The sequence below is a fragment of the Manis pentadactyla genome, chromosome 13 (assembly GCF_030020395.1).
Source record: "Manis pentadactyla isolate mManPen7 chromosome 13, mManPen7.hap1, whole genome shotgun sequence".
NCBI classification, from domain to species: domain Eukaryota; kingdom Metazoa; phylum Chordata; class Mammalia; order Pholidota; family Manidae; genus Manis; species Manis pentadactyla.
The window spans coordinates 47,560,601-47,632,689 of NC_080031.1; the positions used below are offsets into that span (position 1 = coordinate 47,560,601).

The 72,089-nt window shown below is 39.7% G+C and overlaps 1 protein-coding gene across 1 annotated transcript; it reads left to right on the top strand.

Annotated features, from left to right (window-relative positions):
* The first annotated feature begins 10,214 nt into the window (after nt 1-10,214).
* On the top strand, nt 10,215-48,580 carry LOC118934994 (olfactory receptor 5V1-like). The gene is given in 3 exon segments (XM_036931010.2): nt 10,215-10,257; nt 47,629-47,804; nt 47,807-48,580. Coding segments are annotated over 3 exon segments (993 nt in total).
* Nucleotides 48,581-72,089: the final 23,509 nt, after the last annotated feature.

A 72,089-nucleotide genomic window follows, 5' to 3' on the forward strand; every position in this document is an offset into this window, starting at 1 on the left:
CTTGATTACTATGGCTTTATAGTAGAGCTTGAAGTGGGGAGTGAGATCCCCCCTACTTTATTCTTCTTTCTCAGGATTGTTTTGGCTATTCGGGGTCTTTGGTGTTTCCATATGAATATTTGAATTATTTGTTCCAGTTCATTGAAGAATGTTGCTGGTAGTTTCATAGGGATTGCATCAAATCTGTATATTGCTTTGGGCAGGTTGGCCATTTTAACGATATTAATTCTTCCTAGCCACGAGCATGGGATGAGTTTCCATCTGTTAGTGTCCCCTTTATTTTCTCTTAAGAGTGACTTGTAGTTTTCAGAGTATAAGTCTTTCACTTCTCTGGTTAGGTTTATTCCTAGGTATTTTATTTTTTTGGATGCAATTGTGAATGGAGATGTTTTCCTGATTTCTCTTTCTGTTGGTTCATTGTTAGTATATAGGAAAGCCACAGATTTCTGTGTGTTGATTTTGTATCCTTCAACTTTGCTGTATTCCGATATCAGTTATAGTAGTTTTGGGGTGGAGTCTTTAGTGTTTTTTATGTACAGTATCATGTCATCTGCAAATAGTGACAGTTTAACTTCTTCTTTACCAATCTGGATTCCTTGTATTTCTTTATTTTGTCTGATTGCCGTAGCTAGGACCTCCAGTACTATGTTAAATAACAGTGGAGAGAGTGAGCATCCATGTCTAGTTCCCGATCTCAGCGGAAATGCTTTCAGCTTCTCGCTGTTCAATATAATGTTGGCTGTGGGTTTATCATAGATGGCCTTTATTATGTTGAGGTACTTGCCCTCTATTCCCATTTTGCTGAGAGTTTTTAACATGAATGGATGTTGAACTTTGTCAAATGCTTTTTCAGCATCTATGGAGATGATCATGTGGTTTTTGTCTTTCTTTTTGTTGATGTGGTGGATGATGTTGATGGACTTTCGAATGTTGTACCATCCTTGCATCCCTGGGATGAATCCCACTTGGTCATGGTGTATGATCCTTTTGATGTATTTTTGAATTCGGTTTGCTAATATTTTGTTGAGTATTTTTGCATCTACGTTCATCAGTTATATTGGTCTGTAGTTTTCTTTTTTGGTGGTGTCTTTGCCTGGTTTTGGTATTAGGGTGATTTTAGCTTCATAGAATGAGTTTGGGAGTATCCCCTCCTCCTCTATTTTTTGGAAAACTCTAAGGAGAATGGGTATTATGTCTTCCCTGTATGTCTGATAAAATTCCGAGGTAAATCCATCTGGCCCGGGGATTTTGTTCTTTGGTAGTTTTTTGATTACCTCTTCAATTTCGTTGCTGGTAATTGGTCTGTTTAGATTTTCTGTTTCTTCCTGGGTCAATCTTGGTAGGTTATATTTTTCTAGGAAGTTGTCCATTTCTCCTAGGTTTCCCAGCTTGTTAGCATATAGGTTTTCATAGTATTCTCCAATAATTCTTTGCATTTCCGTGGGGTCCGTCGTGATTTTTCCTTTCTCGTTTCTGATACTGTTGATTTGTGTTGACTCTCTTTTCTTCTTAATAAGTCTGGCTAGAGGCTTATCTATTTTGTTTATTTTCTCGAAGAACCAGCTCTTGGTTTCATTGATTTTTGCTATTGTTTTATTCTTCTCAATTTTATTTATTTCTTCTCTGATCTTTATTATGTCCCTCCTTCTGCTGACCTTAGGCCTCATCTGTTCTTCTTTTTCCAATTTCGATAATTGTGACATTAGACCATTCATTTGGGATTGCTCTTCCTTTTTTAAATATGCTTGGATTGCTATATACTTTCCTCTTAAGACTGCTTTTGCTGTGTCCCACAGAAGTTGGGGCTTAGTGTTGTTGTTGTCATTTGTTTCCATATATTGCTGGATCTCCATTTTGATTTGGTCATTGATCCATTGATTATTTAGGAGTGTGTTGTTAAGTCTCCATGTGTTTGTGAGCCTCTTTGCTTTCTTTGTACAGTTTATTTCTAGTTTTATGCCTTTGTGGTCTGAAAAGTTGGTTGGTAGGATTTCAATCTTTTGGAATTTTCTGAGGCTCTTTTTGTGGCCTAGTATGTGGTCTATTCTGGAGAATGTTCCATGTGCACTTGAGAAGAATGTATATCCCGCTGCTTTTGGATGTAGAGTTCTATAGATGTCTATTAGGTCCATCTGCTCTACTGTGTTGTTCAGTGCTTCCGTGTCCTTACTTATTTTCCGCCCAGTGGATCTATCCTTTTGGGTGAGTGGTGTGTTGAAGTCTCCTAGAATGAATGCATTGCAGTCTATATTCCCCTTTAGCTCTGTTAGTATTTTTTTCACATATGCTGGTCCTCCTGTTTTGGGTGCATATATATTTAGAATGGTTATATCCTCTTGTTTGACTGAGCCCTTTATCATTATGTAGTGTCCTTCTTTATCTCTTGTTACTTTCTTTGTTTTGAAGTCTATTTTGTCTGATATTAGTACTGCAACCCCTGCTTTCTTCTCACTGTTGTTTGCTTGAATTATGTTTTTCCATCCCTTGACTTTTAGTCTGTACCTGTCTTTGGGTTTGAGGTGAGTTTCTTGTAAGCAGCATATAGATGGGTCTTGCTTTTTTATCCATTCTTTTACTCTGTGTCTTTTGATTGGTGCATTCAACCCATTAACATTTAGGGTGACTATTGAAAGATATGTACTTATTGCCATTGCAGGCCCTAAATTCGTGGTTACCAAAGGTTCAAGGTTAGCCTCTTTAGTATCTTACTGCCTAACTTAGCTCGCTTATTGGGCTGTTATATACACTGTCTGGAGATTCTTTTCTTCTCTCCCTTCTTGTTCCTCCTCCTCGATTCTTCATATGTTGGGTGTTTTGTGCTGTGCTCTTTCTAGGAGTGCTCCCATCTAGAGCAGTCCCTGTAAGATGTTCTGTAGAGGTGGTTTGTGGAAAGCAAATTCCCTCAGCTTTTGTTTGTCTGGGAATTGTTTAATCCCACCGTCATATTTGAATGATAGTCGTGCTGGATACAGTATCCTTGGTTCAAGGCCCTTCTGTTTCATTGTATTAAATATATCATGCCATTCTCTTCTGGCCTGTAGGGTTTCTGTTGAGAAATCTGACGTTAGCCTGATGGGTTTCCCTTTATAGGTGACCTTTTTCTCTCTAGCTGCCTTTAACACTCTTTCCTTGTCCTTGATCTTTGCCATTTTAATTATTATGTGTCTTGGTGTTGCCCTTCTTGGATCCTTTCTGTTGGGGGTTCTGTGTATTTCCGTGGTCTGTTCGATTACTTCCTCCCCCAGTGTGGGGAAGTTTTCAGCAATTATTTCTTCTAAGATACTTTCCATCTCTTTTCCTCTCTCTTCTTCTTCTGGGACCCCTATAATACAGATACTGTTCCTTTTGGATTGGTCACACAGTTCTCTTAATATTGTTTCATTCCTGGAGATCCTTTTGTCTCTCTCTATGTCAGCTTCTATGCGTTCCTGTTCTCTGATTTCAATTCCATCAATGACCTCTTGCATTCTATCCATTCTGCTTATAAACCCTTCCAGAGTTTGTTTCATTTCTGCGATCTCCTTTCTGGCATCTGTGATCTCTTTCCGGACTTCATCCCATTTTTCTTGCGTATTTCTCTGCATCTCTTTCAGAATGTTTATGATTCTTATTTTGAATTCTTTTTCAGGAAGACTGGTTAGGTCTGTCTCCTTCTCTGGTGTTGTCTCTGTGATCTGTGTCTGCCTGTAGCTTTGCCTTTTCATGGTGATAGGAATAGTCTGCAGAACTGGGACGAGTGACGGCTGGAAGGACTTCCTTTCTTGTTGGTTTGTGGCCCTCCTCTCTTGGGAGAACAGCGGCCTCTAGTGGCTTGTGCTGCGCAGCTGCGCGCAGACAGGGTTTCTGCTTCCTGCCCGGCTGCTATGGAGTTAATCTCCGCTGTTGCTGTGGGCGTGGCCTGGCTCGGGCAGCTACTCCAAAATGGTGGAGTCGCGTTGGAGCAGGAGCTGCTGGGAGGCTATTTATCTCTGTAAGGGGCCTCCCTGCTCCCTGCAGCCCAGGGGTTAGGGTGCCCAGATATCCCGGATTCCCTACCTCTGGATTAAGTGACCCGCCCTGCCCCTTTAAGACTTCCAAAAAGTACCCGCCAAAACAAAACAACGACCAAAAAAAAACAAGAAAAAAAATTTTTTTTAATTAAAAAAAAAGATGGTCTTTCGTTTTTCTTTATTCTCCGGTGCCAGCCTCAGGCCTCTGCTCACCGGTCTTTCTGCCCTGTTTCCCTAGTATTGGGGTCCCTGTCCCTTTAAGACTTCCAAAAAGCGCTCGCCAAAACAAAGCAGCAAAAAAGCAAAAAAAAAAAAATGGTCGCGCGCTTTTCTTATGTCCTCTGTCGCCCAGCCTCCAGTGCCTGCTCACTGTTCTTGCTGCCCTGTTTTCCCAGTATTGGGGGCCCTGCACTCTGGCCCGGATGGCTGGGACTGGGTGTTCGGCAGCCCTGGGCTCCGTCTCCCTCCCGCTCTGCCTGCTCTTCTCCCGCCGGGAGCTGGGGGGAGGGGCGCTTGGCTCCCGCGGGGCCGGGACTTGTATCTTACCCCCTTCGCGAGGCGCTGGGTTCTCTCAGGTGTGGATGTGGTCTGGATATTGTCCTGTGTCCTCTGATCTTTTTTCTAGGAAGGGTTGTCTTTGTTATATTTTCATAGATATATGTTGTTTTTGGAGGAGATTTCCGCTGCTCTACTCACACCGCCATCTTCCTGGAGTCCCAGAACTTGTTTTAACTGGAAAGTATGTTCCCTTTAAATAATACCTGCCCATTTCCCCTCCCCCAAGCTCTGGTAACCATCGCTCTCTATCAGTTCAGCATTTTTCAGTTCTACATATAGCTGATAAAGAAAATGTTTGTCTTTCTCTGACTTAGCATAGTTGCCCTCACATTACTTCAAAGTCATTGCAAATGGCACAATTTCCTTTATCTCATAGCTGAGTAGTAATCCATCATATATATTTTGTTTATACATTCATTTGTTGATGGACATTTAGGCTATTTTCTTGTAGTTTCTATTGCAAATTACACTGCACTGAATATGGGGCTGTGGATATTCTTTGGTTCCTCTTTTCATTTCCTTTGGATATATCTCAAGAGTGGGACTGCATGATCATTTAGATCTATTTCTAATTTTTGAGGAAATTCCACACTGCTATCTGTAGTGTCTACTAATTTGAATTCCCACCAGCAGCGCACAACAGCCCCCTTTTTCCCACACCTGGGCTTACACTGGGCCCCTCCTGTCGCTGTGAGACGGTCCTCCTGATGAGCCTGAGGGGGCCATGGCAGCTGGTCCAGTTTGCATGTCTATCGTGGCTAATGATGCCAGGTGCCTGTTCATGGATCTGTGGGCAGCTATAACTGGAAAAAAATGTCTATTCAGGGGTTCTGTCCTTTTTGTCCTGAAGTACAATTGATATACAGTCTTGTATTAGTTTCAAGCAAACAGCACAGTGGTTCCCCAGTTACCACATTGTTATATCCTCACCCCAACTCATGCAGTTGCTATCTGTCAGTAGAAAAATGTTGGAAGTGGAGGTATTGAAGTCTACTAGTATTATTATTGCTTGCCTTTCCCCTTCTGATCTGTTACTAGTTTCTTTATATGTTTAGGTGCCGTGATGTTGAGGACATACTTATTACCTTGTTATCATTATGTCAATTGCTTGTACATATTTCATTATGGTAAACTGCCTTATTTTTTTTGTTTTGACATATATTCCCCAATTCCTTCATTTTTCCTTCCTCATTGTTTTGGTTTCTGTGCATTAAAGAGAGCCAACTCTCCCTGCCCTGAATGCTAGCTAGCATTGTTTAGGAGAGGAATTCAACCATTCAGCCTGGCCCAAGATTATATGTACCTATTAAATTTTGCATATGTCTAAACCATTGTCTCTTTTTTCAAGCAGTTCCCAGGAGATTAGGGTGTGCCAAAGTCTGTCAGTGCTCAGAAGCAGCATAAATACCTATACATCCATTCAGGTTCCAGAAGGTGTGATAGTGGCCTGCTCCATGGGCTCCCTGATGCAGGCTAATTAGAAGCCTGATGGTGGACAGCCACTGGGAAATTCAAGATGTTAGAGGACCACTCTTGCTCCCAATGTGGAGATACTATGAGCTAGGTGATTTTGGCTACTCATTCTGTAACGATCTGTGGGAACAGCCCCTAGGAGCACTTGTGCATTCATGTAAAACCATCTCCTTGTTCTCTCTGGTCATAAAGTCTCATGAGTGCTGAGCACCATCAGCTGGCAGAGATAGGGGATACGGGATTCAGTCCTTGGCTTGTGGCCATTAATGGTGGTTGGTAGGTGTTGTACAAATTCATTTCAAGGAGAATATGGATACTTAATTGGTGGGTGAGCTGGAAGGTAGCTCCCACACAGTGGACCAGGTTCCTGGAGAAATAATTATCTGCCCCATCACTCCCAGGTGCAGTTTAGTTAGAAATGTAGAATGATCCATCAGCTGGGAAAGTGTACAGCTAAACCTCATCCAGGGAGAAATTGGTGGCCTTGCATTTTTGCAGCTGTTTACCTGCTGAGACAGAGAATAGCTGTAGAAGTTTTTCACACTTCTCCTTTAAACTCCCTCTTATTCTGGTGTGGTTCCAGGGCACTTGCAAATTCGTGGCCCACATTCAGCCTCAGGAATTGGTGATTTGGAACCCATTTCCTCAGGTGACAGCCATAAAATTGGGGCACTACCTGTGTGGACAATCTCCTTTCAAGTAGAAGCTGGAAGCTTTTGTTTTTATCTGCAGAGCATGCCAGCAGGAGGAAGTTTGGAGAAATTTCCACAGGCCTCCCAGGTTCCTAGAGGAGCCCAGTAACCTCCTCCATATAGGCTGTAGGACTGTATCCCTCGGGGACACCTGGGAAAGAAGGCAGTCAGAACCCTTTGAGGGAGAAGCTGGGGGCTGGGATTTTTACCTCCTGTCCTTCTGAGCTGTGCCTGTGAGGACATCTAAGGGAAGTGCCTGCACTTCTGCTAACAAGGGCCTCTTTGTAGAAGGTAGTCCTGGGACCCTCAAGAATGCCAAGCCCATTGGCTCTCGGAGCTGGGTGGTAAGGTGGCAGCTATAAAGGTTGGGCTTCTTGATATTCAGACAAGCTCCTTTAAGGGAGAAGTTTGGACTTGGTTTTGCTGTTGGAATAGTCCTGGGGGAGGAGGCCCGAGAAGTTACCACAACCCTTTATGGCTCTGAGGAGGATTGCAGTCAGCTTCAGAATGCAAGATAGTTAGAAACCTACCCTCAGGAAGTAACTGGGATAATAAGCCATCTAACTTCTTCTAGGGAGAAACTGGGAGCTGAGCATTTTTGCCTGCTCCCTCTGCACTGAGGCCAGGACGGTAGCCACAGCATGTGCTGTCATGCATATTTGAAGACATTCCTTTTTAGTGTGGACTTTGGGGCTCATGAGTGCAAAGATAACTGGCTCTTAAAGCTGTGGGGTTTGGAAGCCACTCCTTTAATGTGTGACTATCTAAGTAGGGACACTAAGTGTGCTGTCCTCAGGGAGAGTCTGGAAGATCAAAATTCCCTCTGATTATAATGTACTCGCTGTTTGACATGATTATGCCTCAGATTTCCCCACCCATTTTTATATTGGTATTTTCTCATTTGCTGAAAGTGTGAGGGTCCCTCAACTAGAGCCTGGGTTCATCTCAGAAATAATGGATATTTGTGTCACTATATATTTAGTGCGTCTGTATGAGGAAGGAGGTGGGAGGCCCCCATTCTACCACTGCAATGAACATGAGAGTGCATATCACTTTCCAAATCAGTGATTACCTCATCAGGTCTATTCTCAGAAGTGGAATTGCTGGGTCATATCACATTTGTAGTTTTAGTTTTTTGAGAAATTTTAATACTGTTTTCCATAGTGGCTGCACCCATGTACATTCTCACCTGCAGGGTACAAGGATTCCGTTTCCTCAACATCCTCTCCAGCATGTTATGTTGTGTGTTGGTGGTGTTAGCCGCTCTGACTGGTGCGGTCGTATCCTAGTGTGCTGTTGGCCTTTGGTGACCACATGGACGGAACCAGATTATGTTAAATCAGGTAAGTCACACAGAGAAAGACAAACACCACAGGATTTCACCTATATGTGGAATCTCAAAAAGAAATAAATAAACAAACCCAACAGAAGGTAACTCAGAGACATAGGGAACAAATAGGTGTTCGCCATTGGGTAGCTGGGTGAGGGAATGGGTGTTAAAGGTGAAGGAGGAAAAAGTTACTGAGATTATTTCATACCTATCTTGGTGATGGTCACATGAATGTGCTCACATAGCAACATTCACTGAGCAATGCACTGAGATTCGTGCATTTTTTATTATTTACCGCAGAAACAAAAATGACATATATAACCATGAAATCCTTTTTTGACAAAATTTTTATTATCAGTAAATGAAAGAAGTAAACTGACATGAAACAAAACATTATACAAAAATTAATTGCATTTTTATACACCAATAATGAGCTATGTATAAGAGAAATGGTTCCATTTATAGTAGCCTCAAGTGTTGGGTCCATGCAATCGACCTCCAAATAACTGGAAGATGCGTGGATGCAAAAGCAAGAGCATTTATTGGGTAGCCAGCATGCTGGGGTCTCACACTTGCAGGTGGAGACCCTAAAGTACAAGTTCATTCTCCTTTTATATGCAGGAATCGGGTCATGTGTAGAGCGGGCCGTGCGCAGAGAGGGCCTAGATATGACCTGACCTTTACTGAATCTTGACTGCCGGGTGGGCTGAGTTGTCATCTTTCTATTGGGGTTAAATATTTTGTAAAGTCATTTATAAAATGGAGTAGCTTATGTCAAGACTCTTTAGTCAGGACTCCTCATTGAAACAAAAATGACATAAATAACCAGGAAATCCTTTTTTGACAAAATTTTTATTATCAGTAAATGAAATAAGTAAACTGACATGAAACAAGCCTTAATACAAAAATTAATTGCATTTTTATACACTAATAATGAGCTATGTATAGGAGAAATGGTTCCATTTATAGTAGCCTCAAGAATATATTTAGAATACATTTAACCAAGGAGTTGTAAGACCAGTACACTCAAAATTGTGAGATTTCAATGAACGACATGCAAAAAAGACACCAATAAATGTAAAAATATCCAATGTTCAAAGACTGGAAGAATTCATATTGTTAGAATGTCCAAACTACCCAAAACCATCTATCGATTTCTTCTGTTTAAAGTATTTTATCTTTTAAAATTTACTCTTTATGAAAATAATAACAGATGAGGTGACATAGTAAGGAATAGAAAGAAGGAAAGATGATGGAGAAATGGAGATTAACAAAGGAGAATAAGAAGCAAAATCAAAGAAAAGAAAGGTTGGGGGGGAAATATGTAACTAGAGTTAAAAAAATGGAAATTTAGAAACAGGATCTATAATAAATTTTTTAACAACAAACCAATGAACCTGTTGGTAGTTTTACCAATTTTCCTATAAAACTGCATATGATAGATGTCTGTTATTTCTCAACATGAACTATCTTGGTAACTCTAAATTCATCTGAGATTTTCCTACGGGGATTTATTTATAAATCTTGTTGGCATCCCGGGACTTAGGGGGCTAAAGCTTATGACTGTAGAGGGTGTGCGGAAAGATGGTGGAGTTGACAAGTAAGGCAGAAACACCCCTGCATGCACACTCCAAGGAGGCAACTGCGGAAAATACAACTAAACTGAGAAATGACCTGAAGACCGCAGAAGCCGTCGTCTATCTCCAGTGAGGAGGAGAGGACCACACTGCAAAGGGCAAAGGGCCAAAAAGGGACGGACGGAGAGCGACGGGCCGAGAAGCCCCCGCGGGGCCATACGCACCGCCGTCGCCGCGAGAGCGGGCTCCACGACGACGTCCAGGGCAGCGCCGCCGCGCCTGCCGCCTCAGCTACCGGGGCGCGAACCTCCCTGCCGGTCCCGCGGCGGTGAGCCGCCCGCCCACGGCCGCCGCGGGCCGGCGGACGAGCCCCCCGCCGCCGCCGGCCGCGGGCGTCAAGGTAGAGCGGGACGGTGCGGCGGTGAGGGCGGGGCGCGGGGGGCGGGGCGCAGCGTGGAGCTGGGCGGGTGACGGGAGGGGCGGTGCACCCCCGACGCGGTCGCCGGCCCCGCGGCCGATGCCCGGGTGAACGTGACGGGGCCACAGCAGGGCGGAGAGAACGCAGACGGGGGCGGCGATTCCACAGCAGGTCGCGATGCGGAAGGAAGCCAGGAGCGTGTCAGACCCGGGCAGCTCCGGTACGTTGCAGGAGCGTCTGCAGCGGTTTCAGGCAGGTGCAAAAGCGCAGCCACGGCCTCTGGGAAGACAGACACTCATGTAGGTCTCCCTGAACAGAGGGACGTGGGTGTGTAAGAATAGAAATAGGTTAAATGTAAGAATAGAACTAAGTTAGCATAAGAGTAGCCATCTTAAGGGCCTAAAAGCCATTTCCTGAGTGTGTGTGAACTGGAACTGGGTAAGGCCGAGAAAAACAAGATAATCAATCATGAACACCGGAATACGGCAGCGGTGACCCTTGGTCAGCTAACCTTGGTCAGTTAATCCTACATACCAAGCTTATCATGCAGAACCTCCCTGGCAATTGAAGAATGGTCTTATCTTGCTCTTGCCTAACCCCAGGATGTATATCTTGCAAGAATAATGTATAGCTGTGGAAAATTACTGTGAGTTAAGTGCTTTGAAAATGCTATATAAACCCTTGGCTCTGAGTGCTCAGGGTCCTTGTTGAAACCCGCTGTGCCGGGCAGACACTTGGACCCCAGCTAGCTGGAATAACAATAAACCTCTTGCTTGTTGCATCAATCTGCCGTGGCTTTCGTCTCCTCACTGGGGGGGAAGCGCAGACCAGAATAAGGCCATTGGGTCTTACATTTGGGGGCTCGTCTGGGATCACGTGCCCCCCCAGGAGGAACGACAAGTCAAGGATCGGAGGCTTGCCCTGCCCAGGTATTACTCTGTTTGTATCCGTGTGTGTCTTTTGTCAAACCTGTAAGAACGTTCTGTGTTTAATCAGAAAGTGCCTTGCCGGCTGGTGAGCGCACTCACTGTTTTTGTTCGCGAACAAACCTGAAACCTGTATAAGCCTGTAGGAGCTCCAATCTGTTTCTGGGTTGGCATAAACTTAGGCGGACGTGCTGGCAGGTCACCGACCAGGGGTCTTGGGAGACGTCCCTTGCCCCCGTCTGGAGGACGAGGTCCTCATCTGTGAGGAAAGTTGGCTGCCGCTGCAGTCCGACAGGCCCTCAACTTACTTTCAGGTTTGTCTCAGCGGCCGTGGCTGATTCTTCTCTGTAGGCGCCTGGTTGTTGTTCGTCGTGTTTATTTGTCTTAGTCTTTTTGACAGAAGAAATGGGACAGACGCAGACGACCCCCTTGTCTCTCATGAAAGACCATTTTTCTCAGACATTAGGGAGAGAGCTCACAATTTGAGCACGGACATCAGGAAGAGAAAATTTCGTGGTTTCTGCACCTCAAGTGGCCATCCTTTAACGTTGGCTGGCTGCCGGAGGGAACCTTATCATTATGTCTCAGTCTGTATGTTTGTGTGTCTAAGTGTGTAAATGAAAATATCTTTCTACCTCCGGATGGTATTAATGAAATTGATTTAAAGACAAGTGCTTGTGTTGGATTCTCTCAGAGGAGGACGCCGCCCCAAATCACTCACGGAAGGCGTCTCTTGATGCAACAAGCAAGAGGAATTTATTCAGAGGCCAGCTAGCTGGGGTCCATGTGTTAGCCCGACGCAGCGGGTCTCAACAAGGACCCCGAACACACAAAGACAGAAGTTTTTATAGCATTTTCAAAGGGGCAGTATTTTCTACAGTCACAATACAGTGTTTTTTTTTCATAGACACATAAATTTTCGGCTGACGCCTCATCCTGGGGGTCTGGTTAGATAAAATCACTTTCGGAATGTTTAGGGTGGTTCTAGCAAGATAAGCTTAACTGATTGAGGTTGGCTAACTAAAGGTCACTACAATTAACACTGGCTGACTAACTTGTTTTTTAAAGTTCTAGTAATTTTTCTCCTTCTAGGTTAGAAAATGGTGTTTGAGCCTTTAAGATGGCTGTGCTTATGCTAACTTTTGATTCTTCAGGTTCTACATTTCTCCACTTCTCTTTAAGGGCATTCCAATCATGGAATGTTTGTATCTTCCTGTTGGGTGAGTGAATGATATTGTTGCTGCAACATTAGTACATGAACGGCACTCACTCTTTTTCTAACAAAAGTTATCAGCCGATTTAATATGCAGGGTCTCAAAGTGAGGAGCAACACAAAGATGAGTAAGGGCTCAGCCAGAGTGGATATCAAGGTCTCGTAAACTACGGGGACCTAGTGAACTAAGATTCAAATAGCCCTTGGCCGGCTTCTCGTACTCTCTTTCTCTGGTCTAGCCTTTCTTTAAGCTTTGACATTGAATCTCTTACTACTCTGGAATGGTCTGCATAAAAGCAGCATTCTTCTTTTAAAGCTGCACACAATCTTCTTTCTTTAAGAAACAGCAGATCCAGCCCTCGTCTGTTCTGCAAGACTACTTCAGAGAGGGAAGTCAGAGATTCTTCAAGTTTAGTAATGGATTGCTCTATGGTTTTTAGGTCTTCATTAATAGCTGTCTTTAGTCTCTCATAATGTTGGTTCTCTTGGATAATAGCGGCTGTTCTTGTTTTTACTCCGGCTGCGACTCTTATTTCTAACAACACAGCTAAGGTCAGCGAGACCGGCTCTCTCTTATATCTATGCTTAGGTTCAAATTCAGGTACGAATGAGAGGTCATCATGATAGATTAACTTGGGCACCAGCTGAACTATGATACAGAAATCGCGGGAGGAGTTGAAGGCAGAAGTAGAGACACATGGGGTCACTCTAGTGTTACAAGCCTACTACTCTTCGGGAGGAGGGACTAGATACTCATTTTCATCTGAGGAGGTCACAGCTATGGTTTTATTACACAAAGCTTTATGGGTGGGGGGGACTGAACTTAAACATTTTTTTCTTCTAGTTACTTCAGTCAGAGTTAGCTTCTTGTGGCTTACCCAGCTACAGATCTCGTGACGGGTTGTCCTGTTAAAACTGCCTAACAATCTCAATCTTTTATAATAAGGCGGCTCAGAAGAGAAACACAACTAACAGGATTCAGTAGTGTTAGGGTTGGTGGTATTTAAGACCTGAAAAGCTCTTTCAAGGAGGTTGAGAAGGCGTTGTCTGGTGCTAGGAAAGGAGGTGACTCGGCCAAGAGTGGAGGCGGAGTGAGTGGTGGCAGAGTCTATAGGTGGGGCTAGGGCCTGTTTTGGGGCTGGGGCTGGGAGACGCGGTTGATCTCGCAAGACAGCGTTGGGTTCTACTGGGGCAGCTGGAAGGGTCTCAACTTTGAGCCTGATAGTAAATATGAGGCTTTTATTATATCTAGATTTATAGTATCTGAGCTCTCACTGTCATCCAGTGACTCATCTATCATACTGGCGCCTCTTATTACTGAACGTGATATTTAAGGGGTTGCATAGCCCTGTCTGCTCATAGTTGGGGGATGTGTGGTTCAGGACTACTTTAAGGAGGTCTCAACTGGATACGGGGTTCTAATAAACATTACCCGTAGTTTCACAGCCCCAAGAGCTACAATAAAAGGATTCTAAGCTTTTACACTGTTGGGCTTGTAAGCTTTTACACTGTCGGGCTTGTTGGTGGGTTCGTCTGTCACGGGGGCAGACATAGAAGGTAGTGGTTTTTATCTTATTGCGTGCTAGGGGATAACTACACCCGCTGTCTCTATAGGAAACCTGGCTCTGGGCTGCAGAATAATCGCGGTCTGGTGGTCGAATTAGGTGGGCCTGTCTCTAAGGTATATTAGGTATGTCTCAGGTATTTAATCTAGCAACTAGGGCGCAAACATCAGGGTGCAGGGACGGCCACCAGGTCTTAAGGGGGGCAGCCTTAGAAACAGACTACACTGCCTCTCCTGTCTGAGAGAAAACTTGCCATGTCAGCAACTTGTGTTCATGGGGGTTAGGGTTCTGGAAGATGGGAAGTAACTGGGTCATTAGAATTAGAATTGTTAGTGACACAATTATTTTTACACAAGCGAAATTTAAGAGGGTTATCAGTTCGAATTACCCGCCAGTCCGGGTCTGGTTGAGGCGCTTTTTTCAGATGTGAAGCATGTATCTAGGAAGAGATGCCATCTACTTTTACAGCTGTAGGTGTGGTCAAAAGGACGATGAAGGGTCTTTTCTACCGAGGCTCAAGATTTTCCGTTCGATGTCACTTTACGTAGATAGAGTCTCTTACTTGGAACGGGTGTATACTGGAAGCTCTTAATACAAGTGGCCTCCGGGTACACTTGGAGGGGTAAGATATTCATTCTCTGGGCTGCTTGTTTTGTAGCTTGGTCCGCCCTTCTGTTTCCTTGAGCTATTAGAGAGTCGCTTTTTTGATGCCCAGGGCAATGTATTATTGCCACTTCTCTAGGTCTATGGATGGCTTCTAACAAATTTAAAATTTCTTGTTTGTTTTTAACATCTCTCCCGGCAGAAGTCAATAACCCTCTCTGTCTATAAATAGCCCCGTGTATGTGAGCGGTGGCAAAAGCGTATCGGCTGTCGGTATAGATGTTAAGTCTCTTACCTTCTGCCATCTTTAGACCCTGAGTCAGAGCGACGAGCTCTGCTCGCTGTGCAGAAGTGCCCGTTGGAAGTCCACTGGCCCACACGATTCGGTTATCATCCACTACTGCAGCTCCCACCATTCTCTTACCATCCATAATGTAACTGCTCCCGTCTGTATACCAAGTCAGGAGTCCTGGTCCTTCTAAAGGCTGATCTTGTAAGTCCTGGCGGGACCCCGTCTCCTCAGTCAGGATTTCCTGGCAGGTATGAAGTACTTCTTTTCTCAAATCGGGGAGCAGAGTAGCTGGGTTTAGGATGGTGGGTGGGGCAAATTCTACATGATAACGATTCAGGAGTAAGGTCTGGTAGTGAGTCATTCTGGCATTTGACATCTATCTTTCGGGTGGTTGCCGGATTATGCTCTCTAACGCATGTGAAGCAACCACAGTGAGTTTTTGTCCCAGTGTTAGTTTGTCAGAATCTTTAACTAGGAGGGCCACAGCTGCTACAATTCTCAGGCAGGCAGGCCACCCACTACCCATGGGGTCTAATTTTTTTGACAGATAGGCGACAGGTCTCTTCCAAGGTCTTCATTGTTGGGTCAACACTCCTCGAGCTACTCCGCTCTGTTTGTCCACGAAAAGGACAAATGGCTTAGTTACGTCTGGCAATTCTAGAGCGGGTGCTGAGAGGAGGGCTTCCTTGATATCATCAAAGGCCTGTTGTTGCTCAGATCTCTAAACAAACGGGGCTGACTCCTTGGTAAGGGGGTACAGAGGGGCGGACAAGGAAGCATATCCGGGTATCTACAATCTACAAAACCCTGCTGTCCCCAGAAACTCGCGAACCTGGCGTGCTGTAGTGGGGACCAGAATCTGCGTCACAGTCTGCTTCCGGGCTTCAGTAAGCCACCTTTTCCCTTTTCTCAGGGAATATCTCAAATAAATTACTTGTTGTTGGCAGATCTGTGCCTTCTTAGCAGATGCTCTATACTCTAATTTGGCAAGTTCAGTCAAAAGGGCTTCAGTGGCCTCTTGGCAGGTCTCCCGGGTGGGAGCGGCTATCAATAAGCCATCAACATATTGCAGCAAAGTTACCTGTGGGTTTGAAGCTCAGTAGAAAGCTAAGTATTGTTGTAAAGCCTCATTGAAGAGGGTGGGCGAGTTCTTGAATCTTTGTGGCAAACGAGTCCAGGTCAATTGCCCAGTAGTTCTTGTGGTGGGATCTTTCCACTCAAAGGCAAACAGCGGTTGGCTGTTCTGGTGCAAGCGCAGACAAAAGAAGCATCTTTTAGATCTAAAACTGAATACCAGATGTTTTTTGGGGTCAGGGAGCTTAGTAGGTTATAGGGATTTGGCATGGTGGGGTGAATGTCCTGTGTCTTTTTGTTAACTTCTCTTAAATCTTGTACTGGTCGGTAATCTCCCGTTCCTGCCTTTTTTACAGGCAGCAAGGGGGTGTTCCATGGGGATTGACATTTTACTAATATTCCGTGTTTCATAAGCTTCTGGATATGTGGCCTAATTCTATCCCTGGCTTTTTTACTTATTGGATATTGCCTCACAGTCACTGGCAAGGCTGAAGCTTTTAGTTCTATGATTACAGGGGGCTGGTTCTTGGCGAGCCCCATGCCCGCCATCTCCACCCAGGCTCCTGGGAATCGGTCGAGCCACTCCTGACTAATCCAGGAGGGCTCTGGTTCTATAAAAAGACAGTATTCATCTTCTAATCTTATGGTCAGAATACTCAAGTCTAAAGGCTTATTTTCCTGATTAGTCACTAGAGGTTTCTCAGCTTGAAAAGATATTTGGGCTCCTACTTTGGTTAAGATGTCCCTTCCTAACAGGGGCGTAGGTCATTCCGGTATAATGAGGAACGAGTGACTTACTCGTCCTACTCCTAAGTCTACTGCTCTTCGGGTGGTCCATGCTTATTGTTTCTGGCCTGTAGCTCTAATCACCCAAGACTTTTTGCCAGAGAGAGGGCCCTTGTCTTTAGTTAATACAGAATGTTGAGCACCGGTGTCTACTAGGAACTCAACGGGTTGCCCCTCCACTTTCAGAGTTACCCTGGGCTTGGGGAGGGGTTCCGAGCCCCGTCTTCCCTAATCTTCATCTTCTAGCAGAGACAACACCTTTTTTGGAGGCTTCTGCAGTGGCTTTTTAGGGCATTCTTTCACCCAATGTCCTTTCTCTTTGCAGTATCATATTGATCTTTATCCAAAGGAGGCCAGTTGCCCAGGTACCCTGCCTTACTAGTTCTACTACTAGAGGGCGGGCGTCCCTTACTTTCTACTACTGCGGCCAAGATTTTTGTTAAATTTCTCTCATGGTTCTTATCCCTCTTTTCTTCTTTACTTTCTTTTTCCTTTTCCTTCCTTAATTCCTTCTCTTCCTCAGTCTCTCTCTTATGATAAACTTTCTCAGCTTCTTTCACCAAATCTCTCAACGACAAATCCTATAAGCCTTCTAGTCTCTGAAGCTTCTTTCTAATATCAGGTGCTGATTGCCCAATAAAGGCAAGAGCCACTGAAGCACTGTGTTTCTCAGAAGTGGGGTCAAAAGGAGTATACCGCCTGAAGGCTTCTATCAGGCATTCTAAGAACACTGCGGGTGCCTCAGCGGCTCCCTGACTAACCTCTCTTACCTTGGCCAAATTGGTGGGGCGCCTTGCAGCCCCGCGAAGACCTGCCACCAGAGCCTGGCAATAGATGGTTAGTCGCTCCCTACCTTCTGGAGAATTAAAGTCCCAGTTCTGTCTGGTCAGTGGGAACCCCCTTTCTATATCATGAGGGAGTTGCGACGGTCATCCGTCAGCTCTAGGCACGTTCTTTCGCGCTTCCAGGAGGATCCTTTCTCTTTCTTCCGTGGTGAAGAGTACCTGTAAGAGCTGCTGACAATCATCCCAAGTGGGCTGGTGAGAGAACATCAGGGACTCTATCAGTCCTATTAGTCTCTGCAGTTCCTCTGAAAAAGGAGGGTGGTTAGCTTTCCAATTATATAAATCGGCAGAGGAGAATGGCCAGTATTGCAGAGGTTGGAAAGGCGGGTCTCCTTCCTCCCCGAGAATGGGGGCCTCATAAGACCTGAGGGGAAAAATACCTGATGGGTCCAATGCGGCCCCTCGGTGCTGCCGAGTTCCCTGGGCCGGTCCCAGAGCTGGCCCCGATGCCTCGGTACCAGAGGCTAGAGGCATCGGAGGTGCCGGGGCCGGAGGCACTGGGGCCTTGGCCGCCGGGGCCTCGGGCGCCGGGGCAGAGGCAGGAGGGTAAGGAGGGGGATCATCAACCATGAGCAAGTCTTGAGTGTCAGGGTGTATTTTGGTGGTCTCTTTCTCTTTTCCCTGAGGTTGAGCCTGAGCTAATAAGACTCGAGAGTTCGCTTTCTTTCGCACCCAGGGCTTTACTCAGGGCGGTGGATTTTCCACCAATTCTTGCCAGACTACAATGTAGGGCTGCTGATCCAGATGTCCCCGAGTTGAATTCTGGAAAACAACAGCTTTTACTGCAAGCAGAGTGGAAAGGTCAAAAGTCCCCTCTGGGGGCCATCCAATGTTAAAAGTGGGCCACTCGGAGGTACGGAATGTCTGCCACAGCCCTTTTTAAATTTCTACTGACAAGTCATGCGCCCTTGCTCTTACTTCTGTCCAATGACCTAACATCAGGCTAAGGGGGGTCGTCACTGTCTGTCCCATTGCCAGTATAACAATTATTAGACACGTAAAGGACACATAAAACAGAGACACACAGAGATTAGACACACAGCGGCCGCTTTTTGTCTTCCTCAGATTTCTGACCAAGAACCGGAAGGAATCAGTGGGCTGATACTCTCGGCGCCCAAAAACCAACCCTGTCTCATCCGGTTCACGCCACCAGGCGTCCCTGGCCCTCCAAACTCCCCGAGGCGTCCCCCAGGGTTGCAGCCTGCGGTGCTCCAAGTACGTCTACCGACCGCAGTCGCAACCCCTTACGGGACCAGGACAGCTGCCAGACAGAGGGTACCCTTTTCAGAACTCCGACCGGTCTCACTGAAAAACAGAACACAGAACACAGACAACTAAAGACGCCACTAATCTTACCTCTTCCTCCAAGAACGGCTTCGGGAGTGAATCCGGGTGAGCGCACGATCCTGGACGAGCCCCCAAATGTTGGATTCTCCCAGAGGAGGACGCTGCCCCAAATCACTCAAGGAAGGCGTCTCTTGATGCAACAAGCAAGAGGAATTTATTCAGAGGCCAGCTAGCTGGGGTCCATGTGTTAGCCCGATGCAGCGGGTCTCAACAAGGACCCCGAACACACAAAGCCAGAAGTTTTTATAGCATTTTCAAAGGGGCAGTATTTTCTACAGTCACAATACAGTGTTTTTTTTTTCATAGACACATAAATTTTCGGCTGACGCCTCATCCTGGGGGTCTGGTTAGATAAAATCACTTTCGGAATGTTTAGAGTAGTTCTAGCAAGATAAGCTTAACTGATTCAAGTTAGCTAACTAAAAGTCACTGCAATTAACACTGGCTGACTAACTTGTTTTTTTAAGTTCTAGAAATTTTTCTCCTTCTAAGTTAAAAAATAGTGTTTGAGCCTTTAAGATGGCTGTGCTTATGCTAACTTTTGATTCTTCGGTTTCTACACTTGTGAAAATTGGGCATTCTAAAACTTCCAGAAAATCTGATTAAAAATGTTAAGCATTAATGCTAATTTAGGTTTGGCTGAGGCATGCATGTTCTTATAGTTATCAGCTCCAAAGTTTACTTAAAAGTCATTTAAGTTGATGTTACCTGTTAAACATTTCAAGAAGATGCTTGAAGAAAAGCTTGACTTTGTCTAATGTTTAGTAAAAGTTTTCTAAGTAATCTGGCATGGTTGCTAAAAATAAGTAGACAAGTGTATCAAATAAACATGTTAATAATAATACTGTATTAATGTATAATAGTATATATATCTGCAAACAGCCTGAGAATTTTTGTGGTAACCAAAATATTTAAAGTTTGCTAAGTTATATAGATATATTTTGTGCCTAATGAGAAATTGTGTTGTAAAGCACATTTCCAAAAATGATAATATATGTTCATGGATGAAGAATGCTAGTGTAACAGTTTACGGTGGCCTGTTTTTCAGTGTTCACTGAAAGTTAAAGTATCAAATAATTTTAAGTTCTAATGAAAACTACTTAAATAAAGAAAACATTTCTCTATGCTAAAAGATGTATGTTTTAATAAGAGAAAGTATAAAGAATGGAAACTCGTCTGGATGCTAAAGAATGTGTATTTTGATAAAAGAAAGTGGCTTTGTTCTAAAGTGCAGCTGTTTGTTTAGAGAAGGACAGAGAGACAGAGACAAAGAGAGAGAGCAGTGTGGTGCCTTTTGTTGTAGCGGATCCGCTCAGCCTGTTGCTTTGGGAGAGGGTCAGGATGTTTAGAGATAAGGCGAGATAAACCCAGTCAAGCCCCAGGCAAGCCCAGGCATAATTCTCACCCATTTATGTGCTTGAGACCATGGGGCAAACGAAGAATAAATTACTATATTCTTACAGATATAGTCGTGCTATGTGAAATTAAAGCAAGTGAGTCTTGATATCAAGTGCACAGCAAATTAGAATTTTGTTTCCAGTTAAAAAAACAGTTTTCTTTAACTGTTAGTCTGCTCTTAATGTTGAAAGATTGCAAAAGGTTCTCTAATTGTTTTATCAAAGCAGTTTCTCATGCTTAAAGTCTCAGTGAGTTACCAGAATATTTTTTTTTTTGGATTTGTTTGAAACTTTTAATAGTAAAGATCATAAATAAATGTTTCTTTCAAAAATATATATTTGGATGGCTTTTTTTTTTTAATAATTATTTTTTTATTGAAGGGTAGTTGACGCACAGTATTACATTACATTAGTTTCAAGTGTACAACACAGTGGTAGAACATTTATATACATAATTCGAGGTTCCAGCTATCACCCTACCAAGCTGTTACATTATCTTGACTATATTCCTTATGCTATACATTACATCCCGGTTACTTATTTATTTTATCATTGGAAGTCTGTCCTTTTTTTTTTTTTTTTTTTTTGTGAGGGCATCTCTCATATTTATTGATCAAATGATTGTTAACGACAATAAAATTCTGTATAGCGGAGTCAATGCTCAAAGCACAATCATTAATCCACCCCAAGCCTAATTTTCGTCAGTCTCCAATCTTCTAAGGCATAACAAACAAGTTCTTACATGGAGAACAAATTCTTACATAATGAATAAGTTACATAGTGAACAGTACAAGGGCAGTCATCACAGAAACTTTCAGTTTAGCTCATGCATTATGAACTCTAAACAGTCAGTTCAAATATGAATACACATTTGGTTTTTATACTTGATTTATGTGTGGATACTACATTCCTCTCTTTATTATTATTATTTTTAATAAAATGCTGAAGTGGTAGGTAGATACAAGATAAAGGTAGAAAACATACTTTAGTGTTGTAAGAGAGCAAATGTAGATGATCAGGTGTGTGCCTGTAGACTATGTGTTAATCCAAGCTAGACCAGGGCAATAAAACATCCACGTATGCAGAAGATTTCTCTCAGAACAGGGGGGGTGAGGTTCTAAGCCTCACCTCTTTTGATCCCCAATTTCTAACCTGATGGCCCCCCTGCGACTGTGCCTGTCTTAGGTTGTTCCTCCCTTGAGGAATCTTACCCGTCTCTGGCTAAACAGTCATCTTCCGGGGCCATACAGGGAAATGTGAAGTTGGTAAGTGAGAGAGAAGCCTTATTGTTTGAAAAGGTTAGCTTTTTACATCTTTGCATATTTATTCCCTGTGGCTTCTATGCCCAGCATTTGTCTTGAGGTATCTTTACCACTTGGAAGAATTATGATACTCGATAAATTTGATAGGAGGCACGAATTCTATTTAAGGGTTGTAATTAGGAAGGAAGAAGAAAAGCTATAGAAGTAGCAGGCAGAAGAAAACATGGGAAGATTGATTATTTCTTTGGCATATCTTCTTGTAGAGTACTTCAGCTTGAATAGGTTTTAAGCTACTACTTAAATTGCGCACACACATTAACATAATAGGAGTATAGTTACATAACCAAAGCATATCTGTAATTACAAGCAATCTCCAGTGAAACCAAGAAAACCAGTTAGGCACCTTAGGCATTTGTGAAAACTTATCTATGACATGGTGGATATTGTCCAACTGAACTTGAACAGTCTGAGAGAAATCAGAAAAATTAAAACAACCCATTCCTGGGGACTGTTCACATGCCATATGTTCTTTTAACAGTAAATAGTCTGTAGTTGTAAGACTTTGGAGCGCTACAATTTGCACTTCTCCAAATTCTTGGTTGAGTTCCAACAGTTGAGATCCAGTCAAATTTGTTGTTTTACTGTATGCATAGGCCAGTTTAGATATCTCCTTCCTCATTCAAATGGCAAGTCCAGGAACGGGTGGGATGAGTGCATCTACAGCTGTAGCAGTGCGTGGATCTTTGTTGGGGTTTTTTGATGATCATCTTCTGGCATGAGTCTTCCAGAGAGTGCTGATGTTGGAAGTTCTTTTTCATATCGTACCTTAGTTCATTTTTGGGGTAGCCCAATTAGGCTTTGATCCTCTGTATAAACACAAACAGACCCTTTGCCTACACCTTTATATGCCCTTTATACTCGTGTAGAACTCGTTGGAGATTACCACACAGGAACTGCCCTTTTTTTTTTTTTCTTTGTTTTTGGTATCACTAATCTACACTTACATGACTAATATTATGCTTACTAGGCTCTCCCCTATACCAGGTCTCCCCTATAAACCCCTTTACAGTCATTGTCCATCAGCATAGCAAAATGTTGTAGAGTCACTACTTGCATTCTCTGTGTTGTACAGCCCTCCCTTTTCTCCTACCCCCCCTTGCATGTTAATCTTAATACCCCCCTACTTCTCCCCCCTTATCCCTCCCTACTCACCCATCCTCCCCAGTCCCTTTCCCTTTGGTACCTATTAGTCCATTCTTGAGTTCTGTGATTCTGCTGCTGTTTTGTTCCTTCAGTTTTTTCTTTGTTCTTATATTCCACAGATAAGTGAAATCATTTGGTATTTCTCTTTCTCCATTTGGCTTGTTTCACTGAGCATAATACCCTCCAGCTCCATCCATGTTGCTGCAAATGATTGGATTTGCCCTTTTCTTATGGCTGAGTAGTATTCCATTGTGTATATGTACCACATCTTCTTTATCCATTCATCTACTGATGGACATTTAGGTTGCTTCCAATTCTTGGGTATTGTAAATAGTGCTGCAATAAACATAGGGGTGCATCTGTCTTTCTCAAACTTGATTGCTGCGTTCTCAGGGTAAATTCCTAGGAGTGCAATTCCTGGGTCAAATGGTAAGTCTGTTTTGAGCATTTTGATGTACCTCCATACTGCTTTCCACAATGGTTGAACTAACTTACATTCCCACCAGCAGTGTAGGAGGGTTCCCCTTTCTCCACAGCCTCGCCAACATTTGTTGTTGTTTGTCTTTTGGATGGCAGCCATCCTTACTGGTGTGAGGTGATACCTCATTGTAGTTTTAATTTGCATTTCTCTGATAATTAGCGATGTGGAGCATCTTTTCATGTGTCTGTTGGCCATCTGTATTTCTTTTTTGGAGAACTGTGTGTTCAGTTCCTCTGCCCATTTTTTAATTGGGTTATTTGTTTTTTGTTTGTTGAGGCGTGTGTGCTCCTTATATATTCTGGACGTCAAGCCTTTATCGGATGTGTCATTTTCAAGTATATTCTCCCATATTGTAGGGATCCTTCTTGTTCTATTGATGGTGTCTTTTGCTGTACAGAAGCTTTTCAGCTTAATATAGTCCCACTTACTCATTTTTGCTGTTGTTTTCCTTGCCTGGGGAGATATGTTCAAGAAGAGGTCACTCATGTTTATGTCTAAGAGGTTTTTGCCTATGTTTTCTTCCAAGAGTTTAATGGTTTCATGGCTTACATTCAGGTCTTTGATCCATTTGGAGTTTACTTTTGTATATGGGGTTAGACAATGGTCCAGTTTCATTCTCCTACATGTAGCTTTCCAGTTTTGCCAGCACCATCTGTTGAAGAGACTGTCATTTCGCCATTGTATGTCCATGTCTCCTTTATCAAATATTAATTGACCATATATGTCTGGGTTAATGTCTGGATTCTCTAGTCTGTTCCATTGGTCTGTGGCTCTGCTCTTGTGCCAGTACCAAATTGTCTTGATTACTATGGCTTTATAGTAGAGCTTGAAGTTGGGGAGTGAGATCCCCCCTACTTTATTCTTCTTTCTCAGGATTGCTTTGACTATTCGGGGTCTTTTGTGTTTCCATATGAATTTTTGAATTATTTGTTCCAGTTCATTGAAGAATGTTGCTGGTAGTTTCATAGGGATTGCATCAAATCTGTATATTGCTTTGGGCAGGATGGCCATTTTGACGATATTAATTCTTCCTAGCCACGAGCATGGGATGAGTTTCCATCTGTTAGTGTCCCCTTTAATTTCTCTTAAGAGTGACTTGTAGTTTTCAGAGTATAAGTCTTTCACTTCTTTGGTTAGGTTTATTCCTAGGTATTTTATTTTTTTTGATGCAATTGTGAATGGAGTTGTTTTCCTGATTTCTCTTTCTGTTGGTTCATTGTTAGTATACAGGAAAGCCAAAGATTTCTGTGTGTTGATTTTGTATCCTGCAACTTTGCTGTATTCCGATATCAGTTCTAGTAGTTTTGGGGTGGAGTCTTTAGGGTTTTTATGTACAGTATCATGTCATCTGCAAATAGTGACAGTTTAACTTCTTCTTTACCAATCTGGATTCCTTGCATTTCTTTATTTTGTCTGATTGCCGTGGCTAGGACCTCCAGTACTATGTTAAATAACAGTGGAGAGAGTGGGCATCCCTGTCTAGTTCCTGATCTCAGAGGAAATGCTTTCAGCTTCTCGCTGTTCAATATAATGTTGGCTGTGGGTTTATCATAGATGGCCTTTATTATGTTGAGGTACTTGCCCTCTATTCCCATTTTGCTGAGAGTTTTTAACATGAATGGATGTTGAACTTTGTCAATTGCTTTTTCAGCATCTATGGAGATGATCATGTGGTTTTTGTCTTTCTTTTTGTTGATGTGGTGGATGATGTTGATGGACTTTCGAATGTTGTAACATCCTTGCATCCCTGGGATGAATCCCACTTGGTCATGGTGTATGATCCTTTTGATGTATTTTTGAATTCGGTTTGCTAATATTTTGTTGAGTATTTTTGCATCTACGTTCATCAGGGATATTGGTCTGTAGTTTTCTTTTTTGGTGGGGTCTTTGCCTGGTTTTGGTATTAGGGTGATGTTAGCTTCATAGAATGAGTTTGGGAGTATCCCCTCCTCCTCTATTTTTTGCAAAACTCTAAGGAGAATGGGTAGTATGTCTTCCCTGTATGTCTGATAAAATTCCGAGGTAAATCCATCTGGCCCGGGAGTTTTGTTCTTTGGTAGTTTTTTGATTACCGCTTCAATTTCGTTGCTGGTAATTGGTCTGTTTAGACTTTCTGTTTCTTCCTGGGTCAATCTTGGAAGGTTATATTTTTCTAGGAAGTTGTCCATTTCTCCTAGGTTTCCCAGATTGTTATCATATAGGTTTTCATAGTATTCTCCAATAATTCTTTGCATTTCTGTGGGGTCCGTCGTGATTTTTCCTTTCTTGTTTCTGATACTGTTGATTTGTGTTGACTCTCTTTTCTTCTTAATAAGTCTGGCTAGAGGCTTATCTATTTTGTTTATTTTCTCGAAGAACCAGCTCTTGGTTTCATTGATTTTTGCTATTGTTTTATTCTTCTCAATTTTATTTATTTCTTCTCTGATCTTTATTATGTCCCTCCTTCTGCTGACCTTAGGCCTCATCTGTTCTTCTTTTTCCAATTTCGATAATTGTGACATTAGACCATTCATTTGGGATTGCTCTTCCTTTTTTAAATATGCTTGGATTGCTATATACTTTCCTCTTAAGACTGCTTTTGCTGTGTCCCACAGAAGTTGGGGCTTAGTGTTGTTGTTGTCATTTGTTTCCATATATTGCTGGATCTACATTTTGATTTAGTCATTGATCCTTTGATTATTTAAGAGCGTGTTGTTAAGCCTCCATGTGTTTGTAAGCCTCTTTGCTTTCTTTGTACAGTTTATTTCTAGTTTTCTGCCTTTGTGGTCTGAAAAGTTGGTTGGTAGGATTTCCATCTTTTGGAATTTTCTGAGGCTCTTTTTGTGGCCTAGTATGTGGTCTATTTTGGAGAATGTTCCATGTGCACTTGAGAAGAATGTATATCCCGCTGCTTTTGGATGTAGAGTTCTATAGATGTCTATTAGGTCCATCTGCTCTACTGTGTTGTTCAGTGCTTCCGTGTCCTTACTTATTTTCTGCCCAGTGGATCTATCCTTTGGGGTGAGTGGTGTGTTGAAGTCTCCTAGAATGAATGCATTGCAGTCTATATCCCCCTTTAGTTCTGTTAGTATTTTTTTCACATATGCTGGTGCTCCTGTGTTGGGTGCATATATATTTAGAATGGTTATATCCTCTTGTTTGACTGAGCCCTTTATCATTATGTAGTGTCCTTCTTTATCTCTTGTTACTTTCTTTGTTTTGAAGTCTATTTTGTCTGATATTAGTACTGCAAACCCTGCTTTCTTCTCACTGTTGTTTGCTTGAAATATGTTTTTCCATCCCTTGACTTTTAGTCTGTACATGTCTTTGGGTTTGAGGTGAGTTTCTTGTAAGCAGCATATAGATGGGTCTTGCTTTTTAATCCATTCTGTTACTCTGTGTCTTTTGATTGGTGCATTCAACCCATTAACATTTAGGGTGACTATTGAAAGATATGTACTTATTGCCATTGCAGGCCCTAAATTCGTGGTTACCAAAGGTTCAAGGTTAGCCTCTTTAGTATCTTACTGCCTAACTTAGCTCGCTTATTGGGCTGTTATATACACTGTCTGGAGATTCTTTTCTTCTCTCCCTTCTTGTTCCTCCTCCTCGATTCTTCATATGTTGGGTGTTTTGTGCTGTGCTCCTTCAAGGAGTGCTCCCATCTAGAGCAGTCCCTGTAAGATGTTCTGTAGTGGTGGTTTGTGGAAAGCAAATTCCCTCAGCTTTTGTTTGTCTGGGAATTGTTTAATCCCACCGTCATATTTGAATGATAGTCGTGCTGGATACAGTATCATTGGTTCAAGGCCCTTCTGTTTCATTGTATTAAATATATCATGCCATTCTCTTCAGGCATGTAAAGTTTCTGTTGAAAAATCTGACGTTAGCCTGATGGGTTTCCCTTTATAGGTGACCTTTTTCTCTCTAGCTGCCTTTAACACTCTTTCCTTGTCCTTGATCTTTGCCATTTTAATTATTATGTGTCTTGGTGTTGTCCTTCTTGGATCCTTTCTGTTGGGGGTTCTGTGTATTTCCATTGTCTGTTCGATTACTTCCTCCCCCAGTGTGGGGAAGTTTTCAGCAATTATTTCTTCTAAGATACTTTCCATCTCTTTTCCTCTCTCTTCTTCTTCTGGGACCCCTATAATACAGATACTGTTCCTTTTGGATTGGTCACACAGTTCTCTTAACATTGTTTCATTCCTGGAGATCCTTTTGTCTCTCTCTATGTCAGCTTCTATGCGTTCCTGTTCTCTGATTTCAATTCCATCAATGGCCTCTTGCATTCTATCCATTCTGCTTATAAACCCTTCCAGAGTTTGTTTCATTTCTGCGATCTCCTTTCTGGCATCTGTGATCTCCTTCCGGACTTCATCCCATTTCTCTTGCGTATTTCTCTGCATCTCTGTCAGCATGTTTATGATTCTTATTTTGAATTCTTTGTCAGGAAGACTAGTTAGGTCTGTCTCCTTCTCTGGTGTTGTCTCTGTGATCTTTGTCTGCCTGTAGCTTTGCCTTTTCATGGTGATAATAATAGTCTGCAGAACTGGGACAAGTGACGGCTGGAAGGACTTCCTTTCTTGTTGGTTTGTGGCCCTCCTCTCCTGGGAGAACAGCGACCTCTAGTGGCTTGTGCTGCGCAGCTGCTTGCAGACAGGGTTTCTGCTTCCTGCCCGGCTGCTATTGAGTTAATCTCCGCTGTTGCCATGGGCGTGGCCTGGCTCGGGCAGCTACTCCAAAATGGTGGAGTCGCGTTGGATCAGGAGCTGCTGGGAGGCTATTTATCTCCGTAAGGGGCCTGCCTGCTCCCTGCAGCCCAGGGGTTAAGGTGCCCAGAGATCCCGGATTCCCTACCTCTGGATTAAGTGACCCACCTGCCGCTTTAAGACTTCCAAAAAGCACCCGCCAAAACAAAATAACGACCACAAAAAAAAAAAAAATAAGAAAAAAAAATTTTTTAATTAAAAAAAAAAAATAAGTTTTTAATAAAAAAAAAAATAATGGGGGGTGGTCGTTCATTTTTCTTTATTCTCCGGTGCCAGCCTCAGGCCTCTGCTCACCGGTCTTTCTGCCCTGTTTCCCTAGTATTGGGGTCCCTATCCCTTTAAGACTTCCAAAAATCGCTCGCCAAAACAAAACAGCAAAAAAGCAAAAAAAAAAAAAAAAATGGTCGTGCGCTTTTCTTATGTCCTCTGTCGCCCCGCCTCCAGAGCCCCCTCACTGTTCTTGCTGCCCTGTTTCCCTCGTATTGGGGTCCCTATCCCTTTAAGCCTTCCAAAAAGCGCTCACCAAAACAAGACAGCAAAAAAGCAAAAAAAAAATTGTCGCCCGCTTTTCTTATGTCCTCTGTCGCCCAGCCTCCAGTGCCTGCTCACTGTTCTTGCTGCCCTGTTTCCCTAGTATTGGGGTCCCTATCCCTTTAAGACTTCCAAAAATCGCTCGCCAAAACAAAACAGCAAAAAAGCAAAAAAAAAAAAATGGTCACGCGCTTTTCTTATGCCCTCTGTCGCCCAGCCTCCAGTGCCTGCTCACTGTTCTTGCTGCCCTGTTTCCCTAATATCGAGCGCCCTGCACTCTGGCCCAGATGGCTGGGGCTGGGTGTTCAGCAGTCCTAGGCTCCGTCTCCCTCCCGCTCTGCCTGCTCTTCTCCCGCCGGGAGCTGGGGGGAGGGGCGCTCGGCTCCCGCGGGGCCGGGGCTTGTATCTTACCCCCTTCGCGAGGCGGTGGGTTCTCTCAGGTGCGGATGTGGTCTGGATATTGTCCTGTGTCCTCTGGTCTTTATTCTAGGAAGGGTTGTCTTTGTTATACTTTCATAGATATATGTTGTTTTGGGAGGAGATTTCCGCTGCTCTACTCACGCCGCCATCTTCCGCCCCTCTCCAGAATATTTTTTAAAAAATGAAATCTTAATATTAAAAAGACTAAAAGCTAAAGTTTGTTAACAACTGTGTAACCTTTATTTGCCTTTGAAATATTTTGTTATTGAAAATGATTGCATGGCATGAGAAATTGAATTTATTCCTTATATTTTTATAAGTAGAAAAATCTCTCTAACCAACAAATGATTAAAGTTGTTACTGATTATTTGTTTTCTTAATTTAACCTCCTAAGCAGAATGGTAACAAAGCTTTTTTTAGCTGATTAAATGCACTTAGTTAACAAACCAAAATTTATTCTTAAAAATTAAACTGTAGAATCTGGACAAGATTATGTTTCTCCCAGAAAAACAGGTTTCACTGTAAAGGTTTAGATGGACAAACGTGTGACCACTTTTGAGAAAGGTTGTAATAGATTTTTTTTAGAACCACCAGGTCTTCTTGTTTAATTTATATGCTGTGGATATGTTTGTATGTTTTAAAAAAACATGGAGGATTCTCCATATTTTTTAGTGAAAATGATCTTATAAGCTGCTATGCAAATTCTGTTAAAAGCTCTATCTACTATTAAAGAGTAAAACATTCTTGAAGCTTTCAGGGAAGACCTGTAGCCTTAAGAACTTTCTCTGCTTTTTTGTATCTGGTCTTGGACACTTATCCTGAGTTATGTTCTTATTATTTTCACTGTTTGTAAGCTATTGATTGTATATAACCTTTAAACCATCCAAATATCCAGCATACATTTCCATGTCACCACAACCCACTATTGACGCCATGAATGAAATAGCTGGTTAGAAAGCCAAAGGTCATCATTTCTCAATCCTTAAATGAAGAGGTAAAATGCCTGATCTCTCATCTCAAAGCATATTTCTGGTCAGATCTGAATATCTGTGTGAAAGAAAGAGACATTTAAATTTGAGATTCTGCTTAAACTTTTAAGTTGAGTTTGACTATAGCCATATTCATTCTTTGTATGTATCTCTAACAGGTATTTTGTATGCCTGGTGATATTATACTCTGCCTTGAGTTTGGACAGTTCTTTCAGCTAAATGTGAATTCTAATTGTAGCTTTTTTTCCCCTCCTGAAGATGAAAGCAGAAGAATCTACCATCTGCTACCATTCTCTCAAGAATGCTTGGTAACCTAGAATTATTTTGACTTCTATATATTGTCTTTAAAAACTGACAGCAGCAGTCTCCCCTGCTGCCCCACCTTTTTAAGATATCTCATTTACTGTGCTGGGTATATAAACAATAAATGTGTAATGATAGACAGTTCTAAAAGAATTAAATGGAAAAAGGTGCTTTTACCTCTAGTTAACTCTGATATTTTCCAGAGGGCCCCTGGAACATGTCAGAGGAATTTTTTCTCATTAGAGAAAGTACTTGACTAATTTGGCTTATTTATCTGATATATATATACATATTTACCAGGAAAGCACTGTCAAAGAGAATGATGCTAAACTTTGTTACTGACTGTTTTGTATTACAGAAATATCAGAATTTCCTTATGTCAACTGTCTTACAGTAAGCTCTCATCAGATCTTTAACCATTGTCATTTGTAAGTCTTTTATGATTTATAGTCACTGTTTTATTATTCCTAAACTAGTAAAGAACTGGATCTCAGCAGAACAGGTATTAGTTACATAAGATTACATAAACTAAATAAAATGATTTTGTGTCTTTTTGTTTCAAATGTTGCTGATAAAGTGTTTTAAGCTTGTTCTCTTAAGCTGACAACAGTTTGGTAAATGACTATCTTTATAAGTAGAATTGAAACATCCTTCTCTCTACCTGATCCCTACAGAGTTTAAAAACTTTCAGTGACTATTTTTGTATTCCATGGCAATATGTTTATTTACACGAGTTCAATAAGAATCTGCTTTCCTTGTGAGAAGACTAATTAAGAACACATGTTATACCGCCAGGGCTTTGACTGGAATGTCATACCTGAGAGACATGTGCATGGACTCAGATGTGAACAACTTTAAGGAACTAAGATTGACATTACAAAGCAAGCAAAGCCCCTTGGAAGAACTGGCCTGGTACCTTGCTTACAGAGTTCCCAGCAGCCTTACCATGTGAGTAAAGAAGGTCACTTCCTGGCAGGTGCAGAGACCTCGAGAAGAGAGGAATTCATCCAAATCTACAGGTACTGCAGGCAAAGCCTGATGGCAAGTCTGGCTTGGCTCTCTGGCCTCAAGAGGCCTTTAAAAGTACAATCTGAAATTCCTTACAAAAAGTTCCAGCAAAGCATATTTAAAAGAGCCTGTGTAATCAATTGCTCTTCTTGCTGCACTTGTGCAAATAATCAAGCCAGCTGTTAATTATTTTCTTAACCTAGTTACTTCTAATAAAAATGAGGGTAATTTTAGAGAAAAGTATTGTTTCAATAATGCAGCCTCCTTCCAGAATGGAAAATCAAACTCCAGATGTTGCTACATAACCTAATAACACAATTTGTTTTATTTTGCCTAGAAGCCACAAAACTGCAAATAGTAATAGAAACGAAACCCAGAATAGAAGCGCCAGCCTTCTGAGGCCCTCTCAACTGACCAGTGATGGAGACCTAGCTGCACCCTTTACTGCGCCCCCTTCTCAGCACGAAGCAGCCAGAGCGGTCATCGCCCCTTTTCCCTAGCAGCAGCTAGGGTCTCTATCTGTACAGGGCGGAATGAAACAGGGACCATAGGCTTAGACAGAATAAAGTTAGAGCCTCTGAAGAAAGCAAGGCAGTATATTTGCAATCAGAGCAATGTAACTACATGCTAGAAATCCCCTCCTACTAAAACTGTGTTGAACATTAAGCTCTAGAATCATTCTTCAGTGAGATCAGTTAATGTTCCCCAGATAAAGAAGAGTAGCACATGCTTTAGTATGCTAATCATTTGTAATCGTGTATAGGATTCACTTTAGCATGCTAAAAGGCCCAGGCCTATGTGCTGTCTTTCCTCCTGATCTAAATAATTTTGCAAGCTGAGAAAGTGACTTAGCATGCAGACCCAGCTGTAGATGGCATAGTAAAAGGCAGGATTCTTTAGCAAATATAGAATATCTCAGCCCACCTTAGAGGCTGGGCACGCAGTCTTTTAATGTGTGCCTGGACCAAAGCGCCAGTGTCCCAGAGAGAAATCAAGGCAGGAGATTATCTTTAATCAAGGACCCCTTGCCATTCATCCCAAGCTAAATCGCTCCTGCTGGTTATGCTATGATGTTGCTCCCCCTTACTACTAAGGTATAGCATTTGTTAATGCTCTCAACAGGTCTTCTGACCCCTCCCAGTGTAGGTAGCAGCAGAAAAGACCAAGACTCACTTTATCCTCTGTAAGTGGGTAAGGAACCTGCATTGGGAAAGTTGCTAAAACTTACACCTCCCTCTGCAACAGGACAGAAGTAATAAACACACCCAAACATATTATATTCCCCCATCTAATGGGTGGTGGGCCTGCCAAACCGGAGTCACTCCATGTGTTCATTCCCAGAAGTTAAGTAGTCCTACAAAATAGAAGAAGTTTAGACATGTTATTCTTCCAACAGGGCAGACTGTGCGCTGCCCTTAAAGAAGAATGTTGCTTCTATGTAGATCTTTCAGAAGTAGTAAAAGACTCCATGGCCAAAGTTAGAGAAAATTTAGCTAAAAGAAAAAGAAAAAGAGAACAAAACCAAGGGTGGTTTGAGTCCTGATTCAACTCCTCGCCATGGTTTACTACCCTCATCTCTACTCTAGTAGGGCCTCTAATGATCTTAATATTAATTCTAACCTTTGGCCCCTGCATCCTAAACCGCCTAGTTACCTTTATCAAAGAACGCATTAGCACCATGCAAATCATGGTGTTGAGACAGAACTATCAGAGTGTTGACCAAGCAGATGACCCCTAGTTTCATGAATGAAATAGATACAAGAAGAAGAGGGGAATGTAAGAATAGAAATAGGTTAAATGTAAGAATAGAAATAAGTTAGCATAAGAGTAACCATCTTAAGGGCATAAAAGCCATTTCCTGAGTGTGTGTGAACTGGAACTGGGTAAGGCAAAGAAAAACAAGATAATCAATCATGAACACCAGAATAAGGCAGCGGTGACCCTTGGTCAGCTAACCTTGGTCAGTTAATCCTACATACCAAGCTTATCGTGCAGAACCTCCCTGACAATTGAAGAATGGTCTTATCTTGCTCTTGCCTAACCCCAGGATGTATATCTTGCAAGAATAATGTATAGCTGTGGAAAATTACTGTGAGTTAAGTGCTTTGAAAATGCTATAATAACCCTTGGCTCTGAGTGCTCAGGGTCCTTGTTGAAACCCGCTGCGCCGGGCAGACACTTGGACCCCAGCTAGCTGGAATAACAATAAACCTCTTGCTTGTTGCATCGATCTGCTGTGGCTTTCGTCTCCTCACTGGGGGGGAAGCGCAGACCAGAATAAGGCCGTTGGGTCTTACAGGTGCAGCAGATACAGCCGGGGTGCAAGCGCCTCAGGTGGTTTGGTCTCAAGAAGCACATTGGGCAAGAACATTGAATATCTTGAAAAGAAAGTAATAAGAGAAAGGCAAGAAAATTGAAGACTTGTGCGGCTAATGCAAGATGAAGAGGAAATGATCGGAAAACTCAAAGAAGAAATTGGTTTGTTAAATAGAGACCTAGATGACAGAAGATGAAAATGAACAACCGAAGCAGGAGAATAAAACTCTTTTGAAACTTTTTGGGCAGCTAACAAAGTAGAAGATTCAAGGTTCAATGTGGAAAAAATATTTGAAAACTACTGATTGAATGTTATGGTTAGTGCTAGGATAATATTCAATATTCCTATGCTGCAATACATTATGTATGTATATTTATTTCTAGAAAATAGTGGTTGTTCATTTTCAAAATATATGTTTCATTACTACTTTAGAAAACTTATAAACCTTATATTTCACAAATAAGTAACATCTTTCAGTTATTAAAACACTAGATTATGCCTCTTTTGGTTTTGTGTGGTATTCAGATAATATGTGATTTAGAGTCACACAACCATATGAATATATTTTATCTATGGTGACGTATTTTCTCCCTTACATAGTCTTTGTTTACATGAATTCAAATACTTGTGGCGAGTGATCTGCAAATGCCTTATTGCTGCTGTGAGCAACCTTTTATGTGTTGATGATTTAATCATAAAGGTCTCTGTCTATTGTTTCAAATTATTCTCAGCAATTTAGAATAATAGAGAATCACACCATTTTGTGTAACAGCCATCTTTAAAAAGGAATGCTATTATAAAAAGTTGCTTAATATCATGTACTAGTTGACTGAATAGAATATTTAAGAGAATACTTGAATTATGCTATAGCAAATTAAAATGTGCTATTTTGTATTTGGACATTGAAAAAATTTAAATCACTGTAAGAGCTGAAAAGCATATAGTTATAATTTTAATGTAAAATTTCCTATATAGGTACTGCCTTTTCTATTATTCCAAGGTTAAGTGAGCAAGGGATATTTAAAACATTCTTTATTCACAAGCTGGAGAATGTATACAATTTCAGTGTATATGAAAAAAACACCTACTTTTAATTATATGCATTAAAATAAAACCAAAATATTTATCCACACTTAAAACATTTATACTTGTGTTAACCAAGCAGTACATAAACAGAAATAGTACTGAAACACTTTGCTTAATTTCTAACTTGGAGAGTAACACTGTGCCACTGTTGTTTTCATGTAAGAGAATTATTCCCCTACCTCACATTTAGGGGATTGTCTTCTTAACATTGGATATATAAAATCATTTATTTTGAAGAATTACACAGATTTTCTTTTCTATTAAATATCATTAGTGTTTAGAGTTGTCTTGATGACATCATCATGTTGAGTAAGGAGGCCCCTGTCTTTAAAATACATTAACAGTCAGAAATGTCTGCCTTATGATTGAATCTCAAATAGTATATAGTAGTTTTAATTGATGTACATGAGTGGTCTTAACGTAGTAAAATCCATTTTGGGTTCCCTATTGACTCTCTTCTTCACTTGGCAAGCCCCTTCATTATTCACTATTAGAAAAATAGGGAAGGTGAGACAATTGGAAAAAAATGTGGAATAATTGAAAAATATCAGATGTTGGACTCTAAATCTCTGTAGTGACCTAGCTTGGCCCACCCACCTTCCTACTTCAAAGTTTCAACGCTGGCTGATCCTCAGAGTCACTTGTGCTGCTCGAGAAGAATTCCCTGGCTGTAGTTTAGAGATAGGCTTAGGCTGAGACCCTGGACAGAATTCGTAAAGCCTGCCAGCTGGTGACTCTGACCATAATCGGGGTTTGGAACCAGCTGCTCTTACCTCTTTCATCCTGTGGCTTCCATTGCTGTCTCTGGAAGTAACATAAATTTAGCCACTGGCATTTTTTCCCCTCTTAATTTATTTAATAATTAACCTTGTCTCTGGAGGAATTTTCATATATCCATGTATATGTATCAGAAAGTTCCCTATTAGATTACCAAATGAGAGAGCTGCAGAATGACTGCCTTCAAGCCTCCTTTTTGGAGAATATTCCCTGGCATGGGAGCAGTGATCTGCTGCCCACGTGCCACATGGTGGCCAGGTTCAGGCACCAGCTTTACTTGCAAGATACTCATCCCCCTTTGGCAACCCTTATATAGGAAATGCTAGTATTGCCCAGTGGCCCATCCACACTTTGGAAGCTGGGGAAATGCTGTCAGTATTCAGGCTTAAAATATATTAATGTATTGGTATTTCAGTAAAAGATTTGAATTTTCTATTTAATGCAAATGTAAGGAAAGGGATATTTCATTTTCCCTTTAAAAATTACACCAGTTATTAATGCTTTAAAAGAGTGATTTGTTAAAAAAAATTTTTTTTCCTTTTGTTCAGTTTATTGGAAAAATTTTCAACATGATCTTTTACATAACGGTGCCCAGTTCAAACACAAGAGCCTGACAACCGAGGCAGAGCGGTTCACAAGCAGCCGTTCTGTCCTTAACAAATATTTTCATGTTACACAGAGGTTTCCACACTCACACTGAAAAGTAAAGTAGTATCTGCTACAGGTTCCCTTTAATATTTATCAGAAACATTGAGATTTTTATAAAAGATAACTTTAATATGTACACTACCTTAGAAAACTTGGGTTTTGTCAATAAAGTGCTAGTATTTGTGAAATTTTTAGTCCCATTTAGAGATAATATTTGTTATGTTTCCTGGGAATTTGTGGCATAATAAAGCATATTCAAAGTAAAAAAAAGTGATTGCTTGAGACCCACGCTCTGCCCCCTTTCCTGCCCATGTGCAGGAGGGAGTGGGGAGGAGATAAACATGCAGGAATCTAGCTCACCTGGCCCTGGATATCTGCTCCATGAACATGAGTCCACTTTGTGCTGGGAAAAGGAATTTCTTAAAGCCAGAAGATGCTAAGAGAGGTGTGTGACAGCTGAAAACACAGGAATATTTGCATAATAGGGATCCCAGAAGAAGAGAGAAAAAAGTTTGGAAAGTATCTTGGAAGAAATAATCACTTAAAAATTTCATACTCTATGGAAAAAAATAGACATCTAGGTTCCTGAAGTACAGAGAACTCCTAACAAAATGAAGCACAGGAGGACAACACAAAGACATAATAATTAAGATGGCAAAGATTAAAGATAAAGAGATAATCTTAAAAGCAAGAAGAGAGAGGCACACAGTTACCAATACAGAAACTCCCTAAATGTATCAGCTGAGTTTTCAGCAGAAACTGTACAGGCCAGAAGTGAGTGGCATGAAATATTGAAGGTACTGAATGGAAAGAAACTACAACCAGTAATTCTCTACCCAGCAAGATTATCATTCAAAATTGAAGGATGGATTATAAGTTTCCCAGATAAAGGAAGATTGAAAAAATTCAGCACGACTAAACCTGACTTACAAGATATGATAAAGGGACTCCTTTAGATGGAAATGTTTTTAAGTCCAAATATTTCTCATCAAGGATCCGAAACCTATAGTAAAGATAGTAGACCAATTGTTTCCAAAGCAAGTTTGAAGTTAAGCAAACAATAGTAAAATAAACTGTACAAAAAATTAGTCAAGGGATACCCCATAGATATAGATTACATCATCTTATAAATAAAGTGTGGAGGAAGAAGCATAAAAAAATGTTAATTTAGAATGTGACTAAAAGTCACATCAGTAGTCTCCATTTGACTTCTTTCACTTGGTGTAATGTCCACTAGATGTATTCATAGTGTTGCATTGACAAGATTTCATTATTGCTTATGGCTGATTAATATTCCATTGTGTGTGTGTGTACTACACATTTTTTATACATTCATTTATAGATAGAAACTTAGGCTATTTTAATAATGCTAAAATAAATACAGTATTTCATATATTTTTGAATCAGGGGTTTTGTTTTCTTTGGTTGTATTCCTAAAAGAGCAGTTGCTGGGTTGTACAGTATTTATATTGTAAGCTTTTTAAGGAAACTCCATTATGTGTTCCAAAACAGTTACACCAGTTTACATTCCTTCCAACAGTGTAGGAGGGTAACCTCTTCTCCACATCCTTAACAACATATTATTTCTTGGCTTTTGGTTAGTGGCCTTTCTAACTGCTGTGAGGTGATAGCTCACTGTACTTTTGATAATCTCTAATGATTAGCTACATAGAGGATCTTTTCATGTGCCTGATGGCCATCTGTATTTCTTCTTGAAATATTTCTGTTCAGGTGGTCAGCCATTTGCAACAACATGGATGGACCTTGAGGGTATTATGGTAAGTGAAATAAGTCAGGCAGAAAAAGACAAATACCATATGATTTCAGTTGTTTCTGGAATCCAAAAACAAAATGAAACAAAAAATGAACAAAACAGCAGTATAGAGAAGAGAGAGAGAAGTGACTACTGATTACAATGGGTGAAGGTTTGGAGTGGTTATCTGGGGTAATGGGATAAAGGGACACAAAACATCAATCATACGTTGCTTCCATATACAAAATGTTGTTGGAAAATGTCATAAAACTTATTAAATGGAAAGGCATGTCATGTTCCTGGACTACCAGAAACAATAAAGATATAATTTCTTACCCTACTGATCCATTCCTTTATTATAATTCCAGTAAAAAATCCCTATTGACCTTTGCACATCTTGGCAAAGTGAATGCAAATCTTATATGAGTTGGGCAACTAAAATATAATAGACAAAGTAACTTTGAAAAAGAATGTATTTAGTTGCATCATTCTATCCATTTTCAAGACTTCCTCTGAGGGTAAAGTAATTAAGACTTCCTGGTGTTCAGGGAGGTATAGATAAATTCGTCAATGGGCACATGTAGAGAGTCCAGAAATGGACTCATGCATGTGTGGCCATTTGTTTTTTGAAAAGCATATATATAAATCAATTCAATGGACACTGGTTAGTCTTCTGAAAATTGTCATAAGAACATATGGACATCCACATGCAAAAAAGGAATTGTTACCTAGCACTCACATTTCATAAACCAATTAACTCTGAAAAGAAATCATAAAATTATAAGTTACTTTAGAATAAAACACAAGAAAATATAAAAGCATGATTACACAAAGTGCTTAACAGGATACAAATGAAAAATCCATAAAAGGGGCAAAAGTGCCTCATCAACATTGAGAAATAAATGATCTAATGAACCTAAAGGCACAAAATATATAAGCAGAACTTCATTAAAATTTGAAATTCCTACTCCCCCAAAAGACACTGTCATGGTAATGAGAAGGCAGTCCATGAACTGGGAGAAAATATGTTGTAAAGACTTAGCTGACAAAGGCCAGTTCTCCAAAAATACAAGAACTACTTAAATTTTTTTTGTTATTAATCTACAATTACATATAGAACATTTTGTTTACTAGGTTCCCCTCTTCACCAAGTCCCCCCCACAAACCCCATTACAGTCACTGTCCATCAGCGTAGTAAGATGTTGTAAGATCTCTACTTGTCTTCTCTGTAGAACTACTTAAATTTGAAGAAAAAATAAACAACCTAGTATAAAAAAGAGTCCAAAGACCCAGCACACTATAGCATAGAAAACACACAGTTGGTAAATAAACAAATGAAAAGATGCTGCACATCATATGTCATTGGGGAAATGCAAGTGGGAGCACCGAGATACCACCACGCACCTGGTGGGAGAGACGAACCCAGAACACTGACAGTGCCCATCGCCGGCAAGGGTGTGGGGCTCACTCACTGAGCCAGAAATGCAGGATGGCACAGCCGCCTTGGAAGGCAGTTCGACGGTTTCTCACAAAACTGAACACACTGTTATCACATTATAGGACAACTGTGCTTTGGAGCTGAAAACATATCAACAAAAAGTCTGCCCACTGGTAATTATAGGTGCTTTATTCATCGTTGTCAAAAGGAAGTCAGCCTAGGTGCCTTTCGTAAGTGAATAATTAATACATTGATGTACATCCAGACATCAGAATATTACTCATGATTGAAAAAAATGAGATAGTAGGCCTTGAAATACAATGAAGAACCTTAGAGACATATTAGTAAGTGAAAGCAGCCAATGTGTAAAGGGTACACCTTCTATAATTTCAACTCCAAGAGATTCTAGGAAAAGCAGCATGGTAGAGACAGTGAAACACACGCAAGGGTTGCCATAGGCTGTGAGGGCATAGGGCTGAATAGGCACAGTTTACAGGCACTGAAATTACTTCATATGATGCTATGATGATGCATATGCAGCAACAGTGATCCACAATGTAAAAGCAACTTTTTGCAGAATTTTATTTTTTCAGCACAGATTTATCAAGAAGAACAAATGTGCCACTCTGGTGGAAGGATGGTGGTAAAGGGGTGGTCTATGCATAGATGGGGGTAAAGAGTATTTGGGGAATCTCTGCAATTCCCTTCAGTTTTTCTGAGAAGCTGAAATGGCACTAAAATTTTAATTCAGTAAAATATAAATAATAAATAAATATCTTTGATAGATGGTAAGACAATGACAGCACATGTACAGTGGAAGAAAGAATTTGCAGATCACATTCTGGCAATGGACTTGAATTGAGAATATATAAATATCACTCAGTACTCAAAAAAATATAAATGACACAATTAAAAAGTGGACATTTAATTAGAGGATAAATGAATGGTAAACACATGAAAATACTCAACATCAAAAAATATTACAGAATTGCAAGTTTAAGGTAACAGCATACAATGACTAATATGAAATATATTGAAAATGCCAAATGATGGGAGGGTCCTGCAGCACCTGGAAGTCCCCACCGTTGCTGGTGGCAATGTGAAATGGTACAGAGACTGAAAAATTTGGTCAGTTTCTGATACTATAAACATAGACTCACCATATGACCCAGAAATCACACCACTCTGTATCTGAGAGAAATGAAGACTAGTGTTTAAATCCAAATCAGTACGTGGTGGTTATAGTCGTTTTATTGAGAGTCACCCAAATCAGGAGAAAATCCAAACATCCTCAGGGAAGACTGGGTGAACACCTGTGAGACCCATAAACTGGAATACTACTCAAGGACAAAACTGAGCTGTGGATATGCGCAGCCGCCTGGGGCCTCCCAAAGAATGACCCTGCGGGAAACAAGCAGCTTCGGAAGGCTGCGAACTATTGACTCGGTGCACAAGACTTTCTCCAGACGAAACCCTAAGGGATGAAGAGACAACGGGAGCTGCAGGGGGCCTGGGTGGGAGGGAGGGTGTGGGGATGACGGACTAGCAGAGGTGGCTGGGGGTTAGCTGTGCATTCCTAAAGCAGTGGCAGTCGTAAGAGTCTAAAGAAGTTAAAAAAAATTCAGAGACCTGAAGAATACAACAGTTTCTAATTTTACGGTAACGTTAATTAGAAAAATATAAACCAGTGAGGATAATTCAATAAGCAATAATTCTATGGCCTTTTTAATGTATTTTTATTTCAAGAATAATTTCAATCATGTAAATAATAATTACTTTTTATACAGGAATTGTAACCATAATGCTCCATTCTTCAAGGGAGTCATCTGGAGAGCTGGTCCACCTACCAAAGGGTGAATGGATAATCAAAATTTACGAACTATTCCTGAATATTAAAATATTAAATTGTAGACACATGAAGCTATTTAATTTGACAATATGGAAATATTTAACAAACTCAAAATAGGAATGTAAAGGTCAGTTACCTACCTTGTTTATAATTACGACATAGAATATCTGACTACATCTCATTCACTTAAACGTTATCAGATTGATCCAGCCAGATAAGAGGGAAACCAGAAAATGTACCCATTAGTAAGTATTGTTTGCTGAAGATATCTAGATGGGGGGCTCCATCTCTCTACCCAGTATAAATCATTAAGAACAGAGTAATTAGGAGGAAACTCATAATTTGCCAAATAATAAATGAAAAGTCAGACTAAAGGTGGTTTTATTGTGTTATATAAGCCCAATATTCGTCGAATACTTCAGCCTTCGTACCAACATTTATAAGGAAATATATAATCTCTTGTTACTTTTTTACATATACGTAAACTAATAACTTATAAAATATGCAATTCTTGACATTGTTTGTTGTTCAAGGATCTCTCTCAAATAAGAACCACATATCCAGGCCCCCCTGCCCCCTGAGTGGGCCAAGATCATTCAACCCTTTCAAGTATAGAGTAAATGGAAATTTTTGAAACTGCTTTCACAAAACATTCTTCCAAGAGGCTCAACAGCTCACATTCTGTGGGGAAGTTGGGGCTCCTATGGCCAGGATCCTCACTGAACTTAGACTACCTGATGACGTAACTGGCCTGTTGCTAGGCTACGGCCTCCACGCCTGCAGGAGAGGAGCTATCACTGCTCAATGGAGAGAGAGCTCTGCGCAGTGCTCCAGGCGGAGGCGGCGGGGGGGAAGGGGGGGGGCAGTGCTCGGCCAGCCGCCGGGAGAACACGCCGGGAAACAAACCCTTTCACCCCGCACAACGTTTGATGTCATTTTCTTTGGTCCCATTGAATCCATAGCGAACTTGCCCAGGTCTGAAACCCACTGGCAAGACGATTCCCTTCCCTCTTCCCAGGCGCCTGGACCCTGGTGCGGGAACCCGGCAGCGGCCCGCTGAGTGCGCGTGGTTGGCGCTGCGAGAGTGGGCGCGGGGCGGGTGGAGCTGCCCGCACACCTGATGCCTGCGAGTGAGAGCCGCGTGCCTAGTGCTGAAGGGAAAGCAGGGGGCCCAGGTGCTTGGGAATGTGTGAAGGTGGCGTTTCACCTATTGCTTTGATGTGGAAGAGGAAGAATAACTAAATTTGCTTCATGTTGTGCCTTGTTTCATTAAGTCCCCATGCGTAGTCGCAGTCACCAAGCTCAGTCGCGAGATGCAAAAACAGAACAGGTCTTCATTGCTAATTCGAACCAGGGTCTCAGCAACCCGTCAACACAGGACACAATCTGAGACCCTGAACAAAGTTCCCTTTTTGCTTTTATACTTTGGAAAGTAGTAGATACAGCAAAAACAGTTAGCAGATATAGCTAAAATGGTTAGGGGCATTCTAAGAGGCAGATTCAGCAAAAAATGGATAATTACAGTTTCAGCAAAATGGACATTTACTTATTGTGGTTTTTCTCGGTATTTCTAGCTTGTGGCTTTTCCAGGGATGGGGTACTTCCTTTCTCTTATTTTTCTCAGGACTGTGATTTTACTGATTATGCTTACGACTAGGGTTTTACACAAGATGGAGTTAGTCAGGCTAAGCTTGCAAAATGGAGTAAGTTACGTCAAGCTAACTTTCCAGGGGTCCTACAAATCAACGCTTTTTGAGTGGTGTTTTTTGATTCAAGGTTATCATGATTTCCAAATAATACAGTAATCAAGAGAATTTACAGAGGAAAAGTGGGTGTGAGAGAATGTAGGAGGAAATATCAGGCTTTTCCTGATCATTTTATCACAGGATATCCATCTCTACAGACCAAAGAAAGGCCTGGAAGGTGAAGGGAGCATAAAAAGCAGATTAAGTTACAATCTATATTTTAGATAAAAACCACATGAATCCTTAAATAAGAGAATAAAACTCTTCTAATGAATCAGCAGTTTAAAAACATGAAAAATGCCATAGATGCCCATATGGCTGAATTACCCTGGGTAAATGGAAACTGCGTTACCAAATGAAACATAGGGTAAAGTTAAGAATTTCAAGATCATAATGAGATTGAATAGGAACAAGGACCTGGATCATGAGACTTCTTTTTCTTAATGTCATTTTTTATGTTCATGTTTGATTTTACCTTGAAAAGTGATACAGTTACAGAAAAATGAGAATGGCATAATGAACATCTATATATCTTTCACCTGAACTAACTGAATGCACATACATTTTTAATTTACAGATGTATATTTTTTAAATTCTTAGATCTAAATTAGTCTTACATTAAAACATTATTCTGAGAGAACACAATTTAGGAATTATAGGTTGAAAGAGTTTGAAATTGCACTCAATTTGAGCCTGAAATCTTAAAACAACAAAAAATCCTTTTCATTTGGATAGTCTTAACAACATTAACATGTGAATAATGCACACAGGTTGTGCTACAGCTTAGTTATTTAGCATGAAAAATGCAAATTTATACAAGTGGATAGGTAGAGTCATATATTGAGAGAGTTACCTCACTGATTATAGAACAATATTCATAATATTATTTTACTCTTTACTTTTGTCTTGCAATTCAATTCTTGACCCATTTTGTTTATTTTTATCCTGAACTGTTACAACAAAATTTCAGTCTTCAACAATTTAGCTTTCTTTTCAGGTTATATTAAATTGAGTAAACATAAAAGTAGTGAGTGCCTGTTATTATTAAGTGCCCATTATTAGGTTGGTAGCAATTTATATTTATGAAGACAAGAATATTCCCTTTAGAGTATTTAATATAATATTTTTCCTAAGAAAAAACAGGACATTATTTCAACTATAAAATAAGTTACAATATTCATACTATATATGAGTAAGAAATTTTCTCTTCATTTTGATGTTTCTTTTTCTTTGGCAAGATCGTTTTGCATTCTCACTGTTTAAAGTTTTTATGGTAATGAGTATTCTCACACTGAAAAGGTATTGAAAATGTAATGTGAATTCTGGACTTCTTAGTGAAAATAATTTGATATTTGTAAAGATGTTAATATGGTGTAAAGATGTATACATTTGATAAATTATTTAAAATTGAATGCTAAACAGGTATGATGAAGGGTTGGAATTTCAAATATTATAGAATGTATATGTAAATAATGCTTTCAATTGTTTAATTTCATTGCTAGTAATTTTGCATCCCCCTGTAAGTGTGTATCCAGATTCTCTGTATGCAGAATTCTGCTGTGTCAAATGGATTTCTCTGACTGAATGATCTGAATGTATGTTCCCTACAAGAATGATCCATGACAGCTAATTGGCAATAAGGATGTGCCAAAGCAGATAGAGACAGGGACGTACAAGGACATTTTTGATTGCTTTAAAATCTTAGCTGTCAATCCACTTGGTTAAAAAAGAAAGGCTACTTACTTCTTCCTTATCTATACAGCCTCAATAAGACATATTCTCCTATTCATACAGAAATTTCACATGTAATTTTCCTTGATATTGACACATTGAAGAAATTATAACATTTTAATTATATTAAGACCTGAGATTTCTCAGTGATTATTTTTGCTTGACTAAATTATTTTTCACCACATAGTGGATCCTTGAAGTAACTATTTGATAAAGAACAGAGAACTTCATAAGTGGTTTAATTTCATTTTAACCATAGAGCAAGAGGGTAAATTACATAAATAATAGGAAAGCCTGATTCCTGGATAGTTTCCAAGAGGAAGATAATCTTAGCCCTACATCCCTTCCTCCAATTCTCATTGTATGTTTGGCTGTTTCTGTCCAAAAAGAAAAAAAAAAAAAAAACGATTTCACCTTGTATTTCTCATATACTCATATTCTTAACTTTACACCAATTAATCTCACAAAGCAAGTGATCTATTGTGTTTCATAAGAATTTCTTGGAATCTTTATTATGTGTGGTAACAGTCTCTTGGGTTAATAAAAAATGCTATAGAACTTTCCTTCTTCAATATGTTATCAGCAGAAGTATCGCTCTTATCTTTCTAATTATACTCAAATCCCTAAGATTTTATTATGTTTTATTTTAAAGGAGGTTATTGTTAATATGAATACAAGTTTTCTTCTCAAATGAACAATCTCTGCATATTATAATCCAAGACCATAAATTTGACTAAAAATTTTAACAAGAAGGAAAAATGTTTATTGAAAATATATTGTGTTTTGAAGGATGAATACTGATTATGTAACCTGATGTAGAACTTGGTTATATATTAAACAGGATGTCTTGACTTTTTGCCATAATTCTTGTTAAAAAAGAGTGAGGATAGTGAGCTCAAGGAAAAAGAGCACTTCATATACAACTTAATATATAATGTTGCAAGGTATCAATTTTATAGTGATCGAAAATAACTTTAAATTTCACAAATTTACTACAATGTTCAAAAATGAACATATGAATATGTACAAAAATGAAATTGTACAGCTCTGTAAAACCTGGAAATTTCAGAATTTGTGAACTGAATATGTAGATGTTTTTTATTTCATTTTAATTCATTCTTTAGACACCAGCTTGCATAATGATATCCAAGCACTTTGTGTTTACTATAGTGATTTTTTTTCTTAAATTTCATGAAAAAAAATTTATTTTTCTCCCAAGCATAGTACAGACCTGGTCCTGCTTGAAGAATGAATAAAATCATCCCCAACGTGAGCTAAGAGATTCTATTTTGTAATGCATGGAAGAGGAAGGTGGGAGTGTGGGCAAATGGGAGAAGGAGATAAAGAACTGCTGATTTCCAAACATAAAATAAATTAGTCATGGGGATGAAAGAACACCATAAGGAATACAGTCAATAATAGTGTAGTAACTTTGGTGACAAGTGGTTACTATAGTTACTGTGATGGACATTTAGTAACATACATAACCATAGAATCACAATGTTATGCACCTGAAACCTATATAATATTGTACCTCACTATATTTCAGTTTAACAAAATGGTAAGAGCTATAGTTCTGAGAAAGATGTTCAAGAGCTCATTAGTTTAGTGAAATACATATGCAATATTAAACTTAAAAACAGTCTGCTCATCGGAATGGTTGCTGTTTTTAATGAAAACAATCAGTAATTAATTAAATATAAAGATTCATTACGTGAAAACAGGTGGAAAAAATAATTTCATTACATATGTTTAAATGAATCATTACATACAACTCCATTATTCATACTATTCATTTTATCTGAGGAAAGATATTATTAGCAATTTCCAGTAGACAAAAATAAATATGGTGGGGGAACCATTGAAAATTACTTTAACATTTTATTTTCTTATCACATATCCATTTTCTATCATACATATATGATATTAAAAAAACTAGTATAGTTTTCAAAGTGACAGAGTAAATCCACAAAAGTATTGACTTTTAGGCTTTCAGTTGAAGTGCTTTTAAGAAATATTCATAAACATTATGATTATGAGGACTATTAAAATACATCAAATGCAATTCCAAAATTTAAAAAGTCAATATGGCCAACAGTTCAATCATATATAACATCAGAAACTGTCTTTCATTAAATGAAATAAAGGTGGTGAAATATTTGTTTTAAGGAGAATGTGAATTGAGTATAATATGAATATACTGGTTTCTACTTTGGCTTATATTTAGACACTATCAACCAAGTTATATCCTTCCTTTCTTTTTCAATATGTTTTTGAAATACAGTTGATGTGCAATATTATTGGTCTCAGATGAACAACATCATGATTAGACCACTGTATGTATTACGATGCCCCTGTAAATGTATTTACCATTTGTCACCAAAGATATAACAATATTATTAGCTATATTCACTGTACTATACTGTCAGCCCTGTGACAAATTCAATGTATGATTTGAAGTTTGTAGTTTGTACCTCCTTATCCCTTTCACCTAATTCTCCTGCCCTCCCCACTCTGCATGATAACCAGCAATCTGTTACGTGTGTTTTTGAGTCTTTTTCTGGTTTACTTGTTTGTTCTTCTGGTTTGCTTATATTTTATAGACACATTTTATTTGTAAAAGTATAATCAGTGTGGAAAATAACTATTAAATTTCACACTTAACTCGTTATGATTCAGAAGCTGTAAGCACAGTTGCATATTTAGTCTTACCAATACTTTGTCTAAGCAACAGCCACATCATTCTTTCACACAAAAATTATTTAGATAATTTTTATTTTATTTGTTTGCTAGTTGTTAACAGTTATTAAAATTACACACCATGTAAAATACATGGCTTCTGCCCTTAAAGAATGTAGAATTTAGATAGTGCATAAAATTATGCACATTGAGACAATACAAAGCAAAGCAAGGTAAATGCCCAAGCTGGTTTGACAAACACACAGGAAGCTGTCACAGAATTCTGAAACCTAAACACTGGTGAAGGGTCCACAGTGCTTTTTACTGAGGAGGTGAATTTTTAAACTTCTCCTTAGGGTCCCAGAGAGCTTTGTCCTAAAATAAAATGTAAGATGGATATTTCAAGAAACAATGTAATTATAGGAGTTATATTAAACAGAAGTACTAAAAATTGAAATCTTTGGGTAAAATCAGGCTAACAATTCATATCAATTACACACCAACATTTTTCTGAATCTCATCACTGGGTTCCTTGGCTTTTTAATCTAAGCTTTGCTTGTTGCCTTCCTTCCCTCCAGAGAGACCCCCGTGGAGAGAGGAGGTGGACGGCTGCAATCTCACCACCGTGATTCACTTTATCCTCACGGGGCTCTCTGACCTCCCTGAGGTGAACTATCCTCTCTTTGTGGTCTTTGCCATCACCTACCAGGTCACTTTGGTGGGAATCGGGGCCATTCTCTTGGCCATCGAGACTAAGAAAAATACACTCACGTATTCACGTATTACTTTCTGGCCAATCTGTCCCTCTTAGACATATTCTGCCCATCAGCTACTGTCCCCAAGATGCTGGACAACCTCTTGAATGGGGATCACAGCATTTCCTTCCTGGGCTGTGCTTTGCAGTTATACTTCTTGATAACAATAGTAGGGACTGAGGTCTTTCTTCTCAGTGTCATGGCTTATGACCGGTACATGGCCATCTGCTTCCCCCTCCGTTATACCCTCATCATGACCAAGGCTCACTGTGCCCAGCTGGAAGCTGGGACCTGGGCAGCAGGGTTTCTCAATTTCCTCCTCTGCACTGTGTCCACCTTCCACCTGTCTTTCTGCAAGTCCAATTGGGTTAACCAGTACTACTGTGACATCCCTCCACTGGTGGCCCCCTCCTGCTAATCCAAATCCATGATAGACATGCTCATATTACTGGAAAGGGGGATTTTGGAGATTGGTGCCTTCCTGACCCCCTTTATCTCTTATATCTACATTATATCTGCCATCCTGAAAATCCGGCTGGTGGAAGGGAAGCACAAAGCCTTCTCCACATGTGCCTCCCACCTCCTGGTGGTCTGTTTGTTCAGTGGCACACCTATATTCACCTTCATGCAACCCTCCTCCGGTCAACACTCTCAAGCCAGACACACACTCATCTCCATGTTCTACGGGGTTATCACCCCAATGCTAAACCCCTTGATCTACAGCTTGAGGAACACAGAGGTTAAAGGGGCACTCAGCAGGGTCTTATGTCACTGAACATGTTTACAGGTAATGCAAAAGTAAAACAGAACTACTTAATGCTCACTTTTAAGTAGGGTGAATTCTTGGAAGTAATTTTTAGTTGATACAAAATATACATATACAAAGCATATGTAATTTCTCAGCAGTTTTCTCCTACCTTGGACATCCCAGTTGCTTTTAAACTTTAGTCCCCTATCTGGTGACCAAATCAAGTGTATACCTACCTTCTCTATTTCTTATTATAACTCTACTTTCTGTCATTTGATATATCTTATTCTTACATGCATTCTCTTTCCATTATCATTAAGTGAAATGCCCACATCATTAGTGAGATGTACTTTGCTACTCTAAGACATCCTGTTTTATTTTTCAATTGTCAAAGATCTGTTAGTGATTCTCAATACTTTCCAAATGAAAGACTTCATAGGTATTTGTGCCACAGAATTAGAGTATAAAAAAATAAATGACCTTTAGACCTTTCCCAGTTCTGACATCCTAACACCATGTGGGACTTATTTGGTGAATTTTGTCTTTGGGTATTTTAATAGTGTCACGATAAGGGCTTTGGAGGGAGCATTAGAGCAACTTTTCTATCTGCATCATGAAAGTTCCAAATTGGGAAATAAGTTAAATCACACTGCAGATTTCCAAACCATAGAGGGAACAATGAACAGCAATACAGGTACAGATGGTCAGCAAAAATCATTAGATCCAAATTTTTGGAACTCTCAGAACCATAGATAGATATGCTCAACCTTCAGCTTGTCACATAATTTAGAACATAAAAGTTTATTCAGTCCTGATTAAAATGCAGCATTAAATAAACCACACTGCACACCACTATTTTGCCACGTGAGGAAGCCCACTTGGATATATTCCCAGAGATACACCAGAGAAAAGGCCGAAGCTCAGGAACCAGAGTGTGAGGAGTGAAATATTCATGCCACAGCCACATGCCTCTGTTCACTCCAGGTTAATAAGTTTTCAAACAGAAATGCACTCATGGTTCCCGAGAGAATTATGCTCACCTCTTGGTCCACTGTTTTCTCAGAGGACAATATGTAACATATTGAAAATTACTTGATGCTCTTTGAAATACTAAAGGAGGACTTCAGACAAGATCAACTCCTTTATCTTCTCCCTGATACCATGTATAATGGCATGAAGAAGCTATGTAGAAAAAGATGAACTGGGAATCAGCAGAACATTAGAAGTTTGAATCATCAGGCAAGTAGGGGCACTGGGGCTTCATAAAACTGTAGGAAAGTAAGTGGGGGTAAAAAGCCTCCATGAGTTACGTGTGACCAGATATTGCAAGGAATCCTCTGTGTTTGAAAAAGTAAATGTCAAGCAATTAGCTGAGACATGCAACATCTAAACTTCCTCTAAAGTATTTGCTTTACTTACTTCAATATTTTCTTTCTCTTAGATTGCCAGGATAGAATGGCAGGCTCTGGGGCAAGTGTCAGACTCTCTGTTCACAGACTGTCCCCAACGGTGTCATGCATGAGACAGAGGTGTGACTGCCCTGACACAAACCATCAGGGACTGTGCAAGTGCCTCGCCCTTTGTCATGGGCCTGGAAATAAATGTAAATCTTACAATGAACATTAAGAGAATCTCATTAAACATCCTTACTAGGAAATCTTAGCCTCAAATAATTAACATTGACTTGTCACTAATCTTGACCTATAGTATCTTCTTGAAGATTGTGTAAAAATTTACTAACATCTAGTTCAGTAGTGTTGTGTGGATGGCAGAGACCTTCACTGTCAATAACTCCTTAAAAGTCTCCAGGTTTCCCTGCTTCCTAGTTGCCTAGTTCCAAAGTAAATGCTTGACTGCTTCCATCTCAGCATTTTATCTGCTCCAGGCAAATCTCCCTCAGAGAGGTCAAATTAAAGAAGTCCTTAAATGAGGAGAGAAATCATCAATGCCTTGATAGCCTTCTTGGTTTGACTTACAAATTAATTCTGTAACACTCCATGAATGGCACATTTGTAACATGGACTTTCTAAAGGTGTTACTGTCTTACACAGAATAGTTGTCTACTCCCCGCTCTCAAGAATCTGAAAAGGCTTGACATTTGGGGCATTCATTTGATATCCTAGTTTTTTCTTTGAGAAAGTAGTCACCAATAGATATTTTGTAGATATTGACATTTGTGATTAATGGGAAGTTATATTTTTCTCCATTCAACTAAATAATTGTATAGTACTTTCATAAAATATTTCCTTTACTTCATTTGTCTCAGATACTAAATAAATTCTCTTTGTAGGATACATTTCTGCTGTTCTGATGCTATTCATCATTGCTCTGTTTCTATTTATCATAATCAATTTTCTCTCAACCGTTTAACTGGTTAGTATGATTCCATCCTGACACTAAAAATATGATTCAGTGTGGGAATCAGTGTACGTGCAAGATTGTGTGAGCATGGATAAAAACATGGGTGGGTACATGTAGAAGCAGATTGTGAGTGAGGAGCAGTAGATTTTCCCCCATATTCCTTATTCTTCTTTCATTTATCATCTATTATTACTATTTTTATCAAAATGTAATAAATCTATAGTTATTAAATTCCTGCTCACATTTTCTGACTTTCTACAATTAATTTCTTTTGTCTTCATTAGTGTTATACATTTTAGCATAAAATTAAATGAAAATGTATTTTTATTTTTTTGTGGATAAAGGAGAGTTCACACATTTGAATTTGATGAATATAACTAAGCATTATAAGCAATACACCCAGTTTATAGATGGAAATTTCACAGGAATCTTAAATACAATCTCAGATTTTTTAAAAAGTCCTTTTACAAAGAAATATTCAGTGATTACTTTCTACAAATTTGAATGGCTTTTAAATTGACTGCATTGTATCGCTGATTTTATTTAGAATATTAAAATAATGATTCAGGATATATTTCATAAAGATACAGATTTCTTCAACAAATATATCAGGCCCTATTGAAAAGTATATTTTTTGTATTCTTTCTTCAATCTGCTAACTTAACATATATCACGTTCTTACATATTAGGGATGGCAAATTGAGGAAGGCTTAAATGTTAACATGTATATAGGGAATTGCTTCTTCCCTCAGAAGTCAGAATTCTGTGCTTTATTTTTTAATTCTCTTCACACTAACTCCCCTCTGAGAGGACATATTTAGAATGTGAATTTGTGTAATGTAGACACATTAGTTTTTCTCATCCTTCCTCCGATGACCTATTTTTCACCCACATTGCAATGCCCAAACCTACCTACACTTGACAACCACACTTAACATGTAACCACAATGCATGTCTTATGAACACGGAATAGATAAATTCATACAGGAATGAGACAGGAATTATTACAAGGAAGACAAACATGAGCCTGATGTGTGTCCTTATCTTCCTACATTCCTTGTAGAGTGAGTTCAGTGTGAATACAGTATAAACAGACCGGGAAACATGACCCACCTCACAGCACTGACGGGCTTCTTCTTCCTGGAATTCTCTGACTCCAGGGAGCTCCACGTTGCAACTGCCTTTCTGTTCCTGCTCATTTACATGGCATCTCTCCTGGGGAATCTCATCATCATCATTTGTCACCCTGGACCACTGTCTTCCCATGTACTTCTTCCTGAGGAACTTATCATCCACTGATGCTTGTCTCATTTCCGTCACAGTTCCAAAATTTATTCTGGTCTCTCTATCTGACAGGAGCCTCATTTCTTTCCCAGGATGCCTGTTACAGGTCCTGTTGGTGGCTCACTTTGCCGCATGTGATCTCTTCATCCTGACAGCCATGTCCTAAGACCACTTTGTGGCCATCTGTCTCCCAGTGCATTATGACATCGTCATGAACAAGGGAGTCTGTGTGAGGACGGCAGCTGCCTCCTGGGTCCTTGGGAGCATCTTTGGGATTTTATACTCAGCTGGAACTTTCTCTTTATCTTTCTGTGGTTCCAGAAAACTCCTTCAGTTTTACTGCGATGTGCCTTCCCTACTGAAGATCTCTTGTTCAGAGACTCATCTCACCATTGATGTTAGTGTGGCAGTTGGTGTCATGTACACACTTTTCTGTTTGGTGTCCATTGGGTTTTCATATTTAAGACAGTGCTGAGAATGCCATCATTACAAGGACGGTCAAATGCCTTTTCCACCTGTATACCCCATCTCATAGTTGTGACAACATTTATTGTGACAGGCACCATTGCATATCTGAAGCCAGTCCCTGATTACACAAATCTTGTGGACTTTTTGGTGTCTGCTTTCTATACTGGGTTCCCTCCATCTTTGAATCCAGTAATATACAGTCTAAGAAACAAAGAAATCAAGGCAGCTTGTGCAAGATTTTATGGAAACTAACCATGATAGATTAATTCTAAAGGGAAAGACAATAGAACTAGTATCAATAAAGCTAAATTCCATGATTTAACAAATTACATAGGTTTTTTGTAATCTAGGGTAGACATTGCTCTCTATACATAACTAAAATATTTGTTTTATTTGAAATGATAAAGTAATGTTGATAGTGTTATAATTATTTATCAATAGCCATAATCTCAGAACATATAAGAACTACATATTTGTTACCTAAAGTCTATATAAATAAAGCAGGCTTCAGAAATACTATGGTAGGTTTTTAAATGGCCTACTGAAGATGTCTGTATTCTTATTGTCTTAATTGATGAGTGTTACATTACATGGCAAAAGGGACTTTATGAATATAATTAAATTAAAGGCCATAAATGAGAAGATTATCCTGGGTTATCCAAATGAGCCTAATTTAACCACATAAACTTTTAAGAGTGTAGGATTTTTCCAAGCTTCATCAAAGAGAGATGGGTCTATGGAAGGATGTTCCTCTACAGATGGCTCTGAAGGTGGAAGGTGGTCACAAGCCAAGGAATAGAGGCAGACTGGAAAATGCAAAGAAAACAATGGTCCCCTGGAGACCCAGTAAAAGAATGCAGCCATCCCAGCCTCTCCTGCATTCTGCACAGGGTGGCTGGTACCAGACTGCTAAATCACAGCACTGTAAAGTAATAAATGTTATTTTAAACTGCAGAGTTTGTGACAATTTGTTGTAATAGTAATAACAGTAGAAACCTATTAATAATATATAATACTTCTCTCCATAAATATCTCAAAAAATCTCTTAAATCAGAATTTCTTGTAGGGACAGGTGTGCAGACTATGAAACTATAGTCTTAGGGAATGGTGAAGAATGTTGAAGAGAACAAACCCACATCAATATTTTCATAATTTGCAGAATAGTTTGGATTTTATGGCTATTTTTGCACTTATCCACTTTTATAATTCAAATAATAAATAAGAAACAAATCTACTTTGCACAGTTAGTTTTAGTGGTATGTTACATTACTGGGTTCAAAGATGGAGGGAACGCAGTATAGAAAGCGGACACCAAAAACTAGAGGAACTAGAGGGTATTATGTTAAATTAAATCAGTTAGACGGAGAAAGAAAAGGACTGTATGAGTCACTTGTATGTGGAATGAAAAAAACAAAACTAACAAAACTAAAATAGATTCATCAACACGGAGAATAGACTGGTGGTAACCAAGTGGAGCGGGCTGGACAGACAGCCGAATTAGGTGACAGTAAAATAAATTAGTGAGCATGTTTGATAGCTTTGGGTAATGGTTACATGCGTCTATACATATGTCAAAATTCATCAAGCTATACCTGAAGATCTCTGCATTTTATTATATATACCTCAATAAAACATTAAAAGTGGGAAGGAGTCCATTTTTGAGCAATGCATTTTTTACACAGGAAAATATACCTAAGTGCAAAGGTCTCCCAGAAGTTTGTCTTTGGGAAACTCCGTCATGGGCACTTAAAGTTATACTCTTGAGGGGCTTAGTCAGCAATTGGTTTAGGTATTCAACCATGGTTTGTGGGGGCCCTAACTTTAAGGGATCCCATTAAGTACTTGTCTTTTTTCTTTTAACACAACATAGTCACTGGTGAATTGCCGACACTTTTTCCTCTGAGATCTGGTACACACAAACATGCCCATTCTCACCATGCACATTCTGTACTAGAAGTGTGGGCCATGGCAATTAGACAGAAAGAAGTCATAAAAGGTATCCAAGTTGTCAAGAAGGAAGTAGAACTGTCATTATTTGCAGATGACATGATACTGTATATAGAAAATCTCACAAGAAACTATTAGAATAAATGAACTCAGTAGAGATGCAGGAGAGAAAACTAATACATAGCAATCTTTACATTTCTATACCCTAATAACAACCTATCAGGAAAGGAAAGTAAGAAATAAATCCCATTTCCAATTGCATTAAAAATAATAAATTACCAGGAACTACATTTAACCAAGGCAGTGAAAGAACTGTATGCTGAAACACTGACACTGACAGAAATAAATGGAAAAATATACCATTTTCATGGATCAGAATTTTGAATACTGTTAAATGTCCATACTACACAAAGCATAGACATTTCATTTAGATTCACTGCAATTCCTGTCAAATTACCAATGAGATTTTTCAAAGAACTAGAATAATCCTAAAATGTGTTTGGAATGAGAAAAGACACTGTATAGCCACAGCCGCCTTGAAAGAGAAAAAGCTGAGGGTATCACGCTCCCTGACTTCACACAATACAGAAGCACATAGTAATCAAATATGTATGTTAGTAGTGCAGAAACAAAACCACAGACCAATGGAACAGGATGGAGAGCAAATAAATAAATCTGTACTTACATTATCAATTAATCTAGGATAAAGAATGCAAGAGGATACAATGGGGAAAAGGCTCCTCAAAACATGGCAGTGGAAAACTGGAAAGCTGCGTGCAAAATAATCTGAGCCACTTTCTTATAATATATAAAAAAATAAACCTGGGAGGAACATGGGAAATGGGGGCGTGAGTAGTTCAGAGGAAATCTCCTCCCCAAAACATATATATTTATGAAAACACAATAAATACAACTATTCCTAAAAGAGACACCAGTGGATGCAGTACAACAGCCAGAATACATCAACATCTGTGAGAACTCAGCCTCACATGAAGGGGTTAAGATACAAGCCGGGGCCAGGAGGGACCTGAACGCTCCCCCACCCGAAAACCCAGCGGGAAGAAAGGAGTCAGAATGGGGAGGGAGTGAAAGCCCAGGACTGCTAAACAACCAGCTCTAGAAATCCGCACTCGGAATGCCGACTCAAGGGGCACGGGGTGCTGGATGTTAGAGAAACGGAAAAGCAAAACCTGTGGGCAGGTCCCTGCAACCAGCGCCCCTGAGACAAAAGAAAACTGAGTGCTTTCTGCAAGTCTTAAAGAGACAGGGACCCCTTAGCTGGATGAAGTTGTCCCGGCAGCTGGGAATAACGGGGAAACTTAGGTGCCCTAAATGGAGGCAGTGCAGCTCTGAAGCCCCTCACAGGACTAGGCAGCCTGCCAGTCATTCCTCCAACTGGCACAGACCCTGACACATGGACCCAGGAACAGGAGAGTGGGAGCGCGCACAAGGAGCGGAAGCGCTAGAAGGAACCAAGAGCAGATCCGTGCACAGCAGGGCTAGCCCGCAGTGGCGCGACCAAATGGCCAGGGCACGGATCGCATGCACCAGCAGCAGTGAAGCCAGAGCCCGGTAGAAGCGTACGTGGAAAAGCCCTGCGGGCACCAGCAGCAAAGCCAGACGGAGCAGGCACGCTCACAGGAGCCAACCGGAAACCCAGCGAGATGAACAGCGGCCCGGGCCAGACCCAAAGGTGGCTGCTGCCACACAGCTGCACTGCAGGGTCGCTGCTAGCATGGAGGAGAGCACCTGGTGTGCCTGCCACTCCCTGCAGGGCTCCACGCTGCTCTGACGGACACCCCGCCTACAGCAGTTTAGGAGATTAACCCGGTGGCTGCTCCAGGAGTGTAGGTAACTGTCACAGGCAGCGGAGAAGAGCAAGGCATCCAGCAAGCAGGAAAGGACTTTCTTCTCCCAGCTGACACACCTGCAACCTGCCTACAGCCACTGCAATCACCATGAAAAGGCAAAAAAATCCGGTCCAGATCATGATAGTTAGGCCTGAGAAAGGAAATGCAGAGGCAGACCTAACCAGTCTCCCTGAAAAAGAATTCAAAATAAAAATCATAAACATGCTGACAGAGCTGCAGGGAAATATGCAAGAGCTAAGGGATGAAGTCCGGAGGGAGATTACAGACGTGCGGAGTGAGATCACAGATGTCCAGAGGGAGATTACAAAAGGGAAAGAAACTCTGGAAGGATTTATAAGCAGAATGGATAAGATGCAAGAGGCCATTGATGGAATAGAAACCAGAGAACAGGAACGCATAGAAGCTGATGCAGAGAGAGGTAAAAGGATCTCCAGGAATGAAACAATATTAAGAGAACTGTGTGACCAATCCAAAAGGAACAATGTGTTTATTATAGGGGTACCAGAGGAATAAGAAAGAGAAAAAGGAATAGAAAGTTTCTTTGAAGAAATAATTGCTGAGAACTTCCCCAAACTGGGGGAGGAAATAGTTGCTCAGACTGCGGAGGCACACAGAACTCCCAAGAGACGGAATCCAAAGAGGTCAACACCAAGACACATAATAATTAAAATGGCAAAGATCAAGGACAGGGACAGAGTATTAAAGGTAGCCAGAGAGAGAAAAAAGGTCACCTACAAAGGAAAACCCATCAGGCTATCATCAGACTTCTCAACAGAAACCTTACAGGCCAGAACAGAATGGTATGATATATTGAATGCAATGAAAGAGAAGGGCCTTGAACCAAGGATACTGTATCCAGCACGATTGTCATTTAAATATAAAGGAGGGATTAAACAATTCCCAAACAAGCAAAAGTTGAGGGAATTTGCCTCCCACAAACCACCTCTACAGGGTACCTTAGAGGGACTGCTCTAGATGGGAGCACTCCTAAAAAGAGGACAGAACAAAACACCCAACATATGAAGAATGGAGGAGGAGAAAAAAGAAGGAAAAGAAATAATCATCGGACTGTGTTTATAACAGCTCAATAAGCGAGTGAGCTCAGACAGTAAGGTAGTACACAAGCTAACCTTGAAACTTTGGTAACCACAAATCTAAAGCCTGCAATGACAATAAGTACATATTTTTCAATAATCACCCTAAATGTAAATGGACTGAATGCACGAATCAAAAGACACAGAGTAATAGAATGGATAAAAAAGCAAGACCCATTTATATGATGCTTACAAGAAAATCATCTCAAACCCAAAGACATGCACAGATTAAAAGTCAAGGGTTGGAGAAAGATATTTCATGCAAACAACAGAGAGAAAAAAGCAGGTGTTGCAATACTAGTATCAGAAAAAATAGACCTCAAAATAAAAAAAGTCACAAGACATAAAGGACATTACATAATGATAAAGGGCTTAGTCCAACAAGAGGATATAACCATTATAAATATATATGCACCCAATAGAGGAGCACCAATATATGTGAAACAAATGCTAACAGAATTAAAGGAGGAAATAGAATGCAATGGATTCATTTTGGGAGACTTTAACACACCACTCACTCCAAAGGACAGATCCACAAGACAGAAAATAAGTAAGGACAAAGAGGCACTGAACAACATGCTAGAACAGATGGACCTAATAGACATCTATAGAACTCTACATCCAAAAGTAACAGGATACACATTCTTCTCAAGTGCACATGGAACATTCTCCAGAATAGACCACATACTAGGACACAAAAAGAGCCTCAGTAAATTCCAAAAGACTGAAATCCTACCAACCAACTTTTCAGACCACAAAGGTATAAAATTAGAAATAAATTGTACAAAGAAAACAAAAAGGCTCACAAACATATGGAGGCTTAACAACATGCTCCTATATAATCAAAGGATCAATGACCAAATTAAAATGGAGATCCAGCAGCATATGGAAACAAATGACAACAATAACAAAAAGCCCCAACTTCTGTGGGATGCAGCAAAAGCAGTCTTAAGAAGAAAGTATATAGCAATGCAGGCATATTTAAAGAAGGAAGAACAATCCCAAATGAATAGTCTAATGTCACAATTATCGAAATTGGAAAAAGAAGAACAAATGAGGCCTAAGGTCAGCAGATGGAGGGACATAAAAAAGATCAGAGAAGAAATAAATAAAATTGAGAAGAATAAAAGAATAGAAAAAATCAATGAAACCAAGAGCTGGTTCTTTGAGAAAATAAACAAAATAGATAAGCCTCTAGGCAGACTTATTAAGAGAAAAAGTGGGTCAACACACATCAAGAGAATGAGAAACGAGAAAGGAAAAATCATGACAGACCCCACAGAAATACAAAGAATTATTAGAGAATACTATGAAAACCTGTATGCTAACGAGTTGGAAAAAATAGGAGAAATGGACAACTTCTTAGAAAAATACAACCTTCCAAGACAGACACAGAAAGAAACAGAAAATCTAAACAGACCAATTACCAGCAATGTAATTGAATTGGTAAACAAAAAACTACCAAAGAACAAAACCCCCGGGCTAGATGGATTTACCTCGGAATTTTATCAAACACACAGAGAAGACATAACACCCATTCTCCTTAACGTTTTCCAAAAAATAGAAGAGGAGGGTATACTCCCAAACTCATTCTATGAAGCCAACATCACCCTAATACCAAAACCCGGCAAAGACCCCACCAAAAAAGAAAACTACAGACCAATATCCCTTATGAACGTAGATGCAAAAATACTCAACAAAATATTAGCAAACCGAATTCAAAAATACCTCAAGAGGATCATAAACCATAACCAAGTGGGATTCATCCCAGGGATGCAAGGATATTACAACATTCAAAAATCCATCATCATCATCATACACCACATCAACAAAAAGAAGGACAAAAAGCACATGATCATTTCCATAGATGTGGAAAAAGCATTCGACAAAATGCAACATCCATTCATGATAAAAACTCTCAACAAAATGGGCATAGCATAGAGGGCAAATACCTCAACATAGTAAAGGCTATATATGATAATCCCACAGCTAACATCCTACTGAACAGTGAGAGGCTGAAAGCTTTTCCTGTGAGATCAGGAAGAAGACAGGGATGCGAACTCTCCCCACTTTTATTCAACGTGGTGCTGGAGGTCCTAGCCATGGCAATCAGACAAAACAAAGAAATACAAGGAATCCACATTGGTAAAGAAGAAGTCAAACTGTCACTATTTGCAGATGACATTATATTGTACATAAAAATCCCTAAAGACTCCACTGCAAAACTACTAGAACTAATATCAGAATTCAGCAAAGGTGCAGGATAGAAAGTTAACACAGAGAAATCTGTAGCTTTCCTATACACTAACAATGAACTAATAGAAAGAGAAATCAGGAAAACAATTCCATTCACAATAGCACCAAAAAGAATAAAATACCTAGGAATAAACCTACCAAAGGAAGTGAAATACCTATACCCTGAAAACTACAAGACACTCTTAAGAGAAATTAATGAGGACACTAACAAATGGAAACTCATCCCATGCTCTTGGCTAGGAAGAATTAATATTGTCAAAATGGCCATCCTGCCCAAAGCAATATACAGATTCAATGCAATCACTATCAAATTACCAACAGCATTCTTCAATGAACTGGAACAAATAATTCAAAAATTCATATGGAACCGCCAAAGACCCCGAATAGCCAATGCAATCCTGAGAAAGAAGAATGAAGTGGGGGGGATCTCGCTCCCCAACTTCAAGCTCTACTACAAAGCCACAGTAATCAAGACAATTTGGTACTGGCACAAAAACAGAGGCACAGACCAGTGGAACAGAATAGAGACTCCAGACATTAACCCAAACATACATGGCCAATTAATATTTGATAAAAGAGTGATGGACATACAATGGGGAAATGACAGTCTCTTCAACAGATGGTGCTGGCAAAACTGAACAGCTTCATGTAATAGAATGAAACTGGATCACTGTCTAACCCCATACACAAAAGTAAACTCCAAATGGATCAAAGACCTGAATGTAAGTCATGAAAGCATAAAACTCTTAGAAAAAAACATAGTCAAAAATCTCATGGACATAAACATGAATGACTTCTTCATGAACATATCTCCCCGGGCAAGGGAAACAAAGGCAAAAATGAACAAGTGGGACTATATCAAGCTAAAAACGTCTGTACAGCAAAGGACACCATCAATAGAACAAAAAGGCATCCTACAGTATGGAAGAACATATTCATAAATGACAGATCCGATAAAGGATTGACATCCAAAATATATAAAGAGCTCAAGTGCCTCAACAAACAAAAAGCACATAATCCAATTAAAAAATGGGCTGAGGAGCTGAACAGACAGTTCTCTAAAGAAGAAATCCAGATGGCCCACAGGCACATGAAAAGATGCTCCACATCGCTAATCATTTGAGAAATGCAAATTAAAACCACAATCACCTCACACCAGTAAGGATCGCCATCATCGAAAATACAAACAACAACAAATGTTTGCGAGATTGTGGAGAAAGGGGAACCCTCCTACACTGCTGGTGGGAATGTAAATTAGTTCAACCATTGTGGAAAGCAGTATGGAGGTTCCTCAGAATGCTCAAAATAGAAATACCATTTGACACAGGAATTCCACTTCTAGGAATTTACCCTAAGAATGCAGCACTCCAGTTTGAAAAAGACAGATGCACCCCTATGTTTATCGCTGCAGTGTTTACAATAGCCAATAAATGGAGCAACCTAAATGTCCATCAGTAGATGAATGTATAAAGAAGATGTGGCACATATACACAATGCAATATTATGCAGCCATAAGAAAAAAACAAATCCTACTGTTTGCAGCAACATGGATGGAGCTAGAGGGTATTATGCTCAGTGAAATAAGCCAAGCAGAGAAGGACAAGTACCAAATGATTTCACTCATATGTGTAGTATATGAACAAAGGAAAACTGAAGGAACAAAACAGCAGCAGAATCACAGAACCCAAGAATGGACTAATAGTTACCAAAGGGAAAGGGACTGGGGACGATGGGTGGGAAGGGAGGGATAAGGGTGGGGAAAAAGAAAGTGGGCATTGCAATTAGTATGTATAATGCGTGGGGGACACGGGGAGAGCTAAGCAACACAGAGAAGACAAGTAGTGATTTTACAGCATCTTACTACGCAGATGGACAGTGACTGTGAAGGGGTATGCTGGGGGAACTTGGTGAAGGGGGGAACCTAGTAAACATAATGTTCTTTCTGTAATTGTAGATTAGTGATACCAAAATAAAAAAAATTATAAAAAATATAAATAAATAAAATAAACCTGATCAGATTTCAAGATATAACATAAGACCTGAAACTCTAAACACTTAGAGAAACATAGACAAATAACCTTAGGACATTGATCCAGGTAATATTGTTCAGATATATCCCTTCAAACAAGGAGAACAAATCAAAGATACACAAATGGGACCATATTAAACTAAAAACCTTCTGCACAGCAGAGGGAAACATCAACAAAAGAAAAGGAAAGACTAAGTAGGATAAGACATTTGCAAGTCATATATCAAATAAGAGATTAATATCCAAAATAAATAGAGAACTGATACAAATAAATACCAAAGAAACAAACAATCCAATTTTAAAAAGGGCTTCTCTGACTGGTGTGAGGTGCTACCTCAGTGTGGGTTTGATTTGCATTCCCCTGATGGCCAGTGAAGCAGAGCATCCTTTAAAGTGCCTGTTGGCCATCTGTATTTCACAACTGGAAAAATTTCTGTTGACATACTCTGCCCATATTTTAACTGGGTTCATTTTTTTGGTATTAAGTTTCACGAGTTTTTTATATAATTTGTGTGTTTACTCCTGGTCAGGTAAATCTTCTGCAAATACATTCTCTCATATCGTAGTTTGTTCTTTTGTTTCATTAATGGTGTCCTTTGCTGTACGGAAGTTTTTCTAACAAAAAATAACAAATGTTGGTGAGGATGTGGGGAAAAGGGAACCCTCCTGCACCAGTGGTGGGAATGAAGTTTGGACAGACACTACTGTAGAAAACAGTATGCAGGTTCCTCAAGAAATATAGAAATTGATATGACCCAGTATCTCTACTTCTAGGAATTACCCAATGAAAAGAAAATCTTTGATTTGTAAGTATATATGCACCCCTATGTTTGTGGCCACATTATTTATAATAGCCAAGACATGGAAGCAACCAAAGTGCCTATCAATAGATGAATGGATAAAGAAGATATGATATTTACACACAATGGAATATTGTTCAGCAATAAAAAGAAAGTAATCCTGCCATTGCAACATGGATGGACCTAGAGGGTGTTGTGCTCAGTGAAATTAGGAAGGTGAAGGGAGACTAATACCTTATATTTCCCTTATAGGTAGATTCTTAAAACAAAAGCAAAGCAAATGAACAAAACAGCAGTAGACTCATAGACGCTGAGGAGTGCCTTGTGGTTATCGGCGAGCAGTTGATGTGTGTGGGGTGAGTGAGGGTGATAAAGAAACACAAAAATTTCAATCATAGGTTGGTCATGGGGATGGTATGGCAGCATGGAAAATATTAACGATGATTCTGTAACATTTTCCTGTGTTGACAGATAGTAACTGCACTAATTGAGATGAGGATTTAATAATGTGTGTAACTGATGAATCACTGTGTTGTATACTTGAAAACAATATTGTATATTAACTATACTTTAATACAAAATAAAAAGTAAAAAACAAAAATAAAAAGGGCTGATGCCTTGAGTAGACGTATTTCCAAAGAAGACATTCGTATAGAAAACTCTCAGCATCACTGATCATTAGGGAAATGAAGACAAAATCACAGGGAGACATTGCCTCATGCCTTTAAGAAGAGTAATTTTAAAAAGACAGGAATTAATGGTGCAGGTAAGGATATGGACAAAGGAAATCTTTGTGCGCTGACGGTCAGAATGTAAATTGATTCAGCCACTATGGAAGTGTTAAGAGGTTACTTAAAAAAATTAAACACTCAATTATCATATGACCCAGCATTTCTACATCTGAGTGCTTATCCTATGACAATTAAAACATTAACATGAAAGGATATATGCATGCCTATGTTATTTACAGCATTATTAGGTATTATAATCCATTAAAATTAAAATATATATGTTCATCTCTTCATAATTTCATTTAAAGTTAACCATACATTGTTTAATAATACATGCTAGTATTTTAGATGCACAAATATGTGTACTGAGGAAATAAATAATATGTATGACTATCTTATTTATATGGGTTTTAAGATCACATCTCTGTTAATTATAAAGTCAATTTCATTTCTGTATGTATATCAGTTTCTAACTTTATATATTCATAGCAAATTCCTGAAAAAATATGTACTTGATTGAGAATTTTGAATCATCTATCTTTGTTATTTTCTATTATGTTAGATTTTTAAAGCATTTTAAGTTTTATTGAGATATAATTTAATAATTTAAAATAAACTTGCTGATGGATTTTAGTTCATTCATATATTTTTGTTTCCATCACTACAATCAACTTTAGAATATTTTCATTGTCTCAAGAAGAAAGCTCCCACCCTTCAGCCATCAGTCCCTTACCCTCCCAGCACAATCCCCATACCTCTCAGCCTTTGCAACCACAAATCTATTTCCTGTGCCTAAAAATATCCTACTCTGGAAATTTCAAGTAAATTGAATCATACAATGTGTGATACTTATATTTTGATTTTTTAATTTGAATAATTGAAATCAGTAGGTCATTTTAAAACCTGTCTTAGTATTTCTGAAGACCGCTTTACTGGAACGGACTCTAGAGAACAAATATGCAGTTCTTGCAGGTTCTGAGATAATGATGATTGATTAACTTTTATAAAACTATCAATATTATTAAGCATTTCAAATAAAATAGGCATTATTTATATAAAGATAGCAATGTCTGCCCTAGATTACAAAAAATCTATATAATTTGTTAAATCATGGAATTTAGCTTTCTAGATACTAGTTCTATTGTCTTTCCCTGGAGAATCTGGATGTGGGTGAAATGCAGGAAGGATACAAAGAGGCACAAATATTTCAGTTATAAATTAGTCATTGGGATGAAAGTACAGCATGGACAATATAGTAAATAATAGTGTAATATCTTTCAATGATGACGGATGGTAACTATACTAATTGGGGTGAGCATTTCATAATGGCAGATAAACTGTTGAAACACTATGTTATATACTTGAAACAAATGCAATATTCTGTATCAACTATATTTCAGTAAAATGTTACAACAATATTCCTTACACTGTAGCATACATACACATGATTTATTAACTGTATAACTGCAAGCTTGTGCCTCTTATTCCCCTTCACCTCCCTTACCAGCACTCACACCCCTCACCTGTGGCAACCATGAGATCGATCTCTGTAATTATGAGGATGAGTCTGTTTTATTTCATTTTGCTCCATCATTTGTATGTTTCTTAGATTCTAAATTTATGTTAAATCATATGTTATTTACATGAACAGTCTCACGTATGTCATTTATCCTAATATACTTTAGGGCCTTCCATGTTGTTGTAAATGATATTTCATTTTTACAGCTAGGTAGTAATCCATTATATATATATATATGTATGTGTGTGTGTGTATATATACATATATATATATATATACATATACACACACACACACACACACACACACACACATATATATATATATATATATATAGTACATTTTCTTTATCTAATTATCTATCTGTGGGAAGAAGTTCCTACCATATCTTGGCTTTTAACAATAATGTCACAATGAGCATAGGACTGCATAACATTTTCAAATTAATGTTTACATTTTCTCTGGGTAAACACACAAAAGTGGAAATGCTGAATCATATGTTAGTTATTAATTTAAATTTTAAAATAACCTCCATACTATTTTCCATAGTGGCTGCATCAATTTACATTCTGAGCAACATTGTGCAAAGGTTTCCTTTTCCCACATTTTTGCTCACACAGTTATTCCTCCTTTTTAGAAGGTACCTATTCTGACAGGGGTTAGGTAATATCTCATTGTCAGTTTTTTAGTATGTTTTTTTATTGATGTATAGTTGATACACACTTTTATACTGGTTTCAAGTACACAGCACAGTGGTTCAACAGTAAACCATATTGTCAAACCCTCACCCCAAACAGTGCGGCCAGTATTTGTCCACACAGGAGATATCAGAGGATCGCTGGCTGTGTTTCCCATGCTGCACTCCCATCCCTGTGACCAAGTTATATTGTGATTGAGAATTTTTGTGCCCTTTTAGCCCATCCACCCTCCCCCATAGTAACCACCAGTCACTTATCAGTGTCTGTGAGTCTACTGCTATTTTGTTCATTTCTTTTTTCTTTTTTATTAAACAAATAAGTGAAATCATATGGTATTTGTCTTTATCTCCCTTACTTATTTCACGTAATGTAATACCATCTATGTCCATCCATGTTGTTGCAATTGGCAGGACTCCTTTCTTTCCTATGGCTGCATAATATTCCTTTGTGTATGTGTACTACACCTTCTTTACCCATTCATCTACTGATGGACACTGTGGTTGCTTCCATATCTTGGCTTTTGCAAATAATGTGGCAATGAACATGGTATTGCATGTATCTTTTCAAATCTAGGACTACGTTTCTTTGGGTGAAGTCCTAGAGGTGGAATTACTGGGTCATGTGGTATTTCATCCCAAGCGAGTGAGGTGGCTCTTATGAACAGGCAATCTCGCATTTTCATGTTCCTTCAATGGGGCATAGACTTCTTTACTTTTTGTGATTGTTAATGAAATTGTTTTCTTGATTTTTATTTCTGCTTGTTCATGGTTAGTTTATAAGAATGCGAATGATTTGTGTGTTTAGATTTGGTATCCTGTGACTTAACTCAATCCAGTAATTAGTTCTAATATTTTTCTTTTTGTGTGGAATCTTAAGAGTTTTCTATATATACTATCATGTCATCTGTAAGTAACCTAATTTAACTTCTTTCTTACAAATATTGATGCTTTTTCTTTTCTGATTGCTGCCCCCAAGACTTCCAGTGTTATGTTGAATGAAAGTGATGAGAGTGGGTATCCTTGTTTTGTCTCTAATATTAGAGGAAAAGCTTTCAGCTTGAGTATGATGTTTGCTGTGGGTTTGTATATATGGCCTTCATTATGTTGAAGTATGTCCCCTTGGTACCCACTTGATATAGTTTTATTGTGAATGGATATTTAATTTTATCAAATGTGTTTTAGCATCTATTTTGATGATTGTATGGTTTTTATCCTTCCTTGTGTTAATGTGGGGTATCACACTGATTTATGAGTACTGTACTCTCCTTGCACCTCTATAATTTTCTTATTTTGTGGTGTCTGGGGCTTTTGAATTAGGATGATGCTGGCCTGAGAGAATTAGTTCAGACATACATTCACCTCTTCTACTTTTTGGAATAATTTAAGAAGGATGGGTATTAGCTCTTCCTTACATGTTTGGTAGAATTCACAAGTGAGGCCTGCCAGTCCTTGACTTTCCCCTGTTGGGTATTTTGTGATTATCCATTAAATTTTGTTACTGTTAAATGGCTAAAACATCATTCACATTAAAGTGTTTATATGACTACATTAGGCACATCTGGAAACTCCAGTAAAATCTCCACATCTCAAGGTCCTTAGTTTAACCATACTCTCAAAGTCACATTAGCTAAGCAAGATATCATATTCACAGATGTCAGTGATGAGGGCAGGGACACCCTGGCAGACTCTCCAGGAACATATAGCAGCGATTTTGAGGCTGATTTTAGTAAAGTGTTCTCTAAGTAGCAAGTATTTATCTTTACAAATGTTCAAAGATAACCACAGTTGATTAATAATTGCAAACCCTATTCTGGTATTTTTAAGTAAAATAACACATCATTTGGTAGAGTTAAAGTATTTACACTAGGTCACAAAATCCTTATGAACTAGTAAAAACAGTTTAATCCTGCTATGTGTTAGTTCTATTGGTGGTCCCATAAAACTGTAATGATAAAGTTTCCATAGAATCTTCCCCAAAGCTGTCTTGATTTCCTTATTTCTTAGGCTATGTATTATGGGATTCAAAGAAGGAGGCAATACAGCATAGAACACAGTCAACAAAAAATATTCCTGAATTGGGGAGTCAGGGACAGGCTTCAGATACATAGTGGTGGTTGTTATAAGAAATGTCGTCACAACTATGAGATGAGGCATGCAGGTGGAGAAGGCTTTTGACTTCCCTTGTAATGACAGCATCTTGAACTCTATACTGAAAATACAAATATATGAATAACGAGTACAAACCAAACATAAAATTCCAAATGTGACTGCAAACCCTACAGTAACATCAAGAGTAATGTGTGTTTTTGAGCAGGAAATTTTCAGGAGGGAAGTCACATCAAAGAAAAACTGAGGGACTATTCTGGAGTCACAGAAAGATAAATAAAGTGTTCCAGCTGGGTACACGACTCCAAAGAGACTCCCAGTAAACCAAGAGGTAGCTGTCATCCTCACACAGACAGCCCTGCTTATGAAGGTGTAACAGTGCAGTGGGTGACAGATGACCACACAGCGGTCATGACATGCCTGTTAGAATGGACAGCTCAGATGCTGCGAGGTGAGTCACCAGCAAAACCTGTACTACACATCCTGGGAGAGAAATGAGGCTCCTGTGGGTTAGAGAGTCCAGAATAAGTTTTGGAACTGTGACAGAAATGAGACAAGCATCAGTGAACGATAAGTTCCTCAGGAAGAAGTACATGGGGGTGTGAAGACACGGGTCCAAGGTGACAAGGATGATGATGATAAGGTTCCCCAGGAGAGATGCCATGTAAGTGAGCAGGAACAGAAAGGCAAGTGAAAACTGGAGCTCCCAGGAGTCAGAGAATTCCAGGAGGAAGAATCCCACCAGTGCTGTGAGGCTGGTCATGTTCATGTCCTCCACTCTGTTCACCTGGTGTGGGACAAGAGAAGGTAAGGACTCCCAGCAGTTTCTTGCTAAGTCTTCAAAGCTTCCATTAGTGCATGTTTATTTCTATTAGAATTAGCTAGTCTAGGTTTATAGCACATGCCCAGGTTTACTCTTTCTAAGTGCATGTTAGCCTTATGAAGCTCTCACTGTGTCACTCTCAATATGCGACACAATTGCATATATATATTGAATGAGCTGAATGCTTCATTATAATGCCCATATTACAAGTGTGACATACAAGCCATGTTAGGATATTACTGTTGTAATCTAAGACACGGTATTTCTCACAGAAAATGGTAATCTGTCTCTTCACCTAAGGACTACTTTAAATCATCTTCTCTGATGGGTGTTTTGCCTGATGAGGGAAAATAATCTGAGGCTGAGTGAGGCACACATCTGTCTCCTGGTGTTTGCAGCAGGCCAGCATTGGGACACCGAGATGCCCACTGTGCTGTGAGCAGGACAGCTGCCTTGGCTGCACTATTGGGCAGTAAGTGGGTTTCTCAAGATTCTGCAGAAATATAAAATAGTTTTTATGGAATTAATAATCAGACTCATTGTGTGTATTATTTGGAATTATTTGTTCCAGAAGTTATATCTTTGTACAATTTTCTTACATTATTCATGATTAACCTCTTATCTGAGGACATACTTAGCATTTGAATGTATATAATATAAAAAAAATTTATAGTTTTTCTTTAGGTTCCTCCAGTGCCCTATTTGTGACCAAAATTACAAGGCTAAAAATCTAGATACACTTGACAAAAAGTAAAGGCAAATATAAAGTCACAATGTTTTAACTGAAATGACCAGCAATGCATTTTTCTAATAAGTCTTGTAATCAGTGTGTTTTCTGACTTACCTGATTTTCTTTTACTGTCTGGATCGAGTTATTTCAGTTACAAAATAAAGAGGTTGGATTGTACTCATGTGAAATATCTATCTCTGCATAAAGAGAGTTTATTTCCTGAAGTATATAATAGTATTGATGATATTCAAGCACATGCTAGGCATATTCTTGTTACTTTGAGTAAATGCCCCATCTGTACCACTGGAGCAAATGTTCAGTTAAGTTCTGGTGCTATTACTTTATTATACAAGATGAGCCAGGCTAAGCCAGCTGAAATATTTGTTACTCATACATAATACAGAAGGAGACATTGATCTCAACTACCTGTGTATGATCACAGTTACCAAATTATTCTCTATGCATATTAATTTGTTATTGAGAAAAAATGATCTTAGGCTTCCTGGTAAGGATGTTTAGTGAGCTTCTGTTCATTTTTTAATAGATATTATTAAATTTACCTCCATATCCCTGTTAAAATATTGTTACATCATGGATCCTTATACATCTTCTTGACTGAGGCCACTGGGATAAACACCCCTACAGGAGATGAGCTCCTGCATACAGCCTCACAGTCATGCGGCAATGACCACGACACCTACCAGAATAGTGTCTAGTCTTATGCTAGAAAAATCAGAGGAATAAATATTCAAGTAAGTAAAGTGAGTCCATCAAAATAATATAAATATTGTATATATCAGCACCTTTTAAAAGCTACCTATCATTATTACAATTATTTGCACCTCCACAGTCAGCGCAGTGCATGGAGGCTCATTTGTCTCACTTTTTTCCTACAACCTTGTGAAGCCCCAGTATTCATACCCATGAGCTGGGATTCAAAAAGCCAATGTCCTGTGTGACCCAGCGAATCCTTCTCGCTGCTCGTCTGTCTCCCGCGGTCTGAGGGGAAACGCGGTGATGTTCACAACGTCCGAGGTCCTCTTCTATTATTAAAGAGCATGGAATTCTTTTCAATTTGTTTCACGTTTTCCTTAGGGTGAACTGTGGGCTGGGAGACAAGCACGGTTCCCCTGCAGCCACGGGGAGGTCACGGATGGATCTCATCGGTTTTGGGCACGCAGGGCACGTGTCCTGATGTGACCTCAGTGTGCGCCGCACTCTGGATCTCTCACTGTTACTTTCCCTGGTGTCACTGGAAATGTTCTATTCGACCTGTTCAATTAGAAATAAAATGCCATATATCATCACAACACTTCTTATTTCATTTCAGCCCAGAGGGACTGCAGTTACATGATCTGTGAAGATTTTCACAGTAGTATTGCTTATTTGCTTCCTCTGAGCTTCAAGAGTGTGAATGTTCATTTTAAATCTCTCTCAAACAATCTCGTATTTATGTTACATCCAGGATTAATAAAAGAACATACTGGTATGGAGGCGGAGCCAACATAGTAGCGTGAGTAGGACAGTGGGAATCTCCTCACGAAAATATATATGTTTTTGAAAATACAACAAATACAACTAATCCTAAGAGAGAGACCAGAAGACACAGGATAACAGCCTGACTACATCCACACGTGCGAGAGCCGAGAGCCTGGTGAAAGGGGTAAGATACAACCCCCGGCCCGGCGGGACCGGAGCACACCTCCCCCCAGCTCCCGGCGGGAGGGAGAGGGAGCCCAGGACTGCTAAACACCCAGCCCCAGCCACCAGTACCAGAGCACAGACACAGTGCATGCGTGGAGGGCTGGAAACTAGTGAAACAGGGCAGCAAGACCACTGAGTGGGTTCATAAGCTGATGCCCCTGGGACAAAGAAAAGCCAGTGCTTTTTGAAAGTATTAAAGGGACAGGGATTTAACAGCTAGATGGAAACAACACAGGTCACAGCCCAGTGGCTGGAAATTACAGGGAAAACCGGGCACACTAACCCCCTGGGCAACATCTCTGAGACCCCTCACGGAGTTAAACAGCCAAACAGCACCCTCCTGTCCATTACCCCTCCGGGCACTGCAAAAACAGAGAAACAGCCTAAGACAAAACGCCCACAGAAATGAAAATTCCTACACTTTGGCCGGGCAAGACACAAAGACCCAGCCTACACGCAATTACACAACACAAGCCACTAGGGGTCGCAGTTGTCCCAGGAAAGAAAGGCCAACAGCAAGTGAAAAGTTTGGCCCTCCCAGATGACAGTCAATAGCACCTGTCAACATGAAAAGGCAAAAAAATATGATCCAGAGAAGACTAACCCAGACAGCTTTGGCATCTGCTACATCTTCCCCTGAGAAGGAACTTGGGGAGATAGATTTAGCCAGTCTTCCTGAAAAATAATTCAAAACAAAAGTCATAATCATGCTGATGGACTTGCAGAGAAATATGCAAGAACTAAGGAAGGAGAATAGAGAAATAAAACAAGCTCTGGAAGGACTTCAAAACAGAATGGACGAGATGCAAGAGACCATTAATGGACTAGAAAACAGAGAACAGGAACGCAGAGAAGCTGATACAGAGAGAGATAAAAGGAACTCCAGGAATGAAAGAATTTTAAGAGAGCTGAGTGACCATTCGAAAAGGAACAATACACGAATTATAGGTATACCAGAAGAAGTAGAGAGAGAAAAAGGGATAGAAAGTGTCTTTGGAGAAATAATTGCTGAAAACTTCCCGAAACTAGGGGAAGAAATGGCCTCTCAGACCACAGAGGTACACAGAACTCCCATGACAAGGGATCCAAGGAGGGCAACAAGACACATAATAATTA